Source organism: Myotis daubentonii, chromosome X (genome assembly GCF_963259705.1).
Source record: "Myotis daubentonii chromosome X, mMyoDau2.1, whole genome shotgun sequence".
Classification (NCBI taxonomy): domain Eukaryota; kingdom Metazoa; phylum Chordata; class Mammalia; order Chiroptera; family Vespertilionidae; genus Myotis; species Myotis daubentonii.
The window spans coordinates 10092420-10164508 of NC_081861.1; the positions used below are offsets into that span (position 1 = coordinate 10092420).

The 72089-nt window shown below is 49.7% G+C and overlaps 2 pseudogenes; both read right to left on the reverse strand.

Moving 5' to 3' along the window:
* Window positions 1–21135: 21135 nt before the first annotated feature.
* Window positions 21136–22489, reverse strand: LOC132224761 (olfactory receptor 10Q1-like; annotated as a pseudogene).
* Window positions 22490–42690: 20201 nt separating this feature from the next.
* On the reverse strand, window positions 42691–44025 carry LOC132224765 (ribose-5-phosphate isomerase-like; annotated as a pseudogene).
* Window positions 44026–72089: the final 28064 nt, after the last annotated feature.

Genomic DNA, 72089 nt, shown 5'->3' on the forward strand with positions numbered 1-72089 from the left:
CCGGCGGCCGGGAGAAAGAAGGCCTACTCTTATACGAATTTCATGCATCAGGCCTCCGGTCATATATAATAATGTAGGTATGGTACATAGCATAGTACCTGCACACAGATGATTGAAAGTACACTGCCTTCCCCTCCCCCAAAGTCTTAACCAGTTGCCCCAGCACTTTTCTTCTCTGACCTGAAACAAGGACAGTAAAGCACACAATTCTTATTCTAGTTGTTTCTAGATTCTTTGCTCTGCCCATGCAAACTGAGTTCTTTGTGTGGGTTGGTTTGTTTGTTTGGTTTTGGTGGCAGAAAACAAATCCAGCAAGGACAAGGATGTGGGGAAACCAGCATTCTGGTTGGTGTGGGCACATTTTCTGCAGAGCAATTTTTTCATTTTAAATATATTTTTATTGATTTCAGAGAGGAAGGGAGAGGGAGATGGAGAGAGAGAGAGAGATAGAAACATCAATGATGAGAGAGTATCATTGATCAGCTGCCTCTACACACCCCCCACAGGGATCAAGCCCACAACCTAGGCATGTGCCCTTGACCAGAATCAAACCCAGGACCCTTCAGTCCGCAGGCCAACACTCTATCCACTGAGCCAAACCAGCTAGGACTGGAGAGCAATTTTGTATTGTAGATCTATCTCTTGGAATCTATCTTGAGGAAACAATCATTCAGGCAGAGATCACACCATAATATCATTAATACATTATTTATAATGGGGAAAATGGAAATGATTTAAAAGAACCATACCATTAAAATGCATCTTCTATGCAACCATTCAACAGGATATTTTTGAAGAATTTTTTGACAGAGGTAAGGCCCAGATATTGGATGAGAAAATATCAGGGGGGGAAAAAATCAATGCTGACCTTGAAAAATCTTACTTGTGCATACGATTGTTTTACATTCAATGTAGACCAACAATTCTAAAACTATAAAAGTTTTCCAAACTGCTGATAGCAGTTCCTGCTGAATGACAAGATCCAAGTACTTTTCATTCATTAAACCATCTTCCATTGCCTGTACTACTTGAATACCTGAACCCCAGAACCTCCCCTCCAACCAAAGGACAAAGGCAAGAAAAGCTGGATGCTGAAAAGAAACTCAAACACAAAATAGTAGCTCACTTTTATTACCGATTTAGGCAATATTTAAGCATCACTCAAACAAGAGGGCAGAGAGTACCCAAGGGCTAGTGTAGGCAAACAACAAAGCCCGCACCCCCAAATAAAAAGTCAGCTACTGCAAAAACCATGGCCCCAGGGAAGGATGTACTTCTAGGACCGGACACTCCTGGGGCCTCAATGCTCGTTTTGGGAATGACGGCTGGCACAATAGGGTGGAACAAAGTGCCGCATGGTTTGCACTGCTATGGAAAGTCGGTGGAGCAAGGAAGCCGTAGAAATTTGCAGGACGTCAGAGTCTTCAGCGGTTAAGCGGCTAAGAGTGAAGGGAGAAGAAAAGCATTTTAGAGGCGAGAACTTGGCGCCTTCCTCACTCCAACCCCTCCCCCAGGCGGCAATTAGACCTACTCCTCCATCAGAGAGGTCCTCAGGCTGCGGCAGACCCTCCAATGGCCCGGTGCCCCGCGGCCATCCTCAGACCCCCATCCTTGGGGTCCCCACATCGTCAAGAGAGCGCCCCTGGGCCAGAGATCCGCCCCCCGCCTCCTGCCGCTACTCCCACCCCGTCCCTTCTGGAACTTACATAAATAGGTCACATCCACTAACTCTTAAGTCCCACTGAACCATCCCTTCGTGTGTTTCTGCACCTGCCATCAGGTATCCGTGGACCACCTCTGCTTCCAAGTATGACAAGAAAGGCACCGTGAGGGTGCTGGTGGAGTTAAGGTAAAGGCTCCATCCACACCGACTTTGTGGGTCAGGCCCCGTTGCCCACCAGAAGCTGGTCCTGCCCCAGACCCCCCCTCGGCCCCCCCAAGACCCTCCAGGATGACCCTTCAAGGACTCTGGACCACAGCCCCTCGTGAGCCACTTGCCGGGTCTCCGGGCCACACCCCACGTCTCCAGGCCACCACAGCTGCTTCCCCAGCCACCTCGGTCCCATAAGCCCCTCAGGCCTCCCAACCCGCAGCCCCCGAAGCCTATCCTGCCCGTCCGCCTGTGTCCCCCACCTCCCGCCCAGCCCCTCACCCTCACCCTTCCCTCCCACGGGAGGGGGAGGGGGCTCCTTGGAAAGGATACAACTCCGACACTGGAGTTCCCAGACCTCTGTGGGAGGTAGAGGCCACTGCAGCCGGCCCCGACTCCTGCGAGGCCGCCTCGACCTGCGCGGCCTCCTCGACCTGTGAGGCCTCCTCAACCAGGGGGGACCCCTCCACCTGCGAGGCCGCCTCAACCAGGGGGGGCCCCTCGACCTGCAAGGCCGCCTCGACCAGGGGGCGGCCCTCAACCTGGGGGGTCCCCTCGACCTGGGGGGCTCCCTCGGTGGCAAGGCTTTCCTCTATGGTGCTGTCCTGGTCTCCAGGGCCGACGGCGCCCCCTGGGACATTGGGTGACCCAGTACCACCGTCCACGCTGCCCCTGCCGTCGTCCTCCTCCGGAGCCTGCATGGCTGCGCTGCCCCGCCACACACCGGAAGTCCCTCGTCACTAAGACAATGGGCCTTCCCAAGAAGCCCCGCCCCTCATGTTGCGCCTGCGCACACAGACCTGGGGGGGCAGGGCGCGGGCGGGTGTGGGGGGGGGGCGGTGGCTCCTGGCACTGGATTGGCTCTTGTCCACAGTCGGCCATGCAGGGAGACCTTGTGTGAGGAGTGACTGGGCGTCCTCACGAAGCCCCGCCCCTCTGTGCGTGCGCATCCGTCCGCGGGCCCCGCCCATCCTGGAAGAGCCAGGTTGGAATGAAAGGCCCGGATGCCTGGAGGCGGAGTGAGTCCACAGGAAGGAGAGCAGAAAGGTGGGTAGAATGTGGCAGGGGAAGCAGGGTCAAGACATGGCTGCCTGAGCCGTGCAGGGACACCATGCCTCGGGCGTGGAGAGCCATGCCCCGAGGGAAGGACATGGTCCACGTCCCTGTGGGCACACTGTGTGTCCCTCGGGAAATGGCGAGGGGCAGGTGGCCCGCTGGGGGAAACTGGCCATATTAAAAGTCTTTGCCAGCCTCAAACTTTCAGGAATCTGAGAATAAATAGTATTTCTCAGAATGTACGGATGGGCTCCTGTCCCACAAGCAGCCAGTTCCCTCGGGGCAACCCAGAAACTCACTGCCCCTGAGGACGGGTGGCAAAAGGGCCCACGTGTCCATGGAGACCCCAAAAGATTAATTTAGGCTTTCCCTTCCTCGGCCGCCACAGCAGCTCTCCAAACCGCGCTGCTCCAGGCAGGCAAGAAGGGGTACCGCCTCACCCCAACAACCCCCGACCCTCCCCCACATAAATCCAAAGACTGAACAGAAACATCAGGGCAAGCCCGAGATCTCCAAGAGAAGGGGTCTCCCCCAAATTGGGAGGTTTGTCCTGAGGGGTGTCTTCAGGGCTGGGCACTCATCCCCTCGTGCAGGCCCCGCCTTCATGACCTCATCTGCGCCCCATTACCTCTCAAAGGGCCCGTTTCCAAATACCATCTCGTTGGGGGTCAGGGCTTCAATATCCATGGGTTTTACGGGAGCGGGAAGGACCCAAGCATTCAGTCCATAGCAGAGTGCGCCTCCTTGACCCCATCTATGTGGGTGTGACTCTTTTTAACCGGGCGCCAAGGACTGATGTGACCAAGCATGGAAACAGCATCTTTACTGATGGGGAATCCAGCTAGCTGTTGAGAGAGGTGTGGCAGGAGGAGGTACTCCCAGCCGAGGGACAGGACAGAGACAGTGAACTAAGATTCTGTGATACAGTTTTAAAGCAATCCAAACCCAATGCCCTCATGAAGCTCCTGGAATCACAGGAGCTATCGAGGTCCAGACCTGTGATGATGGTTACACTGCTTCCTCTCAAGTTCACCTTGGAATGCCCTTTCCTCCCCTGTGCTCCGGGCCTGGGGGACCCTGCGTCCCCAGCTGTCCGCACCAGGGGTGCTGACGCGCTCGTGCTCCTGTGCCAGGCCCCACCCCTCACATCTCAGGCACAGGAGGTGTCCCAGGCCATGTCTCGGTTCCTCTCTGCTGCTTCTGGGCCCCCCTTCTACCTGCTGTTCTGGTGACTGTCCTTACCCAGCCCTGCTCTGTGCCCCAGAGCTGGCCCAGGTGGATGGCACCACTCAGGAAGCTCCTTTGTCCAGGATGCCGGTTGGGCTCAGCCAGTGGAGACCAGAGGGTGGGGGGAGTGAGCAGCAAGGGCATTTGTCTCTTCACACCTCCTCCGGGACTCCCTGCAGTCCTGGGAGTGGCTGCATCCCTCAGCTCCCAGGGGATGCAGGAGCACTGACCCTCTCCCTGCTCCTTTAGCTTGCTATAGAGAAGATGGCTTTTCCTTGGGTGAGGATGAACAAAAACGGAATAAATTGGAAGGATGTTTTTTCCTGGTGCCTGACCACCCCTTGGTGGCTGTGGCATGCTGGTAAATGCTTGACAGCTTGTTCTTGGTGTGTGGACAGGTGGGGAAATTGGAAAGTATGCATATACGTATGTATAGAAGTTGATTAGAATTCTGACTCTTATAATTCTGACTCACATAAGGAATGTGTAGCATGTATTGTAAATTTCATAGACTTCATGGACTCACAGATTGTTTTAGTTGACTTTTGCCAAACCCTTGTATCTTTTACCAATCTGTAATTGCCAGTGTGGTCCTGACACGATTGTCACTTGGTATTTTCATTCACGTTCACGAGTAAGGCAAAAACAAGCAACACAGACATCCATTCATCAGTGATGTGAGCAACTTCTTTGCTGAGTCAAATGATAATGTTGGAATATGGCAAATGCATTTCCTCACATTTTTATGCTATTTATCACATTGCGACAGCTACAAACAACACACAGTTTCAGGTACATTTAATCTCATTAATCACATTTCCTCCATCACTTCCTTAAGTCTAGGCAATCAACAAAACAATAAGCCAAGGTCTGATTTGTACCATTTGCCAATTTCCGTGGTGTCAATATTCTAACTCTGGCTAATTTCAAACCACCAGCGGATGTCATGGAACACAGTGTCAGGGAGAGATGTGTCCTCTCTCACGATTAGACACTCTTTCCACCTCACAGCCCCAACACACAAAATTAACTACAAGAGCATAGATGACAGTAACGTAGTGAAAACAATTAGAAAGTGGGGTTTTGTATCTTTCTTTCAGAAGTATAATTCATTTAAATTATAATTACATTGTAATTTCATGTAATGAAAATTCTAATAATTATGCAAGATAAATGACCTCTGGCGATCACGATGCAGCACAGTGCCTGTAGTGAGCAATACTGTATTATGTTCTTAAAATTTGCTCTGTTGAGTATGATGATAAATATTCTCATCACACATACCCAACAAAATAATAAAGTGGGTGGGAGGAAACTTTGGCTGATGCCCTTGATGGTGGTGATGGCTAACAGGTGTATGCTTACCCCCAGACTCGTAGAGCTGTATACATTACATATGCACAGCCCTCTACATGTTAAACATACCTCAATATGTGCTTTAGAGAATAGAATAAAATAAGCTTTTATTATTGGCCGCATTGAGCATCCAGCTCCCAAATTTCCGATGATTTAACACACCTCTCGGGAGCCCACACGAGCCAGCTCCCACTCAGCACTGCTTATTGGTCCCTCACCCCTGCTCACACCTCTCTACATGGCCCTTTCATTAAGCACAACTTAGTAGAAAACTTTACAGGTTCCACTCGTGTCCTGCTGGTCCCCTGACAGGCACTCCAACGGTAGAGGCAGGCATCTTAGGATGACTCGGAGTGTCCTCTTGTAGAGGTCATTGTTCATTTGCAGATCCGGCAAGCCTCTGCTAGTTTTACACAGAGAACCAGGTGCTTACAAAACACATAAAGGGCTGGTATAAACATATAAAGAATGGATGTAGGCTGAGGCTGTGGGAATGGCCCAGAACACCACAGAAAAGACCTGCCAAGGGAGTCGGTACCCAGGTCACAAGGCGGGTGGAGAATCAGGAACTGCTGACTCCACTGTTGGCTCCTGGAACACACTCCCCTTGCTGTGGTCCAAGTATCAGGAAGTGTTTGGCTTCCAGAGCCACACTGCAGTTGCTACATCTGCACGGGCCACAAAAAAGGAGCCTTGGACCCAGGGGTGTGCTGCCGAACCTCCAAACAAATAAGAACGCACCCACTATCTCACCAACACCAGCAACTCAGAGTCCAATCCATCTCAGGGTGTTCTTTCCATCTCTTGTTATTTGATGGGAAATTCCACAAATATCATTAAATTCACCCAGCCAAATGTGTCATTTAAGACCAATATTTCCTTGTTACTTTCTGTCTGGGTGATCTATCCATAGGTGTTAGTAGAGTATTAAAGTCCTCCACTATTATTGTACTAGAGGCCCGTTGCATGAAATTCATGCAAGAGTAGGCCTTCCCTCAGCTGCCGGCACCGGCTTCCCTCTGGCACCCGGGACCTGAGCTTCCCTCTCAGCCTAGGCTTCATCCAGAAGGTTGTCCGGAAGGACATCTGGTCTAATTATCATATTATGCTTTTATTATTATAGATAATTATCAATTTCTCCCTTTCAGTCTATTGATAATTGCTTTGTATATTTTGATGCTTCCAGATTGGGTGTACAGCCTATATAATAAAGAGCTAACATACAAATGATTGTCATGCCATCATGCTGTCACACCACGCCCCCCACCCCGGTGCCGGGCTGGGGGACCTTAGGCTGCACTCCCCGCTTGGCGGGACTTGATGGGGAACCTGAGGCTGTGCTCCCCATCCTGTGGGGCTTGATGGGGTTGGGACCAGCTGGGTCTGGGTCTTGTGGATTTTGAGGCATGCACAGGTGGGCGGGCATTTGACTCTGGGTCCCATGGCACTCTCCAGACTCTAACAGGAGGGAGATTTTCATATACATTTTACTAATTTTTTTCATCTCTGACACTTCTATTATAGAGAAAGAGCAAATAACAATATTAAAATATTTCCTCTAATTTCCTTTTAATGTGCACAAATATCATGCACCAGGCCACTAGTCCTGTATAATAAAGAGGGAATATGCAAATTTGACCATCACTCTGCCACAAAGATGGCGGCACCCGCAGCGGAGGTGGGGGTTTCCCTAATACGAGATGGCTGCACCCACAGCGGAGGTGGGGTTTCTGTAACACAAGATGGCTGCACCCACAGTGGAGGCTGAGTTTCTGTAACGAGCCTGAATGAGCAATCAGTAGGGACCTGAAGCTGCGCGCCCACACACCCCCCCTCCATGGGGCTTGACAGGAGATCTCAGGCCGCACACCCCACCCTGGAGCCAGGCCAGGGACCTCAGACTGCGCCCTCTACCTGGCAGGGCTTGATGGGGGGCCTCAGGCCATGCCCCTGGCCCTGGCACAAGGCCAAGGGACCTCAGGCCACACCCCCTGTCCCAGCACCGGGCCAGGGGATCTGAGGCCATGTCCCCCCACCCGGCAGGGCTTGACAGGGGACCTCAAGGTGTGCCCCCCACCCTGGTGCTGGACCAGGGAACCTCAGGCTGTGCCCCCTGCCCCGGCACTAGGCCGGGGGACCTCAGGACATGCCCCCCACCCTAGCAGGGCTTGATGGGGGACCTCATCAAGCCCCTTACCCCAGCCCCTTACCCCAGCACCAAGCCAGGGGACCTGAGGCCGCATCCCCGCCTGGAGGGGCTTGACAGGGGACCTGAGGCTGCACCCTCCTCCCAGAGCCAGGCAGGGGAACCTCAGGCCATGCCCCCCACCCAGTGGGTCTTGACAGGGGATCTCAGGCCACGTCCCCCACCCAGTGGGGCTTGACGAGGGACCTCAAGGCATGCCTTACACCCTGGCCCAGGCTGGGGGACCTCAGGCCATGCCCCCTGCCCCAGCGCCAGGCCAGGGGACCTGAGGCTGTGCCCCCTGCCTGGTGGGGCTTGACAAGGGTGGGACCGGCCAGGTCTGGATCTAGCCCAATGGGGGAAGGGCCGGCCGGGTCTGGGTCTCGTGCAATTTTGAGGCGCACGTGGGTGGGTAGGGACTTGACTCTGGGTCCCGTGGCGCACCCCAGACTCTGACAGGAGGAAGATTTTCATATAAATTTTATTAATTTTCTTTCATCTCTGACACTTCTATTGTAGAGAAAGGGCAAATAGCAATATTAAAATATTTCCTCTAATTAACCCCCTTTTAATGTGCATGAATTTTGTGCACCAGGCCACTAGTATATTAATAAGTATTATGTCTTCTTGATGAATTGTCCCCTTTTTCATTATAAATGTCCATCTTTGTCTCTTGTTACCTTTTTGCCTTGAAATCTATTTTGTCTGATATAAATAGGACTAAACTCACTTTTCTCACGGTGCCATTTGTTTGGAGTATCCTCTTCCACCTATTCACCCTGAGCTTATGTGTGTCTTTGGAGCTGAGATGGGTCTCCTGAAGGTTACGTATAGTAGAGTCTTATTGTTTAATGGATCCTGCTACTCTGTACCTTTTGATTGGAGAGTCCAGTCCATTTACATTTAGGGTGATTATTGCTACATGAGGACTTATTACAGGCATTTAATCTTTTGTTTTCTGATTGCACTGTATCTCTATTATTTCTTTTCCCTCATGTTTCTGTCTGCTATTTTTAGTTTTGTGGTTTTTCTATGTGTTTTTTCTGCATTTCCTCTGTTTTAAAATTTCTCAATTCAAAATAATCTCAAACTGCCTTATCTGCAGACAACCTGATCACCTATGATGAAAATCTGATGTAATCCTCATAAAAGCTATAAAAACTATAAGCAAGATTGGCAAGGTTGCCAGAAACTAGGTATTTTAGGAGTTAACTTGCTCCCCTTTAATGCTTAACTCATCATCTCAACAGTTCATCACTGATCTGAAATGTTAGTAAGCCACAAAATTCCTATTCTATGCCCAGCTGGTGTGGCTCAGTGGTTGAGCATCGACCTATGAACCAAGAGATCATGGTTTGGCTCCTGGTCAGGGCACGTGCCTGGATAGCAGGATCAGTCCCTAGTGTGGGGCATGCAGGAGGCAGCTGATCAATTAATTTCTCTCTTTGATGTTTCTATCTCTCTCTCCCTCTCCTTTCCTCTCTAAAATAAAAATATATATTTAAAAAATTCCTATTTTAGTGTTCCTGGGTTGTTTGATCTCCTCATGGAAACTAAGTTGTATTTTGTGTGTGTGTGTCATTGTTGGTATTTTTTTTAATATATTTTATTGATTTTTTACAGAGAGGAAGGGAGAGGGATAGAGAGTCAGAAACATCGATGAGAGAGAAGCATCGATCAGCTGCCTCCTGCACACCTCCCACTGGGGATGTGCCCACAACCAAGGTACATGCCCTTGACCGTAATCGAACCTGGGACCCTTCAGTCCCCAGGCCGACGCTCTATCCAGTGAGCCAAACCGGTCAGGGCATTGTTGGTATTTTTGACAAGAATCAGAACTACTGTCATAAATAGCTGGGGAAATTAGAAATCTGGTGGGAGGGCATACTTTCTGGATAGCAATTGTGTACTGTAAGCTAACAGCCTTAAAAATAAATAGAAACATACATTTTTAACTCTGATCTACCTCTTGGAATCTATCTTGAGGAAATAACCATTCAAATAAAATTATACAGAACTCCATCAAATCATTATTTATAAGAGGGAAAATGAAAACATTAGATGTTCAACAATTACACTATTATACTTCTTTTATGCATCCATTGATATGTATTTAAAAATTTTTTGAAAAATAAAGAGCTCATATGTTAAATGAAAATAGTTCGGAAAAACTTTAATCCTGAACTTGCAAAAATTATACATTATATACTACTGCTGTGCCATTCATACATAAATGCAACTATAAAAGAAAATATTCCAAAATACCGACAGCAGTTAATGCTGAATCTCTTACCTCCCCATGAAACCAGAGACAAAGGCAAAAAAAGATTTGGAGGTGCAGTAACTGAAAATAATCTCAGACAAGAATAGCAGTTCACCTTTATTTCCTGCTGTAACAAACAATTAAGAACCCCATCCTCCAACAACAGGGAAACAATAGAGGTGAGAGTGCGGAAGGGCCAATACAAGCACACAATTGGGCTCCCATAATAAAGTGGCAACCCCTGTAGGAACCAATGGCCCAGGGAAGCATGCAGTGCCTAGGGAGGCACCCTAGGTCAGCCTTAGTCCTCTTCTTCCGACCTAGGGTTAACTAAAAGAAACGGAGGCATAATGTGCTGCATGGTCTGAATCAGCTGGCAAAACTCATGGAGGCAGGAGGAGAAAGACATTAGGAGCTGGCCAGGGTCTTCTGAAGTCAGTTGGCTAAAAGAAGGGGGGAGGAAATCAAATTAAATATGATAACTCTGCACCGAGCTCTCTCTGTTCCCTCAGGTGGCGACAGGCCCAGTTCACCACAAGTAACTCCTTGGACCTGACTTTTCTGAGGGTCTCCAATTCACTATTATAATGACCCTCCAGAGAATCACCCTGGCCACCTGACCCACCCCAAGTCCCCCACACTGTGGCCCTTTTTAGAACTAACATAGTTAGAAGATTGTCAACCACTATGAGTTCCTGCTTAACGACCATTCGTTGGGGTTGGGGACACCGGGCCAGGTACTGGAAGGCCAACACTGCCTCCATGTGTGACTGGAAAGACACTGTGATGGAGCTAGAGGAGATTCAGTTAAGGAACCATCCCATACAGACGTTGCTACTTCACCTCAGGCCACTCTCGTTCATCTTAGTCCCCTTCCTGGTCCCTGAGGCTACCTCCCCCCACCATCTCAACTGCCAACCACTGGCCCATCCCATCAGCCACCCACTCACCTCTCTCCCTTCTTTGCTCCCTAGCCCAGGCTGACCCCTCCTCCCTGCCTACTGTGTCCCCCTGGCCATCCAGCCACTTGCCAAATAGGATACAATTGGAGCCCTCTTCGTCGTGGTTGTTGTGGATTTCTGGCTATGGTCCCTGGCTCGGCATCTGCACCAGGCCTAGGAGCATCAAATGGCCGCGAGACCTGTGGCGCTGGCCCGGCAACGGCACCGGCCTCCCCGCTGCTGCCTCTCCCGGGGCCCTCGTGGCCTCCAGGGCCATCTGGGTTGCCAGTGTCGCCATGACTGGCCTGGCCTTCCCCATCTTCGGCCACACCGCCTGCGCCTCCATCTTCAGCCTGCATGGCTCCTCGGCCTTTGCTTGTGACTTCTGAGAGCGCCTATCTAGGAGGCGCCCAAGTTCTAACAGGAAGCTACGTCCGCCCCCTAGCCGGTAATAGCACTCGGCTCCCCAGAGCGCATGCACAAACATGTCCTGCCTCCATTGGCCAGAAACGGCCCTGGGCACGTGACTGTTTACCCGCCCCCCTCCCCCCCTCCCTAAGCCTGCCCAACGCCATGTTTCTGGGCGAGCCCCAAAGCCTGTACAGGTCCGCTAAGAGTCACTCCTGGGCCCTCGTGTACCGCCCTCGTGTACCGCCAGCTGAGACCCTGGAGGAGCTGGGATGGATGGGCCTTGCTCCTTCAACACCATCCATTTCTCACCCGGGCACTGTCACTTCGTGGTGCCAGCCTGGGGGAGGGGTAGCTGCCAGCCCCACTGCCTCTGCCAGGCACGCACACTGCCATGTCTCCTGGTGACAGGCTTGGGGCGGCTGGATCCACATTGCTCCGGTGGGACCAGCTGGACACAAGGGTAGCAGGAGCGGGAGCACCACCCTGGGACAACTAACTCCCAGTTGCTCTACCTTCTGCTGGCACAACCCTCATGGGCTGTCCTTACCCCTAGGAGAAAGTCTTGCTCCTCAGGGGTGGGGGTGGCAAATGGCAGGGGAGGGCTAGGGGTGCCAGGGTCCCTCAACTGAGAAATAACCCTGTGTCTGCTGACCTACTGGTATAAGAAGGTGAGCAAACTAGAACTCTGGGGGGAGGGCACACTTTTTGGATAGCAATTGCGTACTGTAGACTAACAGCCTTAAGAAAAGAAATAGAAACATATTTTTAACTCAGTCCTTATACCTATTGGAATCTATCTTGAGGAAATAACCACGCAAAATCATAGAAGAATTCCATTGAATCATTGTATTAGAAGGAAAACGGAAACACTAAATGATAAGCAATTATATTATTGTACTTCTTTTATGCATCCAGAGACATGTATTTAAAGCTTTTCTTAGATAAAAAAATAAACTGATGAATGGAGTGGATGCAGACACATGGAAGCATGGAACAGAGTGCGGAATATGGGAGGGAAGATGGAGGAGGGTGGGTGGTGGGAAGTAATCAACCACGAAACTTATATGCATATATGCATGGCCCAGGGCCACAATGGGTGGTAAGGGCTTGGGGTGGGGGGCGGGAGTGGGCTGGAGGGGTTCAATGGGGGGAAAAGGGTGACATGCAACACAACAAAGAATTATAAAAATAAACAAGCAAATAAATAAATAGAGTATATTTTTAAAGTTCTCATCACAAGAAAAGAAAATATAAATAGTTCAGGAAACATTTAATTCTGAATTTGCAAAACTTATACATTGTATATTATTTTGTGCATCCAATATATAAATGCAATTATAAAGCTAAGAAAATATTCCGAAATACCAGCAGCTGTTAATGCTGAATGGCAGGACACAATTCATTTTCATTTTCCTTTTTTTCTTAAATTGTCTTCTACTGACTAGAGTAACTGAATTGCCCATCTCCGCTCCAACCCAGAGACAAAGGCAAGTAAATGTGGAGGGTGTCAGGTAATAGAAAACCGCACTCAGAGAAGAGTAGCGGTTCACTTGTATTTTCTGCTGTAACACACAATCTAGAACCCCTCCTCCAGCAACAGCGAAACAATGGAATTGAAAGTAACAAATGGCCAGTACAAGCAAACAATCAGGCCCCCATACTGAAGTGGCAACTCCTGTAGGGTTCCATGCCTCAGGGAAGCAAGCACTACCTAGGGAGGGCCTCTAGGTTAGTCCTAGCCCCCACTTATGGACCTGGGGTTAACCTAAGAAAATGGGGGCACAGTGCGCCGCATGGTCCGGATCAGCAGGCAAAGCTCATGGATACAGGAGAAGACAGAAATTCGCAGTTGGTTAATATCTTGAGCAGTGAATTGGCTAAATGAGGGAAAAAGAAAATCAAATCAAAGGTGATAAATCGGCATGCACATAGCTCTCTCTGGCCCTTCAGGTGGCGACAGGCCCAGTTCACCCTGAATACCTCCCTAGAACTGACTTTTATTTATTCTATTCTATTCTATTATTTTATTTTATTTTATATTATTTTATTTATTTTATTTTATTTTAAGAGAGTGGAAGGTGGGAGGGAAGGGGGAGAGAGAGGGAGAGAGAGAGAGAGAGAGAAACATAAATGTGAGAGGAGAAACACATGCATCAGTTGCTTCCCTCACACACTGACCCATAAACTGATGGGGGCGGGGGCAGGTATTAAACCTGCAACTCAGGTAGGTGCCCTTAACAGGGGATAGAACCTTCCACCCTCCAGTGTGCTCGCCAGGCGCTAACCACTGAGTTTCACTGGCCAGGGCTGGATCTTCTTTGGGGGAAATCTCCAATTCAATATTATAAAGACCCTCGGGAGACCCACCCTAGCCACCTGCCTGCCCCACCTCCAGTCCCCCACCATGACCCTCTTTAGAACTAACATAGTTAGAAGACTGTCAGACACTATAAGCTCCTGCTCCACTGTTGCTACATGAGATTGGGTACGCGGGCCCAGGAAATGGCACGCTCTCACTGCCTCCACGGATGACCTGAATGGCACCAGGATGGAGCTAGAGGAGTCAGTTAAGGCACCATCCCATCCAGACTTTGCTGCTTCCGCTCAGGCCACTCAGCCCCGTCTTAGTCCCTCACGTATGGTCCCTCCTTCCTGGTCCCTCAGGCCGCCTCCCCCACCATCTCCACTGCCCGCCATTACCCCATCCCCTCAGCCCCCCGCCCCCCAACCCCGGCCGGCCCCGCCCCTCTTCCCTCCCTACCCAGGCTGACCCCTCCTCCCGACCCAGTGTCTGGCCTAGGTCCGTCCCCCTGACCACCCGGCCCCTCCTCAAATAGGATACAACTGGAAAACCTCTGGTCTTGGCCTTCCGGCCATGGACTCTGGCTCGGCATCTGCGTTTGGCCCTGGAGCATCGAGGGCTTGGGCGACCTCTGGTGCTTCCCTGGCGACAGCACCGGCCTCCCCGCTGCCACCTGTCCCGGGGCCCTCGTGGCCTCCAGGGCCATCTGGGATGCCAGGGTCGCCCGGAATGGCCTGTCCTTCCCCATCTTCGGCCACGCGGCCTGGGACACCGTCGTCATTCTCCATGGCCCCTCTGCCTCTCTTTGGGACTTCTGAGAGCCCTCCCCCTGAGGCGCCAACGGTCTGACAGGAAGCTCCGCCCCCTAGCCGGTGCCACCCCTTGAAGGCCCAGAGCACATGCGCACAAACAGGCCCTGCGCCATTGGCCAGAAACCCAGCCAATGAGTGCCCTGGGCACGTGACTGTATCCCGTGAAGCCTGCCCAGCAACAGGCTGGCGCAAACAGGCCCTGCGCCATTGGCCAGAAAACCCAGCCAATGAGTGCCCTGGGCATATGAATGTTTCCCGCGAAGCCTGCCCAGCAACAGGCTGGTGGGTGAACCTCAGAGCCTGTGCGGGTGCCCGCCCAGCTACCCTCACGGTGAACAGCTTGCCGCTGGCGGTCCCTGTCATTGGGCCTGAGAGTGGGTCAGGGGCCTCTGGGCCGGTCCCCCGGGAGTCCCGCCTGGGCCCTGCCTGCCCTGCCCCCGCGAACCCCAACTCAGACCCTGGAGGAGGCGGTGGATGGGCCTTGCTCCTTCAGCACCACTTAGTGCTGCCCACCGGCCTGGGGAGGGTGGCTGCTGGCTCCTCTGCCTCTGCCCGCACGCACACTGCCCTGTCTCACACGTCAGGCTGGGGCGGGCGGGGTCCAGGCGCTCAGGAGGGACCAGCAAGTTGGACAAAAGCAGAAAAGGAGCCGGAGCACCACCTCTGGGACAACCCAGCTGCTTTACCCTCTGCTGGCTCAGCCCTCCTGGGGGCTCTCCTTCCCCCTAGGTGTGGGAGGGTGGGTGTGCTGGAGATGGGGAGAAGGCTGGTGGTGTCAGAGGTGCCAGGAGCCCTCAGTTGGTAGGACACCCTGTGTCAGCTGATCTGTCTGGGAAGGGGATCAAGTCACCAGGAAAGGTATAGAGAGGTGGGCAGGGCTAGGGCAATGCCTGGAGGGGTGTTTCTGTGCCAACACTCTCCCTCTGCCCACAAGTTAAGAGTGGGTAGATGTGGTGTTCTGTCCCTCCCAAGGATCAGGGACTGCTCCCCTGGCTTGGCACAATTGTGGGCACCAGCCAGGGAAGGGATCAGGGAATGGGCCCCTATCTGAGCTTAAGGCTGATGCACTTCCCACATCTCAAGTATTCCATGTAGCAGCTTTACTTAAGCCATGTCTGTGTCACAGCTAATCCCAAACCTGGTGGGAAAGCTTTGTAACACAGGCCGTGCTATCTTACAGCTGAGTAGATTCTCAAAAGACTTTCCCCACACCCTGAGATCAGGTTGAGGGGTGAGAGGGGATGGGAGTTATCAAAGGGGACATCCCTTTCTCCTAAAAAATAAACACCAAAAAAACCCACCAATAAATCAACCTGGAAATGTGACAATTGAAATGCCATTTTCCAAAGCCGCTCCTGCTCCACCTCTGCTTGTGTTTGGGGGATGGGAGAGGGGAAGGGACGGAGGGTACAGGGGAGGCCTCCCCACATCCAGCTGCTCCCATGGGCAAGTATTTGTTCTGGGGTCTCCGCGCCCCACACTGTTCCGGGAACTGGGAATAGTACAGCAGGGAGGGAAGCCTGCAGAAAGCCTTTCCCAGGGCGCTGACTCCTTGGGGAGAAAGGATGACAGAATCCCAGACAGGAACACAGCAAGCAGGGCAGGTGGGTGAAGGGATTCAAGAGAAAACACAGGAAGTAGCTGTTAGCAGGGAAGAGCCACAGATCCAGCAAGGACTGGGTGGGGAGGGCGAACAGTGTGGTGACAAGGAGGACCCCCAGGGATTGGCATAACTGGGTCACGCTGACATGGGGCCGAGGAGGGAGAAGCAGGCTGGACAGGTGACACGTGCAGGGCTCTGCTCTGACCCGCTAAGGAGCTCCTGCCTGTGCTGTCTACTTATCTCTGGAATCTTCCTGCTCTCCCTCGCCTGCAGGCTGCCTATTCCTGCTGAGAATCTGGGCCCCTGCGTCCCTCGTGCCCCCTGAGGCCACAGTGCTGGGGAGGACACCTCTGTTCCCAGTGCCCGCGCTCCCCTCCAGCTCCCTGCACGCCCCCCTTCTCCTGCCTCCGCACAGCCTGTGCACAGGGGCCCTGGGAGTGCAGGGGAGTTTGCACCTGGACACAGCTCTCTGCTGACGCAGCCAAGACTCACGGGACAGATCCTTTAAGGACACTTCTGAGGTGCAAGTGACTGTTTAATGAATGAAATAGGACGGGACAAATGAGCACTGAGGTCAGAAGCTGCTTTTAATGTATCACACTGAGACACAGGGGGTAAGTGTGTGAAGGAATGCTTTTCCATTTATGCTACTGATTTTTAAGAGATATGAATTGTTTATAATGGGTAGGTTTTTTTGTATTATCACACAATAAAATCAAAGTGTAAATACTAGAAAAAAATTAGATGAACTTTGATTTTTGGACAGGGTAAGACTTTCCTAAGCCTACTAACAAGGGAATAATAATAACCAATAACATGACCCTGGCCGTGTGGCTCAGGTGTTTGCAGCATCATCTGTATATTAAAAGGTTACAGGTTCAATTCCCTGTGTGGAAACATTCAGTGGTCGGCAAACCGCGGCTCGCGAGCCACATGCGGCTCTTTGGCCCCTTGAGTGTGGCTCTTCCACAAAATACCACATGCAGGCGCACACGTACAGTGCGATTGAAATTTCGTGGCCCATGCACAGAAGTCGGTATTTTGTGGGAGAGCCACACTCAAGGGGCCAAAGAGCCGCATGTGGCTCGCGAGCCTCAGTTTGCCAACCACTGTCCTAGGTAGTTGGTTTGATTCCCTGTCAGGCCAGTCAGAAGGCAACCGACTTATGTTTCTCTCTCACATCAAAGTTTCTCTCTCACTTTTTCTCCTCTAAAACTAATAAGAACAACTTTTAGATGAGATTTTTTTTAAAAAAGCAATAACATGCATTGAGTGATTACCATGTTCCAGTCACTGTTCTAAATACTAAACATGAATGACCTCATTCCATCCCGAAGTACACCAACATTTTCATTGTGGTTATCTTTAGTAGGGAGATGATGGGTAATTATTTTTTTCCAAACTTGCCCAATTTTTTTCTAATATTGACAGTGGCTATCAATTACATTTGTAAACAGAGAAAAATTAATAGAACTTTTTAGCAATTGTTGTTCAGAGAACATTTGAATTAGTTCCCAAGTGAACTACTTTGCTGAAGTTTGAATTATCCTCTTCTATTCACCGAAGGCCAATCTTTCCTTTGAAGGTGCTTGCCCTTGGCCCCTTTTCCTGATGCAGGTAGGAGGACTGTGGTGAAGTCCCTGAAGTCACGGAGCCTGGGGACCCAGCCTAATGACCGTGGGGCCCGTGTGGCACAGCCCTGCTGTCCTCATCACTTTGAGCTGCTTCCCAAGAGCAATCCTTCCTAAACTCCACACATAATGCCCATCCAACATGGACACTTAGTCCTCTAAAGCAGTGGTTCTCAACCTTCTGGCCCTTTAAATACAGTTCCTCATGTTGTGACCCAACCATAGAATTATTTTCGTTGCTACTTCATAACTGTAATGTTGCTACTGTTATGAATCATCATGTAAATATCTGATATGCAGGATGGTCTTAGGCGACCCCTGCGAAAGGGTCATTCGACTGCCAAAGGGGTCGCGACCCACAGGTTGAGAACCGCTGCTCCAGAGGCAACTGCAAGTTTGCTGTCATCAGCATTTTATCAAGATGACACAAAAGAATATTTTTCTGTCTAATCCTTCTAAGTACACGTGCACATGTGTGCATGAGCAAGAAGCACATGCACACGCAGCTACGTAGGAGGTGCTCAGCACATCCAGCCTGTATCTCGATAGCACCAGATCTAGCCTAAACCCTCTGGCTGCACAGCGGTTAAGACCTTCACATTTCTGAAGCAAAGAGGACTTGTATGGAAAGCAATAAATATATCTAAAAACATATTTGGCATGAACCACGATGCCTTGTCCAAATAGATGGGCATCCGTGCACCCTTTGTAAGGGCATTATAGGGCCCAGCAGCACAGGGCCCACATGGGGCTGCAGTGGGGTATTGTGGGCAACAAACTGCTACCATTTTGGTCGATGTCTGTCTCCCCCTCACTCCTGACTGCTCTCTCCGTAGCCATATGGAATCAATTTAATGATCACCACCTTCCCTGGGATCCAGCTGGAGTCGCCATCTATGTTTCCTGCAGGACCTCCTCAGGGAGTCAGCCCCCCAAACCTTCCAGGCTGCAGCCTCTCCCAGCTCTGAGGGCACTGAAGGAAGGGCATCTGGAGGGTGAGGGGGCCACATGGAAGGACGCAGTACCCATCAGCTCGCTAACCCCTGTTTCCATTGATCGGCACCCTGTATGCCAGGGGCTGCCCAGGCATCGCTTTCCGGGCTTATCCACGAATCCTCAGCACAATCCCAGAAGATGGGGAACAGCATTGCCCCGTTGGATAGCAACCTGAGCCTAACTTTGGCACAGCACCCGTAGCCCTGACTGTGACCAGGAGTCTGCTGGTGTGTAAGCTCCTGGGCAGAGCCTCTAGGGCACTGGGTGCCAACCTTTCCGACCTCACAGACCACCAGTGGTCTGAGGATCACCGGGGGCCACCGCTGCTCTAGGGCAGTGGTCAGTAAACTGCGGTACATGAACCACATGTGGCTCTTTGGCCTCTTGAGTGTGGCTCTTCCATAAAATACCGACTTCTGTGCATGGGCCATGAAATTTCAATCGCACTGTACGTGCGCGCCTGCATGTGGTATTTTGTGGAAGAGCCACACTCAAGGGGCCAAAGAGCCGCATGTGGCTCACGAGCCGCAGTTTGCCAACCACTGCTTTAGGCGATCCTTCTGACCAAAAAGCAAGCAGGGCTGGGCACTGAGAAAAATGATCTATCTACATGGTTCCTGCCCTCCCAGATCTGCCACTGCCATTGAGGAGTGCCCCTCTGGTGGCTCTGGGGCCTCTTAGCTATAGAGGATGTGGTCATCGCCTAGGTATCATGAGGTGGGTAGGAGGAACTGCAAATTGAGGAGACAGGCAAGGTTGGAAATAGCTGATGCTCATTGGGTTTTTCTGTGTCAGTAAGGAATGCTTTTGGGGCTTAAACTATAAAGAAATGTATTGACTGATTGTGCAGTCCAGAGGGAGAGGGTCATCATGCTGGTTTACTTGTCCAATGAAGGGTCAATCATCAAGAACCCAGTCCCCCCATTCCTGACCCTTTTAGCAGAATGTGGGTGTTCCTCGGTTTGGGGTTGGGACAAGTCACTCCTTCCTCTGAAGAGCTGGTAACAATTGTGTTAAATAAAGTTGTTTCGGTGCCTAATCCCCCAGGCTAATTTGTGAGCTCCTTGAGGGCAGGGTCTGTGTTGCTTTTCTGTAGCCCCAGTGCTATGCCCAGCGCCTGTTACACACAAGGTGCCCAATCAATCATTCATTTATTCCATGAACAATTCTTTCTTGCTAAGTGCCATGATGGAGGAAAATTCAGGGTCCATGGCACATAGCCCAGCCTGTGGGGTGGGAGTGGGGTCAGCAAACACTCTCTTGAGATCCTTACATCTGACATGAGTCCCTGAACACAGAGGCCTGGGCTCAGCAGGTGTTGAAGGCTTTCATTCATTAGCAGCCAGGGTGGGAAGGTAAGCCGAAGCGCATGGGGCTCTCAGTTTGGTTACTGCGTACCGAGTACCTGTTACCTGCCAGGTCTCTGGTAACAGAGTAATCACACCCCTTGCCTGCAGGTGCCCCCAGGCCAGGCAGGGACAGTTCATTTCAGTGCTGGGCGATGAGTAAGCACTTGTGGCCACGGTGGAGGGGCACCTCCCCAAGCAGGGCAGGGCAGGTGGGAGGAAGGGCAGTGTGCACTGCCTACCAGGAGCAAGTGGCCCTTTAAGCAACGCAAGGAGGAGGGTCACCTGGCCCAGAGGCTGGACTGGGGTGGACAGTGAGTGAAATGCCTTCGTGAGGACGGTGAGCTGATGGGGGCAGAGCAGGTCACAGGCCCCCAGGGCTGCTGCTGTTTGCTTTGCACTGTTGTATCTCAAGTGATCGCTAGGTTGTTTTGTGGTGATGCAAGATTAAATTTCTGGGAGGCTGTGCCTTTCCACGTCTTCACTTTGCCTAGTTTGGGCGTGGGAGCTCCTTGTATTTTATCCTCGCTAACTCTTTGTCCAGTAAGTGGTGCCTTAATGTTTTCGTTGGGTCAGCTCATGACTTTCTTCCTGTTGGTGGCCATGCCTCTGACCATGTCCCAGATAATGAATGTAATTGTCCAAGAAGGGACAACAAAACACCCCTTGAATGGCTGCGTTTTGGAGAGGCTCAGGATTAGGATTTGTTCCATCTCTCTGAGCATAGGAAAGAGTGTGGTAAAGTTTAGGTGCATGCAGAACCAGGGATCAGCCCTCAAAGGGAGAAGTGGAGCCACAAGGTGTGCAGTGAGATGACCCAGTGGGTTCTTGTCAGGGGTCAGATTAGTCCTGGTGGAGTCAGTCTACTTTGCCCTTCACCTGGCTTTAGGCTGCCGCCTCATCTAGTTATAGCTCTCCAGGAGTCTCATGAGGGCACCTTTTTAAAAAATTATATTTTATTGATTTTTTTACAGAGATGAAGAGAGAAGGATAGAGAGTTAGAAACATCGATCAGCTGCTTCCTACACGCCTCCTACTGGGGATATGCCCACAACCAAGGTACATGCCCTTGACTGGAATCGAATCTGAGACCTTTCAGTCCGCAGGCCGATGCTCTATCCACTGAGCCAAACCGGTTAGAGCCTGAGGGCACCTTTGACTTCCTTGTTCCATGGGGTAGGACTTGGGAGTTACATTGGTGTAGGTAAAGGAGACTATCTTGTCCTGTTCCAGGGTGTAGTATGACTTGGAGTTGATGAAGATGAATGTAGCAAAGCCATTTTCATCTTCATTGAAGAGAGACCAGCAGGTGCCCGGCACAGGTGGAGAAGGCCTTGCTCCTGCCCTGGGCTGAGTGGATGCTGAGGATGGCGGTGATAATGAATCCGTAGGAGAGCAGTATCAGTAAGAAGGGAATCAACAGGATGAGCGTGCAGACCACGAAGACGGCAATCTCATTGGCTCGTGTGTCTGAGCAGGCCAGGAACAGCACAGCAGGGATGTCACAGAAGAAATGATTGATCTCATGGGACTGACAGAAGGGCAAGAGGAATATCAGGGTGGTAAGAGTGAGCGAGAGTGCAAAGCCGCTGACGCATGCCAGAGCCAGCATCTGCAGACAGAGGACCCTGGTGACGATGAGTGTGTAGCGCAGGGGCTGGCAGATGGCCACGAAGCGGTCGTAGGCCATCACGGCCAGGAGGAAGCACTCTGCTCTCCCAGAGCGATGAAGAGGTGCATTTATTTCAGAGAGGAAGTGAGAGGGAGAGAGAGACAGAAACATCAATGATGAGAGAGAATCACTGATCTGCTGTTTGGAGCTTAAAGTGTGGTTTTTCTGCAGCGGGGCATCTTATATTCCCCTGGAGAACTCCTGGGCTGGAAAGGGCAGTTTTCTAGCAATTGTCCAAGTTGTGAGAGACTCTGCAGCCCTTTCCACAGATGAGAGTATAGCCACCTCTCCAGGGCCTCCAACCCACTTTGCCAGGCTTGGCCCTGGTCTGCATTCTATGAGCTTCTAACATTCTGCCCTCTAGTCACTGAGAATAAAGAACTGCTGGCTGATCGAACTCAGGGATCCATAAACTATGGCCTCTGGCCTGAATGGAGCTGGCCAGTAAATTCTGTTGGAGCAGATTGCTCCACATCCTGGTTAGGGCAGCTTTCCCGCCAAAACACCAGAGGCCAGTGGTCTCAAAGGATCACGTGGCCTGCAAAGCTGAAACTATTTCCTGTGTCAACCTACACATAAAAGGCCTTTCAAAGTGAGAAGCAAATTAGCATTTACTTGAGGTCAAAAGAATAGCTATCCAGGAAAGCTCTGATTCAGGCAAACAGTGTTCCAATTAGGAGGCAAGGGGAGAGGGTATTTCTGAGAAAGGCCGGGGAACACTTACATCCACAGAAAGGCAGCGTTTCTATTGGTGCGGATAACAAAACATAGTGATGTTTATGCTTAATGATGCTTTTACTTTTCAGCCCAGTAGTCATGATACCTGCTTTCTTATGTCTTTTTTGTTTAATCCTCAGCTGAGAATATTTTTTCCTTTGATTTTCTGAGAAATTGGAAGGGAGGGAGGGCAGGGGAGATAGAGGTAGAGCTAGGGTGAGAGAGAAAGAGACATCAATTTGAGAGAACACATTTACTGGTTACCTCCCACACGCACTCCAACCGGGCAGGGAGTGAACCCGAAATCCAGGTACCTGCCCTTTACCTGGAATCACACCCTGGAGACTTTGGTGCACAGGCCAACACGCTTTCACCACAGAGCATCACCAGCCAGGGCTCTAGTTATGTTTGTAAACAGTTCTTTGGCACATAAGGTTACCCTAGGCCCCGTCCAAAGGTTAATTTGCCCAGTTTTAACATTCCAATGGTTTCAAGCAAAAGATAGGCAAATGGGCTCCATTCAAAAAAAAAAAACTTTTATTGATCAAAGTATCACAGATGTCCCCTTTTTCCCCCTTTGACTCCCTCTACCCCACAGCCCCCCACTATTGAATGGGTCCATGTGTTATGCATATCTCTCTATATAAAACCCTGATAGACTGAATGACAGAATAACTGAACAGAACCAAACAGTCGCTATCACATGCACTGAACACCAGGGAGCGTGCCAGAACATGGCGGGCATCGGCCATGGTGGGATGGTGGAGCAGGTGAACAGGGCCACCAGACCAAGGCGGGCGCCAGTCGCTGCCATCGGGGTGAGCCTCTGGTGGTTACTGAAAATTCTGTGCTCCTGTGTGCCGCAGTCCCACCGGGTGTTCGCACCTGCTGCCGGCTCCTGGTGCTGGCTCCAATCGCTAGGCACCATCAGTGGGTGTGAGCGGGGCTGGAGCCATCAATGCATGGGAGTGGTGGTGGTGGGAGCAGGGCTGCTGGCCTACAGGGGACTTGGGGGAGGAGATGCAGCGGGAGGGGCGGGGGCAGGGAAGATGGGCTGAGACCCGCCTCTGTGCCCACTGCAGCCTCCCAGCCCACAGTTTCTTTCAAGATGCACAAATTCATGCACTGGGCCTCTAGTATTCATATAAGTTCTTTTGTTAATCTCTTCCCACCTCCTCCTGCCCCACTACCCTCTGAGATTCATCAGTGTGTTCCATGCTTCCATTCCTCTGCATCTGTTTTCTTCATCAGTTTAATTTGTCCATAATCTTCCACATTAAGTGAGATCATGTGATACTTCTCTTTCTCTGACTTAATACCTTCCCAGTCCCTCCATACTGTCTTAAAGGTTAAGAGATCTTTCTCTTTTACTGCTGCATAGTATTCCACTGTGTAAATGTACCACAGCTTTTTGGTGTGTGTGTGTGTGTGTGTGTGTGTGTGTGTGTGTGTGTGTGTGTGTGTGTTTCTCAATTCATTTACTGATGGGCACTTGGGCTGCTTCCAGATCTTAGTTATTGTAAACAATGCTACTGTGAACATTGGGATGTATATATTCTTTCTGATTGGTGTTTAATGTGGCTCCATTTGCATTTTTTGGGACACCTGTAAGACATGTCACAGAAAAGCTTTCCAAACTTGCCCACTGCCTGTTTGCATCCTATGCCCATTTGCCTAGTGGGTTAAGTCTCCTTTGAAAATAGAGGCTTGTAATTATTTTCTGGCTTGAATGCTTCCCATTCATCACTATATCTAGTCATCAGAAGACCAGGAGGGAGCGGCTGCTACTTCAAGCTTTGGAGGTAAGAAACTGAGGCTCAGAGGCAGAGGAACCCAAGGAGGTGGGGTGAGCGCTTCTGAATCTGGAATTCAGCTCCCCTCCACCCCCAGTCACCTCTTCAGTGGCTTAATTCAGAGAGGACAAGACATGTTTGCATGTGTAAAAAATCCTACCTACAAAAAAAGACAAATGACATTTAAAAAATCACTATTATTTATAATGATATCCTAAAATATGAAATATTTGGTGATGCACTTAATATGTGCAAAACATTCACAGTGAAAACTTAAAACTGTTAAGAGAAAGTGAAGAAAACCTACATAAGTGTAAAAAATATGTCATGTTCATGAGTTGGAAGATCCACTATTCTATGAATTTGGTATAAAGCTAACAAAAATCCTGACTTTGCAGAAATTGACAAACTAATTCCAACATGTATATGGAAATGCAAAGAACCTGGAATGGAGAATCAAACTTGAAAAAGAGGAATAAAGTTGGAAGATAGAAGTACAACTAAAAGAGAATAGAGACAAAATGAAAAGCTCATAGATTGCTGGTGGGAATGTAAATTGCCATAATCAGATTGAACAACAGTTCTCCAGTTGATTATAAAGTTAAAGGTACACTTAACCATATGACCCAGCAAGGCCACGTCTGCTATTTACCTGATTCTTAAAACCATATGTCCTCACAAATTGTCATATCAACTCTATTGAGAATAACGGAACTCTGACTGGTTTGGCTCAGTGGATAGAGCATCAGCCTGTGGACTGAAGGGTCCCAGGTTCAATTCCAGTCAAGGGCATGTACCTTGGTGGCGGGCACATACCCAGTAGGGGGTGTGCAGGAGGCAACTGATCAATGTTTCTAATTCTCTATCGCTCTCCCTTCCTCTCTGTAAAAAATCAATAAAATATATAAATTTTTTATAAAAAAAGAATAACCGAAATGTCCATCCGCAGGTGAATGGTTACACCGATCCTGATACGCCTGTGCGTGGAATAGCACTCAGCAATACGGAGGGATGGAGGAGCGACTGCTGCTGGGAATTCCCCCAGGGCGGGGCCCCACCCGTCTCTGCAGATTCAGATGCAGCAGAAGGTGGAGGCCAGAGAGGAAGGCAGGCCAGGACTAGCCCAGAGGCGCCGAGTCCCTCCCAGAACTCGATCAAGGGGACCAGGGGTCAGCGAGCTTGAGTTGCATGAGGGCAGTCAGGCCAGCGCTGCCCCAGGCTCAGCTGGAAGCTGGGGGCGGGGCCAGGTGGCGGGAAAACCTCAGTTCCCAGCAGCCTCAGCACAGACGCCCAGGGCAGGCCTCCCCTGCCAGGAAACCAGCGAGTGGGTCTGTCCGCGCAGGCGCAGGCGCACTGGGTGCACAGCGTTCCAGGCAGCAGAGCTTCCGGCAGGAGTGCTCATTGGCTAAGCTGGCTGTGGGTCTGGGCCCAGGTGGCCTGAGCCAGTCGCACTGCCTCTGAATCCAAGGGGGTCGTCTGCGCAGACAGGAAGGCGCCCTGGAGACGCCTGGTTGCCTTGCGCGAAAGGGTGGGACTTCCTGGGAGAGCCTCAGTCCCTCATTCGTGGGCAGGGGGGCCGTCATCTTTAAGTTGGAGCCAGAGGGGCGCAGGGGATTTGCAGCAGCCATGCAGGCTGCAGGCAAAGATGCGGGTGGTCGGGCTGGGGCAGGGGGTAGACTCGGAGGCCCTGGAGACCAGGGTGGACCTGGAAACCCTACCGGCCACGGTCTCCCCGGCGATCTGGAAGGCCAGCGTGGTCCTGGCGGCTCGACTAACCCTGGCGGTCCCGACACCCAGAGTGGCCCTGGCAGCTCTCCTGGCCAGCGTGGTCCTGGTGCCCCCATTGCCAGGGTGCCCCTAGTAACCCAACAATCAGGGTGGCCCCTGGCTCCCCGGTTGGCCAGGAGACGAGGAAACCATGGCAGCATAGGTGCTCCCACTGTGGCACGGACACTCCATGTTTCCGGGCCAGGTAGACATGCAACATCTGTGGCTGCAGGACCAGGAAACCGAAAGATGGTCTTGCATCCTTTCCGAACCAGGAAACCGAAAGATGGTCTTGCATCCTTTCCGACGATGCCCTGAGGACTGGTAGCCAAGGGATGGTTCAGGGACATCCTGCGAGGCTAGGGCTGGCTTTGGGGACAGGGCACAGGGCAGCCTGGGGAAGATAAAAATGGGAGCAGGGAGGGGACCTGGGGTAGCCGGGTGGGAGGGGAGTCGATGAGTCGACAGCTGAAGCGGCTGGAGGGTCGTGAAGCAGCCTGAGGGAGTGGCGGAAGTTGAACAGGATGAACTGTGTGAGGAGGGACACGGGCCAACGTGGCCTGAGCTGGGGAGTTGTGGGTAGACAACTTGAGCGGGAGCCTGGGGTGAAGGCCCGCCTCTGCGGTATAAGGAAGCCCGAGGCACTGGAAAATTCAGCTGCGGATGGTGTCTTAACCACGTCTTCCCCAGCAAGCTCGCTGTGCTTTCAGCTGCCTCCTGGAGGCAGAGATGGCCGGCAGGCCCATGGCCACAGATGACCAACACCACCTGCAGGCGGTTCAAAAGATGTTCACCGTGAAGGGCAGCACGCGGGCTGTGTCAGCTGTAGAAGGAGCCGAGATGGAGTGGGGGCAAGTGCTCAGGGCCTAAGAGCCAGTCTCAGGCAGAGAGGGGCCGCGTCGTGCATACAAGGAGACACTCGAGTGTCAGCTCTCAGGAGAGGGGGTGTGCGCTGGGTGTAAGGGAGTCATCACCTTTAACGTGATTTTCATCCCCCACCTTTAGCAAATGGACTACAGACGACCCTGGTCAGCTCTGAGCCTCCCTGGAAAAGCTGTCGGAGATGGGGAACGTTAAGTGCATGTGGCCTGACACACCCAATCGTCTGAACCAAGGGCAGAAGAGAAAGTCAGTTGGACACCTAGGTGGCCCCGTCTTCCACCTCCACAAAGAATGCTGTGATGAACATCCTCATATAAACTCCTTAAGGGGGTAGGTGACAGCTTCCCGAGGGCACAGTTGCCGGGTTTTAGGGGATGGGCAGACTATTTGACACAGTTGTGTCAGGGTGCCCTCTGCTAGGACTGTGGCCATCTCCACTGCACCATATCCTTGGGATCTTTGGGGGTTTCTTCTGTAACTAGACCATTCATATCCTTTGCCCCGTTACAAAATTGGGATTGCTGTTATCTTCTTGATGACCAGGAGGTTGTTTTAAAAATATATTCTTGATATTAATACCTTATTAGTTTTAAATGACATTTTAAAAGTTCTTCCCTATTCCTAGTCCACAAGGATGCTTTCTTACATTTTCTGTATTTAATTATTCAATAATTCAAGCAACATTTATTGCTCGACACTGTTCCAGGCCTCCATGGACATTCTAAATTAATGGGGAGGGACAGTGAAGAAACAAAAGCAATAACTATGTAGTGTATGGCCAGGTGGAGAGTCTTAGCAGGGGAAAGGATGAGGAGTACTGGGAAGAGTGGTTTTCAATTTTAAATGGGGTGGTTGCGGGTTGTGACAGTGAGATTGGAGCAAAGACTGGAAGGCGGTGGGGGGAGGGAGGAGACCAGTAAGCAGGAGCAGAGTGAGTGAAGAAGAGAGTGGCAGGAGAGGGGTCAGAGAGTTGACAGGTCATACTAAGGACTTGTGCTCCGAGTTAAATGGGAAATAATGGAGGAATTCAAAAAAAGATGTTGAGTATATGGCAACTGGTAAAAAGATCCTTGTTGATTTAACCATCACCTTCCGTGAATGTATAATCCCTGGCCCCGACCCCTATTAGACTTAAACATTACATATTATGCCTAATGTGCTTTTAGATATATTTGCTACATTCCGAACAAGTCTCCTTTGATTCAGAAATGTGAAGGCCTTAACCGCTGTGTAGCCAGAGGGTTTAGTCTAGACCTGGCACTATGGAGATGAGAGGCTGTGCTGTGCTGAGCACCTCCTTAGTATGTCGCTGCGTGTGCATGTGCTTCTTGCTCATGCAGACATGTGCACATGTACTGGAGTACTTGGAAGGATTAGAGAGCAAAATATTACCTTGTGTCATCCTGATGAAATGCTGATGACAGCAAACTTGCAGTTGCCTCTAGAGGACTAAGTGTCCATGTCGGATGGGCATTATGTGTGGAGTTTAGGAAGGATTGCTCTTGGGAAGCAGCTCAAAGTGATGAGGACAGCAGGGCGGTGCCACACGGGCCCCACAGTCATTAGGCTGGGTCCCCAGGCTCCGTGACTTCATCACAGTCCTCCTACCTGCATCAAGGAAAGGGGCCAAGTATAACACTTTTTTAATTATTGTTTAAAGTATTACATATGTCTCCTTTATCCTCCCGTGACTCCCCCCACCACTCCCACCCCTGAGGGCAAGCCCCCACCGCCCCACTGAAGTATAAGCATTTAAAGGAAAGATTGGCCCCCAATGAATAGAAGAGGATAATTCAAACTTCAGCAAAGTAGTTCACTTGGGAACTAATTAGAAGTTTCTGTGAACAACAATTGCTGAATAACTTTCTGAATTTTATTTTTCTGTTTACAAATGTAATCTATACCCATGGCCAAACCCGAAAAAATATGGGAAAATTCAGAAGAGGATTACCAATCATCTCACTCCTAACGATAACCATAATGAAAATGGTGTATTTCAGGATGAAATGAGCTAATTCATGTTTAGTATTTAGAACAGTGACTGGAATGTAGTAATCACTCAATTCTTGTTATTGGTTGTTTTTTAAACACATCTCATCCCACAGGATGTTTTAATTAATTTTTGAGAATGAGGAAGTGTGTGTGTGTGTGTGTGTGTGTGTGTGTGTGTGTGTGTCAGAGAGAGATAGAGAGAGAGAGAGAGAGAGAGAGAGAGAGAGAGAGAGAGGGAAACATGATTGTTTGCTTCTAGAAGTGCCCTGACCAGGGATAGAAGCCACCACCTAGGCCAGTGATGGCGAACCTTTTGAGCTCGGCATGTCAGCATTTTGAAAAACCCTAACTTAACTCTGGTGCGGTGTCACATATAGAAATTTTTTGATATTTGCAACCATTGTAAAACAAAGACATATTTTTGATATTTATTTTATATATTTAAATGCCATTTAATAAAGAAAAATCAACCCCAAAAATGAGTTCATGTGTCACCTCTGACACACATGTCATAGATTCGCCATCACTGACCTAGGCATATGCCCTGACCGGGAATCAAACCACAATCTTTTGGTGTAAAAGATGATGCTCCAAACACTGGAGCCACCGGCCAGGGTCATGCCATTGATTATTATTATTCCACTAGTGGCCCGGTGCACAAAATTCATGCACGGGGGAGGGTGTTTTCCTCAGCCTGGCCTGCAATTTGGGACCCTTCGAAAAATGCCCTGCCAGTTTACAGGGATTGGGCCTAAACCAGCAGTCGGACATCTCTCTTGTAATCCAGGACTGCTGGCTCCTAACTGCTCACCTGCCTGCCTGCCTGCCTGATTGCCTCTAACCACTCTGCCTGCTGGCCTGCTCGCCCCCAACTGCCCCCACCCCGCTGCTGGCCTGCTTGCCCCCAAATGCCCCCCCGCCAACCTGATCACCCCAAACTGCCCCCCCTGCTGGCCTGCTCGCCCCTACCTTCCATCCCCACTGGCCTGCTCATCCCCAACTGTCCCCCTGCTGGCCTGCTCACTCCAAACTGCCCCCCCCCGCTGTCCTGATCACCTCCAACTGATCCCCATTGATGGCGTGCTTGCCCCCAACTGGCCCCCCTGCTGGCCTGCTTACCCCCAATGACCCCACCCCCCACCAGCCTGATCACCCACAACTGCCCTCCCCTCTTGGCCTCTAACTGCCTCTACCTCGGCCCGCCACCATGGCTTTGTCCAGAAGAACATCTGGAAGGTCTCCTGAAAGGTCTCCCAGTCTAATTAGCATATTACTCTTTTATTAGTATAGATATATTTGTCTGTAAATATGGTTATGATTGCAGATATGAGTAGGACCAGGTAAAATTTTATAGAATGGGCCTTTTATTACAGATGGTTTGCCATGTATGCATTTTTCTAAAGAAGTAAAAATTACTTTAAAAAGTGTTTCAGGAAGACTTTGAGAAATTTACAGTATCTGCTTTTCTTCCAAGGAAGTTGTCACTTTTATGCCAGAGTGAGAATTACTTGTATGCTTTGTATGTCAGCATTGGGCCACTGTGACTGGGGGACACTTAGCTTGACTTGAGGGTAATTATCTTGCTCACTGGCTGGGAGGGAGGGTGTGTGCCAGAGGAGATAAATACTGGGTTCTGGATTATTCATAGATTGCTGACTTTCTGGATTGATTGTGCAAGCCCCTCCTTTTATTGATGTCCACCTTCTGTTGACAGACATCTACCCTGGGAGAGAAATGAGATGAAACTCTCTTTCTTGTCATTGTAAAAAGCATTTGAATTCCTAAGGTGTGATAAGGCCACCCAGCCATCCACAGTCAAGGCACACATTTTCATGGAGGATGTTCCCACTCTTGAATAAATTAAAACAATTTTTTTCTTTTAATTTAAAGTTTCTTCTATAACTGTTTTCTTGTTACTTAAAAGCTAGATTTTTTTTAAAGCTGCTTCCAAAGCTTTTCAAGCTGTATATGTCCTTGGAATGAATTTATAAATAAGAATTGAGCCCGGCGGGTGTGACTCAGTGGTTTAGCATCTCGACCTATGAACCAGGAAGCTACAGTTTGATTCCAGGTCAGGCCACATGCCCAGGTTTTGGCCTGATCCCCAGTACCGGGTGTGTAGGAAGCAGCTGATCAATGATTCTCTCTCATCATTGATGTTTCTATCTCTCTCCCTCTCCCTTCCTCTCTGAATCAGTAAGAATATATTTTAAAGAGAGAGAAGAGTGTATATGTTTGTAAATAAGAAAACATGTATTTGATGCTCTTAGAAAGCCTTAGTTTCTTTCATTAAAACTTGTGCAGTATAGGGAACTCCATAGATTCTCTCAATTTGAAGAAAGTTAGAGGGAAAGGTACTAATTCAGAGTTCCTTGGTAAAATGTATTATATATATATATATATATATATATATATATATATATATATATATATATATATATATATATATATTTAAAAATATTCAGAAAATATATTTGGATCTAAATATCTTCTATAATTTTAACCCTAAAATATCAATTTAAATATTTTAAAAATGGTTGGGATGTTTGTTTTTTTAAATAAGTTAGGTTACTGGAGTTCTACATGTTACTGGATCACCTGGGGTCATTTTCTGATTGGAAAATTAAGAATTATAGTCAGAGGAAAGGACATTAGAATTTTAAAAGAACATATTCAATTTACTTTAGAAGCCGAACCTATCTTATCATGTGACTTGTTTTGTATGTCTGTGAAACTATATTATCACATAAGCATTGCTGCTATTGGGACAAACAGTGACAGTTGATTCAGGTCATTTGAACGTCCACTGTCTGTTTTAATTTGTATGTTCGTTTTGACTCTGTCATATGCTCAATCTTCAGTGGAAGTCATGAGAACCTATTATTTTTGCCTGCTCCCTCCTTTACGTTGGAAATATTCTTTGTTACCCAGAGGGACCTTAACTTTGAGGTAAGGGATTGTTTCCGTTGCCAACTGTTTTCTTCCTTGCCAAGTAAGAGAGTTGTGGTGATCGCTTCAGTGATGCCTTCCGCAGGGTATTGCAGATGTGGTTGGGAAAAGTCATTTCATCCCCGACCTTTGCATGTCAGGTGCTGGGGTACCCGGGTGCCGCCTGGCCTGCGCCCAGGCTCTCCTGCCCTCCAATCGCCATGGCGATCACGGGCTGCAGAGTTTTGTTTCAGAGGAGTATAAATTATTTAAGAATTAAATCTATGTGCACACGGCCCAAAAAAAATCGGCTCCACCAGTCCCACCTGTCCCGGTAGGGACTGACAGCAAAGCCCCTCTCCATCCCGAGCCCTCCAGCCCCGTGCAGACGGAGCCCCCAGGCGAGAGCCGAGCAGCCTGGACCTGAGGGCTGTGCACCTGGAGCGACTGCAGAGGGAGAGGGGCAGGCAGGAGCAGCGAGCCAAGGAGGGCCCACGGGCCGCAGGCCGGGGGCTGCAGAAGTTACCAGAAAAGAAAAAGAAGAAAGATGCAAAAGGACCCCGGCCCTGGATCTGCCCTCCACAGAGGACTTCGACGCCCTGGTCTCGGCCGCCATGAAGGCTGATGACACCTGTGGCCTCGCCAAGTGCCCGGCCAGCGTCGTGACTCGGGGCCAGCTCTGCCCACACTGCAGCCACCGCTACTGCCTCAGCCACTGCCTGCCCGAGATCCATGGCTGTGGGGAGAGGGCCTGCACCCATGCCCTGCAGAGAATCAGCCGGGAGGCAGTGCTGTACGCCGGCAGTGGGGCCAAGGACCGATCCCTGGACCCCGCCAAGAGGGCCCCGCTGCAGAGGAGCCTGGATAAGAAGCTGGGCGAGCTGAGCAGCCAGAGGAGCAGCAAAAGGAGGGAGAAGGAGATGTGAGCGGCCCTCACACCCTCCGGCCTTGTCTTTGCAAATGCGGGTGGGGGCAAGCGGCCGTCCCTGGTGCTTTCTGTGCCTTGTAGCTGCTCCGGTGATGTGACCAGGGCTGCATGAGCGAGCGAGGGGCCTCTGGTAGGGGGTGGGTCCTCGGGCCCAGCGTGCCCTGCCTTGCGCTGGGGTGGGGGTGGGCTGCAGTGGCTGTTCCCTGGACCTTCCTGGGGAGAGCCGCCCCAGGTCTCAGTTTTGCTGGCACCAGGGTCCCCTGGGGCTCTCCGAGGTCCCTCACCAACTGCTTTAAGAAAACCTTTAAGAGAGGTTCCGGGAGTCCGGGGTTGCAGCCTGGCCTGCACCCCGCCCTCCCGCCCTCCAATCGCCATGGCGGGGGTCCGGGGTTGCTGCCTGGCCTGCACCCGGGCCTCCCGCCCTCTGATGGTGATTGCGGGGGTCCAGGGTTGCCGCCTGGCCTGCACCCGGGCCTTCCGCCCTCCGAAAGCCATGGCGGGGGTCCGGGGTTGCCGCCTGGCCTGCGCCCCAGCCCTCCCGCCCTCCGATCGCCATGGTGGGGGTCTGGGGTTGCCTCCTGGCCTGCGCCCCGGCCCTCCCGCCCTCCGATGGCCATGGTGGGGGTCCGGGGTTGCCACCTAGCCTTCGCACCGGCCCTCCCGCACTTCGATCCCCATGGTGATCGCGGGCCGCTGGCCAGCTGGCAACCCGGCCCCAGAGGTCCGGGGTTGCTGCCCAGCTTTCCAATGGCGATCACCGGCTGGGGGGTGGGAAAGGCGGCCTTTGCCCACCCCCCAGCTCTTGCCTGCCACCTGGGTTTATGATCACCATTCTTCAGTCCTTCCCCTTTCGCCTCCCATCATTGTGCGTATGCAAATTAACCACCATCTTTCTTGGCAGTTAATTTGCATATCGCCCTGATTAGCCAATGGGAAGCGTGTCGGAGCTACAGTTAATTACCATGTTTGTCTATTATTAGATAGGATTATTATCAGGCTTAGGAAAGTTCCTATACAAAAATCAAAGTTCATCTAAATTTTCTTCAGGTATTTTCACTTTGATTTTATTATGTGTATGATACATAAATACCTTATCATTAAAAACAGTTCATATACTATATAAATAAGTAGCCTCCCATGTGATATTTACTAGTAACAACAGCTTCTGACCTCAGTGCTCATTTGTCCCGTCCTATTTCATTCATTAAACAGTCACTTGCACCTCAGAAGTGTCCCTTAAAGGATCTGTCCCGTGAGTCTTGGCTGCGTCAGCAGAGAGCTGTGTCCAGGTGCAAACTCCCTTGCACTCCCAGGGCCCCCTGTGCACAGGCTGTGCGGAGGCAGGAGAAGGGGGGCGTGCAGGGAGCTGGAGGGGAGCGCGGGCACTGGAACAGAGGTGTCCTCCCCAGCACTGTGGCCTCAGGGGGCACGAGGGACGCAGGGGCCCAGATTCTCAGCAGGAATAGGCAGCCTGCAGGCGAGGGAGAGCAGGAAGATTCCAGAGATAAGTAGACAGCACAGGCAGGAGCTCCTTAGCGGGTCAGAGCAGAGCCCTGCACGTGTCACCTGTCCAGCCTGCTTCTCCCTCCTCGGCCCCATGTCAGCGTGACCCAGTTATGCCAATCCCTGGGGGTCCTCCTTGTCACCACACTGTTCGCCCTCCCCACCCAGTCCTTGCTGGATCTGTGGCTCTTCCCTGCTAACAGCTACTTCCTGTGTTTTCTCTTGAATCCCTTCACCCACCTGCCCTGCTTGCTGTGTTCCTGTCTGGGATTCTGTCATCCTTTCTCCCCAAGGAGTCAGCGCCCTGGGAAAGGCTTTCTGCAGGCTTCCCTCCCTGCTGTACTATTCCCAGTTCCCGGAACAGTGTGGGGCGCGGAGACCTCAGAACAAATACTTGCCCATGAGAGCAGCTGGATGTGGGGAGGCCTCCCCTGTACCCTCCGTCCCTTCCCCTCTCCCATCCCCCAAACACAAGCAGAGGTGGAGCAGGAGTGGCTTAGGAAAATGGCATTTCTATGTTACCTTTGCAGAAGCTTTTTAGCAGAATACGAATGTCCTCACTGCTCCTGCCCTCCTCACCCTGCATTACCCCTCCACCTGGTCTCGGGGTGTGGGGAAAGTCACTTCCGAATCCACGCAGCCGTCCTGGGATTAGATGTGACACAGACGTGGGTTCAGTAAAGCTGCTACATGGAGGCCTTGAGGTGTGGGAAGTGCATCAGCCTTAAGCTCAAGGTGGGCGCCCACCTCACATCCCTGCAGTTGTGCCAGCCAGGTGAGCAGCCCCATCCCTGGGACAGAACACCACATCCACCCACTCCGACCACTGTGGGCTGAGCGGCACTGTGGGCACAGAAACATGTCTCTAGGCATGGCCCTAGCCCTGCTCACCTCTCGCTGTACTTTTCCTGGAGACTTGACCCCCTTCCAGACACAGAAGTAAAATAGCATCCAGCAGACCAGTGGACCAGGGTCACCTCCCACTAGAGGTTCCCTGGCACATCTGACACTTCCAGCCTCCCCTGTCGCCCCCAGCACACCCACCCACCCTGGTTGACCAGCAGAGGGTAAAGCAACTGGGCATCGTCCCAGGGTTGGTGGTCCTGCTGCTGCCACACTTTTGCCCAACTGGTACCTCCTGAGCACTTTGGCCCAGCCTGCCCTCTCCTGAGGCCTGGAGATATTGGCAGCATATGGGTCTGGATCCTGGGAGTCTCAGGGAAGATCCTGTGGTCTGGCAGCTACCTCCCTCCCCCAGGCTGGGAGGCACCATGCAGTGCTGACAGAGCTCAGAGTAAGGAATGCTGTTGAAGGAGCAAGGCCCATCCGTCCTGGGCTGGAGGATGCCCGAGGGCAAGTAAAGCCCAGGAGTGACTCCTGCTGTAACTGAAAAACCGGAGGTTCTGATGCCTGCGGCCCAGAAAACTCATGAGGCAGGTGCTAGTGCAAAAGGAAAGAGGCTTGATTCACATACCAGCCCTGGGAGAATGGTGGACTCGGGTCTCAAAGACAACACCACCACCACCACCCCCCCTTCTTGCTCATGCTCAGCGGTTCTTAATAGCGACAGCGAGGGGAGGACTTTATTCTATCCAATTATCTTGCTAGCTTTCGTGGCGTTTGGGACAAATTCATTTATCTTTCTAGCTTTGGGGCGCTTGGGCCCTATCCATTTATATTTCTGGCTTCTGGCGCTTGGGCACTGTCCATTCATCTTTCCGCATGCTCTGTGTAAGAACCACCCCCTGTGTCATCTTGGCCAATGGAAGAAACTCCCCAGCGCTCCTTCACTGCCTATGGTAGAAGGGGTGGGGGGCGGGGCCAAGAGGTCCCGCCCTCAGGAAGCCTGGAGATGCTGTTGCACAGCGCCCAGACCAAGGTGAGCCATTTGGAGTCCCCGGAGTAACCCTGAATCCTGCGCGCCCATATCCTCCGAGTAGTCCCGTGCGCCCACCTTTCCAAAGTGGTCAGGCCTGCGCTCCGACTGAGAGCTGCCTAAGGTAACTCTGCTGGTAATACCCTCAGGGCTGGGTCCTACACAGGCTTTGCAGACTCTGGCCACTTGTGGAGCCCTGGGAGGACAGGCTGGGACTGGCCCAGAGGCACCTGACTCACTCCCAGAACTCTATGACAGGGACTGGCAGTTAGCAAGCTGGTCACCCATGAGGGTAGCTGGGCTGCACCGGCTCAGGCTTTGAGGCTCACCACAAGCTGGGGGCAGGGCAGGCTGGGTGGGAATCAGTCTCGTGGCCAGAGGCCTCAAGAGGGGTTTCTGGGAAGTGGCGCAGGACCTGTTTGCACAGGCGCTCCTGGGGGTTAGAATTGGGGGAGGGGGCGTTGTGTGATGTCTCCCGCTAGAGGACTGAATTTCTGAGGGAGCCTCATTGCCTCCAAGGTTTAGCCAGCTCTCAGAACTCACAAAGAAAGGCTGAGGAACCATGCAGGCTGAAGACCAAGGTGCAGGTGGTATGGCTGAAGATGCGGAAAGCCAGAGCATTGCAGCTGGCTCTGGCAGCCACGAGGTTCGCGGTGGAGGTGGCAGAGGTGCTGAAGGCGGAGGAGCTCCAGTTGTGAGGGCACTAAACGCCCCCGGGCCAGGCGGAAATGCCTTGCCAGGGCCGAGTCTACATGCTGGGCCCCCAGCTGGAAGGCCGGGAAGACTAGTGCTCAAGTAGTATCCTTTCTGAGGAGTGGCCGGGAGAGGCAATGGGATGGGGAAGAGGGGTCAGCCTGGGGGTACTGAGGGGAGAGGGGAGCCCCCGGTGGCTGAGGGGATGGGCCACTGGTGAGCAGTTGAGGCGGTGGGGGGAGGTGGTCTGAGGGACCAGGAGGAGGGTACGGGGTTTGGTGGGGGGCTAAAATGGGTGACGGTGGCCTGAAGAGAAATAGCAGTCTTCTTTGCATGGTACCTTATCTGGACCTCCACTAGTACCCTCCGGGTGCCTTTCACATCACCCGAGGAGGCACAGAGGACCTTAGAGGCCCTGGCCCGCTATGCCCGACCCCTCCCCAGGGCAGTTCGGAAGGAGCTCATCCTATTTGGCAATCTTCTGATTATGTAAGTTCTAAAAAGGGCCAAGTGGGGAGTGGTGGCAGGTGGTTAGCGTGGTTCTGCGGAGGGTCAATCTAATAGTGAATTGGAGAACCCCCCCCAAAAAAAAACAAGTCAGGAGGTCCTCCCAGTGTACTGGGCCTGTCACCACCAGAGGGGCCAGAGAGCTAGGTGCAGAGTTATCACATAACTTGATTTTCTTTCCCCCTCATTTAGCCGACTGAGTGCTCAAGACCCTGAACAAATGGGAATTTCTCTCTGCTCCTGTCTCCGTGACCTTGACCAATTGATTCCAACCATGAAGCGCATTTCGCGCTCATGTCTGAAAAGGGGTTAGGACTAACCCTTGTCCCTCCCTAGGTAGTGCATGCTTCCCTGAGGCATGGAACCCTACAGAAGCTGCCTAATTGTTTGCTTGTATTGCCCTTTGTTACTTTCAATTCCATTGTTTCCTTGTTGTTGGAAGAGGGTTTCTAGATTGTGTGTTACAGCAGAAAATAAAAGTGAATTGCTATTCTTCTCTAAGTGCATTTTTAGTTACCCAGTCCTCCATATTTACTTGCCTTTGTCCCTGAGTTAGAGCGGAGATGTGGAATTCAGTTACTCTAGTCAGTTGAAGACAATTTAGGAAAAGGAAGAAAATGAAAATGGATTGTGTCCTGCCATTCAGCATTAACAGCTGCTGGTATTTGGGGATATTTTCTTAATTTTATAGTTGCATTTATATATTAAATGCACAAAAATGACATACAATGTATAATTTTTGCAATATCAGCAGTCAATTCTTTCTGAGCTGTGTTCATTTATCATATGAGCTTTTTCTCTTTCTAAGAAAAACTTTAAACATATGTCATTGGATGCATAAAACAAGTACAATAATGTCATTGTACAGCTGAATTTTCCAGTGCTTTAGGCTTCCTTATACCTGACGCTGGCCTCCACATCAGACTTCCACTCAAGTTGTCCACCCACAACTCCTCCCAACGCCCCCAGCTCAGGCCACCTTCCGCCACTTCCCTACCCTTCAGCCTCCTCAACTGTCCACTCGCCTCCCACCCAGCTACCCTCCCTGCTCCCATTTTTATCTTCCCCAGGCTGCCTTGTGCCCTGTCCCCAAAAGCCAGCCCTAGCCTCGCAGGATGTCCCTGAGCCATCCCTTGGCTACCAGTCCTCAGGGCATCGTCGGAAAGGATGCAAGACCATCTTTCGGTTTCCTGGTCCTGCAGCCACGGATGTTGCATGTCTACCTGGCGCAGAAACATCTGCTGCCCGTGCCACAGTGGGAGCACCTATGGCTGCTGCTGCCATGGTTTCCTCGTCTCCTGGCCACCCGGGGAACCAGGGGCCACCCTGATTGTTGGGATACCAGGGCCACCCTGGCAATGGGGGCACCAGGACCACGCTGGCCAGGAGGGCTGCCAGGGCCACTCTGGGTGTCGGGACCGCCAGGGTTAGTCGAGCCGCCAGGACCACGCTGGCCTTCCAGATCGCCGGGGAGACCGTGGCCGGTAGGGTTTCCAGGTCCACCCTGGTCTCCAGGGCCTCCGAGTCTACCCCCTGCCCCAGCCCGACCACCCGCATCTTTGCCTGCAGCCTGCATGGCTGCTGCAAATCCCCTGCGCCCCTCTGGCTCCAACTTAAAGATGACGGCCCCCCTGCCCACGAATGAGGGACTGAGGCTCTCCCAGGAAGTCCCACCCTTTCGCGCAAGGCAACCAGGCGTCTCCAGGGCGCCTTCCTGTCTGCGCAGACGACCCCCTTGGATTCAGAGGCAGTGCGACTGGCTCAGGCCACCTGGGCCCAGACCCACAGCCAGCTTAGCCAATGAGCACTCCCGCCGGAAGCTCTGCCGCCTGGAGCGCTGTGCACCCAGTGCGCCTGCGCCTGCGCGGACAGACCCACTCGCTGGTTTCCTGGCAGGAGAGGCCTGCCCTGGGCGTCTGTGCTGAGGCTGCTGGGAACTGAGGTTTTCCCGCCACCTGGCCCCGCCCCCAGCTTCCAGCTGAGCCTGGGGCAGCGCTGGCCTGACTGCCCTCATGCAACTCAAGCTCGCTGACCCCTGGTCCCCTTGATCGAGTTCTGGGAGGGACTCGGCGCCTCTGGGCTAGTCCTGGCCTGCCTTCCTCTCTGGCCTCCACCTTCTGCTGCATCTGAATCTGCAGAGACGGGTGGGGCCCCGCCCTGGGGGAATATTCCCAGCAGCAGTCGCTCCTCCATCCCTCCGTATTGCTGAGTGCTATTCCACGCACAGGCGTATCAGGATCGGTGTAACCATTCACCTGCGGATGGACATTTAGGTTATTCTTAATAGAGTTGATAGGACAATTTGTGAGGACATATGGTTTTAATAATCAGGTAAATAGCAGACATGACCTTGCTCAGTCATATGGTTAAGTATACCTTTAACTTTATAAGCAACTGGAGAACTGTTGTTCAATATGATTATGGCAACTTACATTCCCACCGGCAATCTATGAGCTTTTCATTTTATCTGTATTCTTTATATGTAGTTGTATCTTACAACTTTATTCTTCTTTTTCAAGGTTGCCGTTTCTATTCTGGATTCTTTGCATTTCCACATACATTTTTCCCCACATACATTTTGTAATCAGTTTGTCATTTTCTGCAAAGTCTGGGTTTTTATTAGGTTTACATCAAATTTATAGAATTATGTGCTGAGAACGTACAACTTAGGAACACTGGGTCTTCCAATCCATGAACACGGCATATTTCTCCACTTATGTAGGTTTTCTTTAATTTCTCTTATCAACAGTTTTCAGTTTCCACTGTAAATATTTTGTACATATTTTCCTAAGTGCATCACTAAGTATTTCATGTTTTGGAATGCCATTAGAAATGATAGTGGTTTTTTAAATGCCACTTTTCTTTTTTGTAGGTATGATTTTCTATACACAAAAACACGTCCTGTCCTCTCTAAATAAAGCCAATGAAGAGTTGACTGTGGGTGGAGGGGAGCTGAATGCCAGGTTCCAAAGTTCTGACCCCACCTCTTCGGGTGCCTCTCAGCCTAAGTTTCTTACCTCCAAAGCTTGAAGTAGCAGCCCTTCCCTCCTGGTCTTCTGATGACTAGATATAGTGATGAATGGGAAGCATTCAAGCCAGAAAATAATTGCAAGCCTCTATTCCCAAAGCTGACTAACAACCTGCTAGGCAAATGGGCAGAGGATGCAAATAGGCAATAGATGAGGTTAGAAAGTTTGTCCGTGACATGTCATACAGGTGTCCAAAATAATGTAAATGGAGCCACATTAAACACCAATAATAAAGAATGTATACACCCCTATGTTCATAGCAGCATTATTTACAATAGCTAAGATCTGGAAGCAACCCAAGTGCTCATCATTAGATGAATTGATTTTTTTAAAAAATACACCAAAAAGCTGTGGTACATTTCCGAAATGGAATACTATGCAGCAGTAAAAAAGAAGGATCTTTGAAACAGCATGAGAGACCTGGAGGGCATTATGATAAGCGAAATACGCCACTCAGAGAGAGACAAGTATCACATGATCTCAATTTTATGTGAAATATTATGAACAAAATAAAATGACCAGCAATACAGATCCAGAGGAATGGAAGCAGGGAATGGACTGAGGAATCTCAGAGGGAAGAGGGATGGGAGGAGGTGGACAAAGATTAACCAAAGAACTTATAAGCATATATGCATAACCCATGGACACAGTCAACAGTGACATATGGGTGGTGTGGGGTGGAGAGAGTCAAAGGGGGGAAAAGGGGAACCTCTGTAAGAATAAAGATAAATTTTTAAAAAATGGAACAGCCTTGCCTGTCTTTTGCCTCAAACCGTTGGAATGTTACAACAGGGCAAAATAACCTTTGGAGGGGGCCTAGGGTAACCTTGTGTGCCAAAGAACTGGTTACAACTGTAACAAGAGCGCTGGCCAGTGATGCTCTGTGGTGAGAGTGTTGGCCTGTACACTGAAGTCTCCAGGGTGTGATTCCAGGTAAAGGGCAGGTACCTGGATTTCGGGTTCACTCCCTGCCCAGTTGGAGTGCGTGTGGGAGGTAACCAGTAAATGTGTTCTCTCTTTCTCACTCTAGTTCTAGCTCTCTCTCCCTTGCCCTCCCTCCCTTCCAATTTCTCAGAAAAGCAAAGGAAAAAATATCCTCAGCTGAGGATTAAACAAAAAACACATAAGAAAGCAGCTATTGCCCTAACCGGTTTGGATTAGTGGATAGAGAGTTGGCCTGCGGACTCAAGGGTCCCAGGTTCGATTCCAGTCCAGTGCATGTACCTTGGTTGCGGGCACATCCCCAGTAGGGGGTGTGCAGGAGGCAGCTGGTCGATGTTTCTCTCTCATCGATGTTTCTAACTCTCTAAGCCAGGGGTGGGCAAACTTTTTGACTCGAGGGCCACAATGGGTTCTTAAACTGGACCGGAGGGCCGGAACAAAAGCATGGATGGAGTGTTTGTGTGAACTAATATAAATTCAAAGTAAACATCATTACATAAAAGGGTACAGTCTTGTGTGTTTTTTTAGTTTTATTCATTTCAAACAGGCCGGATCCGGCCCGTGGGCCATAGTTTGCCCACGGCTGCTCTAAGCCTTTCCCTTCCTCTCTGTAAAAAAATCAATAAAATATATTTAAAAAAAAAAAAGAAAGAAAGCAGGTATCATGACTACTGGGCTGAAAAGTAAAAGCATCATTAAGCATAAACATCACTATGTTTTGTTATCCGCACCAATAGAAACGCCGCCTTTCTGTGGATGTAAGTGTTCCCCGGCCTTTCTCAGAAATACCCTCTCCCCTTGCCTCCTAATTGGAACACTGTTTGCCTGAATCAGAGCTTTCCTGGATAGCTATTCTTTTGACCTCAAGTAAATGCTAATTTGCTTCTCACTTTGAAAGGCCTTTTATGTGTAGGTTGACACAGGAAATAGTTTCAGCTTTGCAGGCCACGTGATCCTTTGAGACCACTGGCCTCTGGTGTTTTGGCGGGAAAGCTGCCCTAACCAGGATGTGGAGCAATCTGCTCCAACAGAATTTACTGGCCAGCTCCATTCAGGCCAGAGGCCATAGTTTATGGATCCCTGAGTTCAATCAGTCAGCAGTTCTTTTTTAAAAATAAGAAAAACATATATGTTTATATTTCTCTTTTTTAAAAAGACATTTACTAACAATACTTCAGCCCTGTCTGGTGTCGTTCAGTTGCTTGGGCATCGTCCCATGCACTGAAAGGTCTCCAATTTGATTCCCAGTAAGGGCACATCCCTAATCGGGATACATGAGAGGGGCAGCCAATCAATGTTTCTCTCTCCCCCTCTCCCTTCCTCTCTCTAAAATTAATGAAAACATATTTTTTAAAAACCGCAATACTTTAGAAGGCTGAATTTAACTCCTCAACCACCCTGGCACATTCATTAAGGCAAAGGCTCCTGGAGAGGCATGTCCACCTGGCTGTGGGCTGGGGACTCAAGGTGAATACACGCCACACCTCTCGGGCCAATAGAAGGGCTTCTCCCTCGTATTCACTGAGCTGTCCTGCATCCCAAAGGAGACTCTCAGACATGTTGATGAATAAGCCTGTGCCCAACACACCTGGCATCATTTTTTTTCTTATCTTCACCCTAGGGTATGCTTATTGATTTGAGAGAGAGAGAGAGAGAGAGAGAGAGAAGAGAAGAGAAGAGAAGAGAAGAGAAGAGAAGAGAAGAGAAGAGAAGAGAAGAGAAGAGAAGAGAAGAGAAGAGAAGAGAAGAGAAAAAAACATTAATTGGTTTCCTTCCTTATCTGCCCCAACTGGGGAGCAAATCCGCAATCTAGGCATATGCCCTGACTGGAAATCAAACCCGAAACATTTTAGTATACAGGACAATGCTCCAACCAATTGAGCCACAACAGCCAGGGCCACACCTGGGATAATTTTGATAGCTGTGTTCACTTCGCTCTATTTGTACACATGGTCAAACTTCCAGGCCAGGATAAAATTCCCATATTCCCATTATTCATCACCATGGGACTTGCCTTGTTGATGGCCATTTGAAGTTCAACCATGCCCCCAAACTCAGCTCACTGGGACGTGAGTCATTGGGATGACTTTGATGGGGAATCACTTGCACCCCTGATCCTCAAGGTTCTTTGAATCCTTCCTGAAACTGGCATCACGATAAAGCACTGATATAGCCCGCCACAATCTTCTCCTGGGTCAGGCAGCCTCCACCGCCTTTGATGAGATTGAGATCAGCATCTGCTTCATCAGCACCATCGAGGGCAAGGGCAAGGGCAATCTCTGGGTGTCGGTCCAGGTCACTGAGAGTTAAGCCAGACTGCAGGATGAGCTGATGGACCTGGAAGGAGGTGGGAACACAGACAAGGTTCACATTCCCTTGTGTCATTCTCTCAGCTATTTGCTGCACAGCATGGGCAACTGTAGAACCACTTCCAATCCCCAGCACTTGCTTATTCCTCATGAGATTCTCCTTCTCTGAGAGGCCTACAAGTTTCTTGGCCTCCTTACCGTTGGTGCTTGTTCTGCCTGAGCCGCCTCGAATCGCAGACAGACAACTCACACCAGGGTGGGCCGAGGACCAGCCCTGGGTGCTAGAGTGGCAGGGCTAGGACCAGCCTGTAGATGGTGCTCAGGATGGCGCCCCTTTACATAATCCTCTTAGAAGTCCCGATGTTTGATCTCACATGTAGTTCACTCGCACTCTGCAGCTCAGTTGGCCAGGGTGAAGGTATGCCTAAGTCCAAGGTCAAAACTGTCTCTCTGAACCTTAACAACAGCTCTGCTTGGTCCATTAACATGGTTGTCTGGGTCAGTACAAATTCCCTGCTCAGCTTAGCAGTGATGGCGAACCTATGACATGCGTGTCAGAGGTGACACATGAACTCATTTTTTGGGTCGATTTTTCTTTCTTAAATGGCATTTAAACATATAAAATAAATATCAAAAATATACATCTTTGTTTTACTATGGTTGAAAATATCAAAAAATTTCTATATGTGACACAGCACCAGAGTTAAGTTAGGGTTTTTCAAAATGCTGACACGCCGAGCTCAAAAGGTTCGCCATCACTGGCCTAGGGAATCAGGTGAACAGAGAATCTATGTGGGCAATCAAGCATTAAAGCAGCTTATGCCTCAGACAGAGAAAAGTGGTTAAAGAGGAGGCAGGGAGGGAGTGTCCAGAATTAATGACCCCTTTTATGGTGCACTTGATACCAAATGTGGCACTATCCCAATGAAATGCTTGTTACCTTGTCTACGGGAATATTCTTTCGGTCTCTTTACAGCATTCAATCATTCCACAAACTCTCTGACTACTTATGATTTATCAAGCACTCTTCTAAGCACTGGAAAAAAAGAGATAAGAAAGTCCATGGCCTCGGGAACCAGCAGTTGGAAAACTGGATACCCGACACATAAATAAATGCATGCAAAAGAGGGTTATGCGCTATTAAAGAAGCAAACCTGAAATTAGAGGGCTTTCGGGCAAAGAAACCATATTGGAGGCCAGGACAGATGACATAATTTGCAGAGCCCAGTACAAAATGAAAATGCTGAGCCCCTAAGTTAAAAATCATTATGAATCTCAAGACAGCAGCAATAAAGCGTTCATTCAGAATCACTCCCGGGCTTTTCCTGCACCAAGGATAACTGTTATGAGACTGAGTATCATGGCAACCCGGATGCAGACACTTGGGTGATTCTTTGTGTCTCAATCCTATTTCTACATCCCCTGAAACCAGCAGATTACTTGTCCATATTTCCCGGAACAGCTCCTCAGGATTCACAGACAAGTGATTCCAAGGCAGCTTATTCTGTATCTAGACTGTTAGCTAGCCGAGATCAGTCTTCAGTGATGTGGTAAGAGGTGAGTTCAGTTGAGTTCAGCCAGATATCCTGGGTTCCTGAAAATGCACGCCTTGGTCCACTGGTGACCAAGAGCAGCAAATGTTCTTGAACATGACAAGAGCTCTAATAAGAGCGAGAAGTGCTTAATTAAAGAAGTAATTAGCTTTGTACATAGGACGCTTAGAGTTTGAAAGAGAATACTTATTTGATGGTTTGTGGGGAGAATGCAATGCTCCCTCTCCTCTTATTCCACCCTAGAAAAGGGTGTGTTTGAACTGAGAGAAAGTAAAGGACATAAGGGGGCTGTGGCATGAATGATAAAACTATTTCAATGAGCAGTTCTTTATTCTCAGTGACCAGCGGGCAGAATGTTAGAAGCTCATAGAATGCAGACCAGGGCCAAGCCTGGCAAAGTGGGTTGGAGGCCCTGGAGGGGTGGCTACACTCTCATCTGTGGAAAGGGCTGCAGAGTCTCCCACAACTTGGACAATTGCTAGAAAACTGCCCTTTCCAGCCCAGGAGTTCTCCAGGGGAATATAAGATGCCCCGCTGCAGAAAAACCACACTTTAAGCTCCAAACAGCAGATCAGTGATTCTCTCTCATCATTGATGTTTCTGTCTCTCTCTCCCTCTCACTTCCTCTCTGAAATAAATGCACCTCTTCATCGCTCTGGGAGGAGCAGAGTGTTTCCTCCTGGCCGTGATGGCCTACGACCGCTTCGTGGCCATCTGCCAGCCCCTGCGCTACACACTCATCGTCACCAGGGTCCTCTGTGTGCAGATGCTGGCTCTGGCATGCGTCAGCGGCTTTGCACTCTCGCTCACTCTTACCACCCTGATATTCCTCTTGCCCTTCTGTCAGTCCCATGAGATCAATCATTTCTTCTGTGACATCCCTGCTGTGCTGTTCCTGGCCTGCTCAGACACACGAGCCAATGAGATTGCCGTCTTCGTGGTCTGCACGCTCATCCTGTTGATTCCCTTCTTACTGATACTGCTCTCCTACGGATTCATTATCACCGCCATCCTCAGCATCCACTCAGCCCAGGGCAGGAGCAAGGCCTTCTCCACCTGTGCCGGGCACCTGCTGGTCTCTCTTCTGCACTACGGCTGTGCAATATTCATCTACATTCGCCCCAAGTCATGCTACACCCCAGAACAGGACAAGATCGTGTCCTTAATCTACACCAATGTAACCCCCATGCTCTACCCCATGATCTATAGCCTCAGGAACAAGGAAGTCAAGGGTGCCCTCAGGAGACTCCTAGGGAGCTATAACCCGATGAGGCGGCAGCCTAAAGCCAGGTGAAGGGCAAAGTGGAGCCCACCAGGACTCACCTGGCCCCTGACAAGAACCCAGTGGGTCATCGCACTGCACCCTTTGCGGCTCCACTCCCCCCGCTGAGGGCTGCTCCCTGGTTCTGCATGCACCTGAACCTTACCACCCTCTTCTATGGTCACAGAGACGGGGCGGATCCTGAGGCTTTCCAAAACGCAGCCGTCCAGGGGTATTTTGCTGTCCCTTCTTGGGCAATGACATTCATCATCTGGGACACTGTCAGTGGTATGGACACCGACAGGAAGAAGGTTATGAGCCTTAGCTGGTATGGCTCAGTGGATAGAGCGTCAGCCTGCAGACAGAAGGTTCTCAGGTTGGATTACAGTCAAGGGCACATACTTCACTTGCAGGCTCCTCCCTGGCCCCGGCCCTAGTCAGGGCTCATGCAGGAGACAACCAATCGCTGTGTTTCTCTCACTTTGGTATTTCTCTCTGTTTTTCCCTCTATCACTCTCTCTAAAAATTAAAAAATTAAAAGAGGTCATGAGATGACTCAACCAAAACATTAAGGCACCACTTCTCTGGACAAAGAGTTAGCGAGGATAAAATACAAGGAGCTCCCACGCCCAAACTAGGCAAAGTGAAGACGTGGAAAGGCAGAGCCTCCCAGAAATTTAGTCTTGCATCACCACAAAACAACCTAGCGATCACTTGAGATACAACAGTGCAAAGCAAACAGCAGCAGCCCTGGGGGCCTGTGACCTGCTCTGCCTCCATCAGCTCACCATCCTCACGAAGGCATTTCACTCACTGTCCACCCCAGTCCAGCCTCTGGGCCAGGTGACCCTCCTCCTTGCGTTGCTTAAAGGGCCACTTGCTCCTGGTAGGCAGTGCACACTGCCCTTCCTCCCACCTGCCCTGCCCTGCTTGGGGAGGTGCCCCTCCACCGTGGCCACAAGTGCTTACTCATCGCCCAGCACTGAAATGAACTGTCCCTGACTGGCCTGGGGGCACCTGCAGGCAAGAGGTGTGATTACTCTGTTACCAGAGACCTGGCAGGTAACAGGTACTCGGTACGCAGTAACCAAACTGTGAGCCCCATGCGCTTCGGCTTACCTTCCCACCCTGGCTGCTAATGAATGAAAGCCTTCAACGCCTGCTGAGCCCAGGCCTCTGTGTTCAGGGACTCATGTCAGATGTAAGGATCTCAAGAGAGTGTTTGCTGACCCCATTCCCACCCCACAGGCTGGGCTATGTGCCATGGACCCTGAATTTTCCTCCATCATGGCACTTAGCAAGAAAGAATTGTTCATGGAATAAATGAATGATTGATTGGGCACCTTGTGTGTAACAGGCGCTGGGCATAGCACTGGAGCTACAGAAAAGCAACACAGACCCTGCCCTCAAGGAGCTCACAAATTAGTCTGGGGGATTAGGCACCGAAACAACTTTATTTAACACAATTGTTACCAGCTCTTCAGAGGAAGGAGTGACTTGTCCCAACCCCAAACCGAGGAACACCCACATTCTGCTAAAAGGGTCAGGAATGGGGGGACTGGGTCCTTGATGACCCTTCATTGGACAAGTAAACCAGCATGATGACCCTCTCCCTCTGGACTGCACAATCAGTCAATACATTTCTTTATAGTTTAAGCCCCAAAAGCATTCCTTACTGACACACAGAAAAACAGTGTCTTTAATTTTTACTCCAGTAGTCATAATATCTGCTTTCTGTTATGTTTGTAAACAGCTCCTTGGGACACAAAGGTGCCCTAAGCCCAGTCCAAAGGTTATTTTGCCCTGCTTTAACTTCCCAAAAGTTTAAGGCAAAAGACATGCAAGTCAGCTCTCTGGGATGGCAGCTCCGGCTGCATTTTAAATTAGTTCCATTTAGCCCGGTTCATAGGTCAGATGTTGAGCATGGACCTATGAACCACGAGGTCACAATTCAATACCTGGTCAGGGCACATACCCGGGCTGCAGACTGGAGGGGAGAGGCCCCTGACCCACTCTCAGGCCCAACGACAGGGACCCCCAGCGGCAAGCTGTTCACCGTGAGGGTAGCTGGGCGGGCACCCGCACAGGCTCTGAGGCTCACCCGCCAGCCTGTTGCTGGGCAGACTTCGTGGGATACAGTCACGTGCCCAGGGCACTCATTGGCTGGGTTTCTGGCCAATGGCGCAGGGCCTCTTTGCGCATGCGCTTTGGGGAGTTCAAGTGGGGTCACCGGCTAGGGGGCGGAGCTTCCTGTCAGACCGTTGGCGCCTCAGGGGGAGGGCTCTCAGAAGTCCCAAAGAGAGGCTGAAGGGCCATGGAGGATGATGACGGTGTCCCAGGCCACATGGCCGAAGATGGGGAAGAACAGGACATTCCGAGCGACCCTCGCATCCCAGATGGCCCTGGAGGCCACGAGGGCCCCGGGACAGGTGGCAGCGGGGAGGCCGGTGCTGTCGCCATGGAAGCGCCACAGGTCGCCCGAGTCCTCTACGCTCCAGGGCCAAACGCAGATGCCGAGCTAGAGTCCATGGCTGGAAGGCCAAGAGCAGGCCTTTTGCACTTGTATCCTATTTGAGGAGGGGCCGGGTGGTCAGGGGGACGGACCTAGGCCAGACACTGGGTCGGGAGGAGGGGTCAGCCTGGGTAGGGAGGGAAGAGGGGCGGGGCCGGCCGGGGTTGGGGGGCGGGGGGCTGAGGGGATGGGGTAATGGCGGGCAGTGGAGATGGTGGGGGAGGCGGCCTGAGGGACCAGGAAGGAGGGACCATACGAGAGGGACTAAGACGGGGAGTGTGGCCTGAGCGGAAGCAGCAAAATCTGGATGGGATGGTGCCTTAACTGACTCCTCTAGCATCCTCCTGGTGCCCTTCAGGTCATCCTTGGAGGCACAGATAGCCTATTATTTCCTGACCCTTGGTTCCCAATCTGAAGCTGCAGCAAGTCACCGGGAGGTCACCGTGTCTGGCAGACTTATTGTTATGTTAGTTCTAAAGAGGGTCATGGTGGGGGACTGGAGGTGGGGCGGGCAGGTGGCTAGGGTGGGTCTCCCGAGGGTCTTTATGGTATTGAATTGGAGATTTCCCCCAAAAGTCAGATCTAGCCCTGGCCAGTGAGGCTTAGTGGTTAGAGCCTGGGCAGGCACACTGGAGGGTGGAAGGTCCTATTCCCTGTTAAGGGCACCTACCTGGGTTGCAGGTTCAATACCTTCCTCCCAGTCAGTTCATGGCCAGTGTGTGAGAGAAGCAACTGATCCACGTGTTTCTCCTCTCACATTTATGTTTCTCTCTCTCCCTCTCTCTCTCTCTGCCCCTCTCTTCCTCTGTCTCTCTCTGGTCTCTCTTCCTCCCACATCCTTTCCACTCTCTCAAAAAAATAATAGCCCTAACGGGTTTGGCTCAGTGAATAGAGCGTCGGCCTGCAGACTGTAAGGTCCCAGGTTGGATTCAGGTCAAGGGCATGAACCTTGGTGCAGGCACATCCCCAGTAGGAGGTGTGGAGGAGGCAGCTGATCAATATTTGTCTCATTGATGTTTCTAACACTGTATCCCTCTCCCTTCCGTTCTGTAAAAAAAAAAAAAAATGAAAATCAAAAAAATTATTTTAAAAAATAGTAATAAATAAATAAAAAGTTCTAGGGGTGTACTCATAGTGAACTGGGCCTGTCGCCCCCTGAGGGGACAGAGAGAGCTATGTGAAAATTTATCATATTTTATTTGATTTTCTTTTTCCCTCATTTAGCCGGCTGACTGCTGAAGACATTGATCAACTGGATATTTACATCTCTGCCTGTCTCCATGAGCTTTTTTTGCTGATTCAAACCGTTCAGAACATTGTACCCCCATTTTTTCCTTGTTAATGCCAGGACAGTACATGGGGACTAAGACTTAGAGTCCCTATTGGTGCATGCTTCCCTGAGGCATGGAACCCTACAGAGTTGCCACATCATCATGGGGGCCTAATTGTTTACTTGTTACAAGCCCTTCGGTACTCTCAATTCTATTGTTTCCCCATTTCTAGATTAGGGGGTTCTAAATTGTTTGTTACAGCAGAAATTAAAAATGAACTGCTACTCTTCTCTGAGTGTGTTTTGTTATAAGCGCCTCCACATTCACTTGACTTTGCCCTTCGTGTGGAACTGAGGTGTGCAATTCAGTTACTCTAGTCAATGGAGGATAATTTAGGAAATGGAAGAAAATGAAAATGAATTGTGTCATGCCATTCAGCATTAACAGCTGTCAGTATTTTGGAACATTTTCTTGGATTTATGGATGCATTTATATATTGGATGCACAAAAATAACATGCAATGTGTACTGGTAAGTTTTTCAAGTTCAGGGTTTAATTTTTCCGAACTACTTGTATTTAACATACTAGTAGCCTGGTGCATGAAATTCGTGCACATTAAAAGGGAATTAATTGCCCTAACTGGTTTGGCGCAGTGGATAGAGCATCGGCCTGCAGACTCAAGGGTTCCAGGTTCGATTCCAGCCAAGGACATGTACCTTGGTTGCGGGCACATCCCCAGTGGGAAGTGTGCAGGAGGCAGCTGGTCAATGTTTCTCTCTCATGGATGTTTCTAACTCTCTATCTCTCTTCCTTCCTCTCTGTAAAAACTCAATAAAATATATTTTTTTAAAAGGGAGATAATTAGCGGAGATATTTTAATATTGCTATTTGCCCTTTTTCTATAATAGAAGTGTGAGAGATGAAAGGAAATTAGTAAAATGTATATGAAAATAATATATGAATTTATTAATAAAGTAACAAAAGGATATAACAACAGAAGCATGATATAAAAACAACAAAAACATGATATAAAAACAATAGTGATGCAAACAATGACTCATAAAGTGATTAAACTTATTCTAATATCTCCCTGTACACCACATTAAGAGTGAAAACACTTTCAGAGTGCTTGACTAATTTCCCTTGTGATGAAGTATTTAGAACTTTAACTGTAATGTCACATGCTCTTCAAGCTCGAGACAAAGCAACATATAACTGACCATGTACAAAAACGGGTTCAGGTAAGAATATGCCTACTGTGTCTAGAGTTTTTCCTTGTGATTTATTAATAGTCATCACAAATGCTGGCATCACGGGAAACCATCGTCGATTCAATTTAAATGGGAGGCCAGTGTCAGATGGGGACAAATTAATTCTTGAAATCAGAACAACCTCTCCCTCTGCAAATCCTGTTAAGACTTCAGCTTCAATAATGTTAGGTCATAATCTTTTGATAATAAATCTTGTACCATTACAAAGACCCCATTTACTATTGCGATTTCTCAATAGCATGATGATTGCACACACTTTCAATTTTAATTTATGACACGGCATTCCCGAAGGAGTAATACTATTAACACATTGTTTGCGGGTAGTTTTTATCGCACGCTAACAGGTGGCGCGGGCCATTTTTGCTAATTTTTTGCACAAATGGCAACGTTCAGTAAAATTACTATAACTTTAGTTTACATATTTATACGTTACCCGCATTCTACCGCTAGTCTATAAAAAACGTATTAATACGTGTCCCGTGCTCTACTACACTGGTAGAACGTATAAATACGTAAAACATGTAAACACGTTTCCCGCATACAATGTGTTAAGAAATTCGATGGGAAAATTTTCCTTTTCAGCATCATCTGTGGAATCAATGGAATCATCACTCATATGTGTGAAAATCTCCGAGTATATCCAAAATTTTTTCATTTAATTTTTGAACATGCTCATTTTTTGGACAAAGAATTGCACATTTAGATATATTTTTAATATTATCTATAGATATAGTATTTCCGATGGTAGCTTCAATAATAGATCCATTACAAATCATTTCACAGGGGATTTCAATAATATCCATTCCTAAATGAAAACTGCTATCAAGTTTGCCATCTCCAAGTTTTACTAACCATCCACTATAAGCAGAATCCTCTGATCTCATATGTGTTGTAAGAGACAACTTTCTGAAACATCCCCAAACATTGCAGTACTTCAAACTCGTTTGTACTATGGCTAATCCCATAGCATGCGGTACAATACTGAGACATTGTCGAAAATCCCCTCCAAGAAGGAGAACTTTCCTACCAAATACAACATTCAAATTCATAATTTCCGTTAGTAATCTGTCTATGGCATTTATAGCATGACTGGATGCCATGGTGCATTCATCAATAATGAGAAGTTGGGCTTTTTTAATAGTTTTAGCAACTTCACTGATTATATTGAGTCTAGAAATTAAAGTTTCATTTAATGGAATCGGTAATTTATATTAGGAATGAAAGGTGCTTCCACCGAGAAGTAAATTTGCAGCAATTCCTGTAGACGCTGTGGGTAAAACAGTACCACCACGACCTCTAATATTATGTACTAAAACTTTAGACACATATGCAGGTGAATAGGATTCCTAGCTGGCAGGCCCCTGACAGCAAGCTGGCCAGCTGTCAATTCCGTGAGGAATGGGGCTCCCTCCTCCCTCCTGTGAGGGTCCAGGGTGCAGGTGAATGGGGTTCCTGCCTGGCAGGCCACTGACAGCAAGCTATCCAACAGCAGATTCTGTGAGGAATGGGGCTGCCTCCTCCCTACTGTCAGGGTCTGGTTTGAAGGCCAGCCACGGCCCCTGTTGGGCCAGACCCAGAGTTCTACCACGCTGTGGTCTCCGCCTCAGCAACCCAGGACTGACTGCTGCTGGGCGCTCCTGATGCTCTGAGGATGGATTCTTCCATAAGGCCTTATGGGAAGCAGCTCGGGGAGGGCGAAGCCCTTGGCATGGCAATCCAGGACTCAGTACTTCCATACTCTGCTCCGAGGGCAGGTTCCTGCCTGAAATCTCGCCCTCCGAGGAAACAGCTGGGGGAGGGCGCAGCCGTTTCCAAGACAACCCCTGCAGGACTGACTTCCTTCCTGTTGGACGCGCCTCGGGTTGTGATGTAACACCCAGGGTTTTTATATAAGTAGATGATCTCTCCCTCTTTCTAAGAAAAAGTTTAAATACATGTCACTGGATGCATAAAAGAAGTAGAATCATATAGTTGCTTAACACTTAGTGTTTCTGTTTTCCTTCTGGTATAAATAATAATTCAATGCAATTCTTCAATATGATAGTGCATGGATGGTTATTTCCTCAAGATACATTCCAAAAGGCATAATTCCCGAGTTAAAATGTTATGTTTATTTTTTAAGGCTGCTAATCTACAGTACACAATTGCTATCCAAAAAGTGTGCCCTTCTCCCTAGCTGGTTTGGCTCAGTGTATAGAACATCTGCCTGCAGACTGAAAGGTCCCAGGCTCAATTCTGGTCAAGGGCACATGCCCAGGTTTCAGACTCAGTCCCCTGTGTGGGGTATGCAGAAGGCAGTCAGTCAATGATTCTCCCTTATCATTGATGTTTCTATCTCTCCCTCTCTTTTCTTCTCTGAAATCAATAAAAATATATGTTAAAAAAATATAGCGGTTCCATTTATATTAGTGTTTACAAATCTGTTGGGTAAGAGATGAGGACATCCTGGACTTAGGTGGACTAGGGAGGGTGGCTATGACACATTTAGGGGATTAAGTAGATGGGAAGTGAGATGAGAGACTGGGAGGTTCTGAAAATAATCATCACTAAGACAGTGAATGAAACAGAGGGAAGCATTTGGAGGTAGGGAAAATAGGAGGTCATTTGGGGACTAGTTGGGATCCAGGTGCCAGAAGGACATGAAAGTTCCAGTGGCTATGCTGATTTGAAGCTCAGGAATTCAAGAAAGTTGTTGAGAATCTTGCAACTAGTAAAAAGGTCCTTGCCGCTGAACCGGTTTGGCTCAGTGGATAGAGCGTTGGCCTGCGGACTCAAGGGTCCCAGGTTCAATTCCAGTCAAGGGCATGTACCTTGGTTGCGGGCACATCCCCACTGGGGGGCGTGTGGGAGGCAGCTGATCGATGTTTCTCTCTCATCGATGTTTCTGGCTCTCTATCTCTCTCCCTTCCTCTCTGTAAAAAATCAATAAAATATATTTAAAAAAAAAAAAGGTCCTTGCCGATTTAACCATCACTTTCCTTGAATTTATATTCCCTGGCCCTGACACTTCTTAGGCTTAGTCATTACATATTATGCCTAGTGTGTTTTTAAATATATTTACTACATTCTCAACAAGTCTTCTTTGATTCAGAAATGCAAAGGCCTTAACCGCTGTGTAGACAGACGTGTTCAGGCTAGACCTGGCGCTACAGACACGAGGCTGTGCTGTGTGAGCACCTCCTGAGTATGTCACTGCGTGTGCATGTGTTTCTTGCTCATGCACACATGTGCACGTGTACTGTGGTACGTGGAAGGGTTAGAAAAGCAAAATGTTACATTGTGTCATCCTGAAAATGCTGATGACAGCAAACTTGCAGTTGCCTCTAAGTGACCATGTCAGATAGGCATTATGTGTGGAGTTTAGGAAGGATTGCTCTTGGGAAAGAGCTCAAAGTGATGAGGACAGCAGGGCTGTGCCACACGGGCCCCACGGTCATTAGGCTGGGTCCCCAGGCTCCGTGACTTCAGGGACTTCACCACAGTCCTCCTACCTGCATCAGGAAAAGGGGCCAAGGGCAAGCACCTTCAAAGGAAAGATTGGCCCCCAATGAATAGAAGAGGATAATTCAAACTTCAGCAAAGTAGTTCACTTGGGAACTAATTCAAATGTTCTCTGAACAACAATTGCTAAAAAGTTCTATTAATTTTTCTCTGTTTACAAATGTAATTGATAGCCACTGTCAAAATTAGAAAAAAATGGGCAAGTTTGGAAAAAAATAATTACCCATCACTATCCCTACTAAAGATAACCACAATGAAAATGTTGGTGCGTTTTAGGATAAAATGAGATCATTCGTGTTTAGTATTTAGGACAGTGACTGGAACATGGTAATCACTCAAAGCATGTAATTCCTTATTTTTGAAATACTCACCTGAGGAGTTGTTCTTACTAATTTTTAGAAGGAGAGGAAGAGAGAGAGAGAGAGAGAGAGAGAGAGAGAGAGAGAGAGAGAGAGAGAGAGAGAGATTTCTGAGGTGCCCGTGACTGTTTAATGAATGAAATAGGATGGGACAAATGAGCACTGAGGTCATAAGCTGTTCTTACACATCTCACTGAGACACAGGAGGGAATCATGTGAAGGAATGCATTTCCATTTCTGCTACTTATTTGTATGAGGTAGAAATGTTTATAATGAGTAGGTGTTTATGTATCATATACACAATAAAATCAAAGTGTAAATACCAGAAGGAAATTTAGATCAACTTTGGTTTTTCGGTAGAGAAAGACTTTCCTAAGCCTACTAACTAAAGACTTTCCTAAGCCTAATAAAATAATAATATTCAATAACATGACCGTGGCCGGGTGGCTCAGGTGTTTGGAGCGTCATCCTGTACATGAAAAGGTTGTGGGATTAATTCCCTGTGTGAGCACATCCTAGGTGATGAGTTTGACTCCCAGCCATGCCCTTTGGGAGGCAACTGATCCATGTTTCCCTCTCACATCTATGTTTCTCTCTCTCTCCCTCTCCTAAAAATTAATAAGAATAACTCAGGTGAGTATTTAAAAAATAAGAAATGTCATGCTTTGAATGATTACCATGTTCCAGTCACTGTTCTAAATGCTAAACACGAATGACCTCATTTCATCCTAAAATGCGCCAACATTTTCATTGTGGTTATCTTTAGTAGGGAGATGATGGGTAATTATTTATTTTCCAAACGTGCCCATTTTTTTCTAATTTTGACAGTGGGCATCAATTACATTTGTAAACAGAGAAAAATTAAGTTATTCAACAACTGTTGTTTAGAGAAACTTCTAATTAGTTCCCAAGTGAACTACTTTGCGCAAGTTTGAATTATCCTCTTCTATTCATTGGGGGCCAATCTTTCCTTTGAAGGTGCTTGCCCTTGGCCCCTTTTCCTGATGCAGGTAGGAGGACTGTGGTGAAGTCCCTGAAGTCACGGAGCCTGGGGACCCAGCCTAATGACCGTGGGGCCCGTGTGGCACAGCCCTGCTGTCCTCATCACTTTGAGCTGCTTCCCAAGAGCAATCCTTCCTAAACTCCACACATAATGCCCATCCGACATGGACACTTATTCCTCTAGAGCAGCCATGGGCAAACTACGGCCCGCGGGCCGGATCCAGCCTGTTTGAAATGAATAAAACTAAAAAAAAAAAAAAGACCGTACCCTTTTATGTAATGATGTTTACTTTGAATTTATATTAGTTCACACAAACACTCCATCCATGCTTTTGTTCCGGCCCTCCGGTCCAGTTTAAGAACCCATTGTGGCCCTCGAATCAAAAAGTTTGCCCACCCCTGCTCTAGAGGCAACTGCAAGTTTGCTGTCATCAGCATTTTCAGGATGACACAAGGTAATATTTTGCTCTCTAATCCTTCCAAGTACTCCAGTACATGTGCACATGTGTGCATGAGCCAGAAACACATGCACATGCAGCGACATACTCAGGAGTCGCTCAGCACATCACAGCTTTTTGTGTCCATAGCGCCAGGACTAGCCTGAACACTTCTGTCTACACAGCGGTTAAGGCCTTTGCATTTCTGAATCAAAGAAGACTTGTTGAGAATGTAGTAAATATATTTAAAAACACACTAGGCATAATATGTAATGACTAAGCCTAAGAAGTGTCAGGGCCAGGGAGTATAAAATCAAAGAAAGTGATGGTTAAATCAGCAATGATCTTTTTACTAGTTGCAAGATACTAAACAACTTTCTTGAATTCCTGAGCTTCAAATCAGTATAGCCACCCAAAGGTGCATGTCCTGAAGGCACCTGGATCCCAACTAGCCCTCAAATGACTTCCTATTTTCCCTACCTCCAAATGCTTCCCTCTCTTCATTTACTGTCTTAGTGACAGTTATTTTCACATCCTCCCAGTCTCTCATCTCACCTCCCATCAAATCAATCCCCTAAATGTGTCCGAGCCACCCTCCCTAGTCCCCTAAGGCCAAGATGGCATCATCTCTTACCCTACAGATTTGTAAACACTAACATAAATGGAACCACTATATTTAAAAAAAAATTTTATTTCATAGAGGAAGGGAGAGGAGAGAGAGAGAGAAACATCACTGATGAGAGAGAATCATTGATCAGCTGCCTTCTGCACACCTCACACAGGGGATTGAGTCTGCAACCCGGGCAGGTACCCTGGATCAGAATCGAACCCAGGACCTTCAGTCTGCAGGCAGATGTTCTATCCACTGAGCCAAACCAGCTAGGGTAGAGGGCACACTTTTTGGATAGCAATTGTGTACTGTAAATTAACAGCCTTAAAAAATAAACATAGATTTTTAACTCAGTCATTATGCCTTTTGGAATGTATCTTGAGGAAATAACCATCCATGCACTATCATATTGAAGAATTGCATTGAATTATTATTTATACCAGAAGGAAAACAGAAACACTAAATGTTAAGCAATTATATGATTGTACTTCTTTTATGCATCCAGTGACATGTATTTCAAGTTTTTCTTAGAAAGTGGGAGAGAACATATCCTATATAACCCTATATAATACAGAGCAAATATGCAAGGGTGTCATCACACCCTCACACCTTTGCACCCTCGTGCTGGGGCCAGGGGACCTGAGGCCCCACCGAGGGACCTGAGGCCACACCACCTGCCCTGGTGCCAGGGCCAGGGGACCTGAGGCTGAGCCTGTGGATCTCAGGCCATGCCACCCGGCCCCAGCGCTGGGCCAGGGGTCTTGAGGTTGTGCCCCCCACACAGAGCAGCTTGATGGGGGACCTGAGGCCGCATCCCCCACCCCGACTCCAGAGCATGAGGATCTGAGGCAGTGGCTCCCACCCTGGTGCCAGGGCCAGGGGTCCTGAGGCTCTGCCCCCTGCCCAGCACAGCTTGATGGGGGACCTGAGGCTGCACCCCTGCCCAGCAGGGCTTGACAGGGGAACTGAGGCTGCGCCCCCCACTCTGCTTGGCTTGACGGAGGTGGGGCCGGCTGGGTTGCGTCTCACGCGATTTCAAGGCACACGCAGGTGGGCGGGGACTTGACTCTGGGTCCGGAGGCATGTCCTAGACCAGGAGTCCTCAAACTACGGCCCGCGGGCCACATGCAAAAACAAATATTGTATTTGTTCCCGTTTTGTTTTTTTACTTCAAAATAAGATATGTGCAGTGTGCATAGGAATTTTTTCATAGTTTTTTTTAAACTATAGTCCGGCCCTTCAACAGTCTGAGAGACAGTGAGCTGGCCCCCTGTTTAAAAAGTTTGAGGACCCCTGCCCTAGACTGACAGGAGGGAGATTTTCATAAACATTTTACTAATTTTCTTTCATCTCTGACACTTCTATTATAGAGTAAGGGCAAATAGCTATATTAAAATATTTCCTCTAATTAACTCCCTTTTCATGTGCATGAATTTCATGCACTAGGCCACTAGTGTTAAATATAAGTAGTTAAGAAAAATTTAATCCTGAACTTGCACAACTTATACATTGCAAGTTATTTTTGTGCATCCAATATATAAATGCATCCATAAACCCAAGAATATGTTCCAAAATACTGACACCTGTCAATGCTGAATAGCATGACACAATTCATTTTCATTTTTTTCCATTTCCTAAACTGTCCTCCATTGACTAGAGTAACTGAATTACACACCTCAGTTCCAAACCAGGGACAAAGTCGAATGAATGTGGGGGCTGTGGTAACAAAGCACACTCAGAAAAGAGCAGCAGTTCACTTTTATTTTCTGCTGTAACAAACAGCTTAGAACCCACTCCTCTAGAAATGGGGAAACAATAGAATTGAGAGTACTGAAGGGCTTGTACAAGTAAACAATTAGGCCCCCATGATGATGTAGCAACTCTGTAGGGTTCCATGCCTCAGGGAAGTATGCACAAAGAGGGAATCTAAGTCTTAGTCCCCATTTACAGTACTGGTGTTAACAAAAAAAAATGGGGGCAAAACGTGATTCATGGTGTGAATCATCAGGGAAAGCTCACGGAGACAGGAAGAGGCAGAAATTTTCAGTTGGTCAATGTCTTCAGCAGTCAGCCGGCTAAATGAGGGAAAAAGAAAATCAAATAAAATATGATAAATCGCCTTAACCAGTTTGGCTCAGTGAAGAGAGCATCGGCCTGTGGACTGAAGAGTCCCAGGTTCGATTCCGGTCAAGGGCATGTACCTTGGTTGCAGGCACATCCCCAGTAGGGGGTGTGCAGGAGGCAGCTGATCGATGTTTCTCTCTCATCAATGTTTCTAACTCTATATCCCTCTTCCTTCCTCTCTGTAAAAAATCAATAAAATATATTTAAAAAATATATATATATATATGATAAATCTGCACCTAGCTCTCTCTGTCCCCTCAAGGTGGTGACAGGCCCAGGTCACCATGAGTATCTCCCTAAAACTGAGTTTTTATTATTTTTCAGAGAGAATGGAAGGGATGTGGGAGGAAGAGAGACAAGAAAGACACAGACAGAGAGAGAATCAAGAGAGAGAGAGGGGGGGAGAGAGAAACATAAATGTGAGAAGAGAAACACACGGATCAGTTGCTTCTCTCACACACTGGCCATGAACTGACTGGGAGGAAGGTATTGAACCTGCAACTCAGGTAGGTGCCCTTAACAGGGAATAGAACCTTCCACCCTCCAGTGTGCCTGCCCAGGCTCTAACCACTAAGCCTCACTGGCCAGGGATAGATCTGACTTTTGGGGGAATCTCCAATTCAATGTTATAAAGACCCTCAGGAGACCCACCCTAGCCACCTGCCCGCCCCACCTCCAGTCCCCACCATGACCCTCTTTAGAACTAACATAGCAAGAAGCCTGCCAGACACCATGACCTCCTGGCGAACTGCCCCAGGATGAGGTTCGCAATCGATGGCCAGGAGATGGAACGCTATCTGTGCCTCCATAGATGAGCTGAAGGGCACCACAAGGATGCTAGAGGAGAGTCAGTTAAGGCACCATCCCATCCAGACTTTGCTGCTTCCGCTCAGGCCACACTCCCCGTCTTAGTCCCTCTCGTATGGTCCCTCCTTCCTGGTCCCTCAGGCCGCCTCCCCCACCATCTCCACTGCCCGCCATTACCCCATCCCCTCAGCCCCCCGCCCCCCAACCCCGGCCGGCCCCGCCCCTCTTCCCTCCCTACCCAGGCTGACCCCTCCTCCCGACCCAGTGTCTGGCCTAGGTCCGTCCCCCTGACCACCCGGCCCCTCCTCAAATAGGATACAAGCGAAAAATGTCTCGTCTTTGCCTTCCAGCCATGGACTCTGGCTCGGCATCTGCTTCTGGCCGTGGAGCGTTGAGGGCCTCAGTGACCTCTGGCGCTTCCCTGGGGACTGCACCGCCTTCACCTCTGCCGCCTCTCCCGGGGCCCCCGGGGCCTCCAGGGCCATCTCGGATGCCAGGGTCGCCCGGAATGGCCTGTTCTTCCCCATCTTCGGCCCCGCGGCCTGGGACACCGTCGTCATCCTCCATGGCCCCTCAGCCTCTCCTTGCGACTTCTGAGAGCCGCTGCACCTCTAAGGGAAGATGGGTTGGTCTGGAGCCTCGCCCCCTACGGGGTACCACCCCTTGAACGCCCAGGGCGCATGCGCAAAAAGGCCCTGCGCCATTGGCCAGAAAACCCAGCCAATGAGTGCCCTGGGCATATGAATGTTTCCCGCGAAGCCTGCCGAGCAACAGGCTGGCGGGTGAACCTCAGAGCCTGTGCGGGTGCCCGCCCAGCTACCCTCACGGTGAACAGCTTGCCGCTGGCGGTCCCTGTCATTGGGCCTGAGAGTGGGTCAGGGGCCTCTGGGCCGGTCCCCCGGGAGTCCCGCCTGGGCCCTGCCTGCCCTGCCCCCGCAAACCCCAACTCAGACCCTGGAGGAGGCGGTGGATGGGCCTTGCTCCTTCAGCACCACTTAGTGCTGCCCACCGGCCTGGGGAGGGTGGCTGCTGGCTCCTCTGCCTCTGCCCGCACGCACACTGCCCTGTCTCACACGTCAGGCTGGGGCGGGCGGGGTCCAGGCGCTCAGGAGGGACCAGCAAGTTGGACAAAAGCAGAAAAAGAGCCGGAGCACCACCTCTGGTTAATACCTAGTACTTCTGCCCTCTGTTGGCTCAGTTCCTCCTGAGCGCTGGGCAGGCTTGTCAGGAAACAGACACCTGCAAAGGGCACTCATTGGCTGGGTTTCTGGCCAATGGCGCAGGGCCTGTTTGCGCCAGCCTGTTGCTGGGCAGGCTTCACGGGATACAGTCACGTGCCCAGGGCACTCATTGGCTGGGTTTCTGGCCAATGGCGCAGGGCCTGTTTGCGCATGCGCTCTGGGCCTTCAAGTGGTGGTACCCCGTAGGGGGCAAGGCTCCAGACCAACCCATCTTCCCTTAGAGGTGCAGCGGCTGTCAGAAGTCGCAAGGAGAGGCAGAGGGGCCATGGAGGATGACGACGGTGTCCCAGGCCGCGGGGCCGAAGATGGGGAAGAACAGGCCATTCCGGGCGACCCTCGCATCCCAGATCGCCCTGGAGGCCCCGGGGGCCCCGGGAGAGGCGGCGGCGGGGAGGCCGGTGCTGTCGCCAGGGAACCGCCTTGGGTCGCCTGGGCCGTCAACGTTCCAGGGCCAAACGCAGTTGGCGAGCCACAGCCCATGGTCAGAAGGCCAAGACCAGACGTTTTCCAGTTGTATCCTATTTGAGGAGGGGCCGGGTGGTCAGGGGGATGGACCTAGGCCAGACACTGGGTCGGGAGGAGGGGTCAGCCTGGGTAGGGAGGGAAGAGGGGCGGGGCCGGCCGGGGTTGGGGGGCGGGGGGCTGAGGGGATGGGGTAATGGCGGGCAGTGGAGATGGTGGGGGAGGCGGCCTGAGGGACCATTCGTGAGGAACTAAGACGGGGGAGAGTGGCCTGAGCGGAAGCAGCAAAGTCTGGATGGGATGGTGCCTTAACTGACTCTCCTCTAGCGTCCTCCTGGTGCCCTTCGGCTCATCCCTGGAGGCAGAGATAGCCTATCATTTTCTGGGCCTTCCTTCCCAACCTCACCCTAGGACAGCTCACCAGGAGGTCACGGTGTCTGGCAGGCTTCTTGCTATGTTAGTTCTAAAGAGGGTCATGGTGGGGACTGGAGGTGGGGCGGGCAGGTGGCTAGGGTGGGTCTCCCGAGGGTCTTTATGATATTGAATTGGAGATTTCCCCCAAAAGTCAGATCTAGCCCTGGCCAGTGAGGCTTAGTGGTTAGAGCCTGGGCAGGCACACTGGAGGGTGGAAGGTTCTATTCCCTGTTAAGGGCACCTACCTGAGTTGCAGGTTCAATACCTGCCCCCCAGTCAGTTCATGGCCAGTGTGTGAGAGAAGCAACTGATCCACGTGTTTCTCCTCTCACATTTGTATTTCTCTCACTGCCACTCTCTCTCCTCCCCCCTCTCTCTTGTCTCTCTTCCTTCCACCTCCCTTCCACTCTCTCTCTCTAAAAGAATAATAAATAGAAAGTCAGTTCTAGGGAGATACTCATGGTGAACTGGGCCTTCGCCACCTGAGGGGACATAGAGAGCTCGGTGCCGATTTATCATATTGTATTTGATTTTCTTTTTCCCTCATTTAGCCGGCTGACTGCTGAAAACACTGACCAACTGGCAACTTCCATCTCTGCCTGTCTCCAGGATCTTTCCCTGATGATTCACACCATGCAGAACATTTTGCCCTCATTTTTTTTTTTTAACGCCAGTACTGTAAATGGGGACTAAGATTTAAGTCCCTATTGGTGCATGCTTCCTTGAGACATGTACCCTAGAGTTGCCACATCATCATGGGGGCCTAATTGTTTACTTGTACTTGCCCTTCAGTACTCTCAATTCTATTGTTTCCCCATTTCTAGAGGAGTGGGTTCTAAGCTGTTTGTTACAGCAGAAAATAAAAGTGAACTGCTGCTCTTTTCTGAGTGTGTTTTGTTACCACAGCCCCCACATTCATTCGACTTTGTCCCTGGTTTGGAACTGAGGTGTGCAATTCAGCTACTCTAGTCAATGGAGAACAGTTTAGGAAATGGAAAAAAATGAAAATGAATTGTGTCATGCCATTCAGCATTAACAGCTGTCAGTATTTTGGAACATTTTCTTGAATTTATGGATGCATTTACAGATTGGATGCACAAAAATAACATGCAATGTGTACTGGTAAGTTTTTCAAGTTCAGGGTTACATTTTTCTGAACTACTTGTATTTAATATATGATCTCTCCCTCTTCCTAAGAAATCTTGAAATACATGTCACTGGATGCATAATAGAAGTACAATCATGTAATTGCTTAACATTTAGTGTTTCTGTTTTCCTTCTGGTATAAATAATAATTCAATGCAATTCTTCACTGTGATTGTGCATGGATGGTTATTTCCTCAAGATACATTCCAAAAGGCATAATGACTGAGTTAAATTTTTACGTTTATTTTTTAAGGCTGTTAATCTATAGTACACAATTGCTATCCAAAAAGTGTGCCCTCTATCCTAGCTGGTTTGGCTCAGTGGATAGAACATCTGCCTGCAGACTGAAGGGTCCTGGGTTCGATTCTGGTCAAGGGCACATGCCTGGGTTGCAGGCTCGATCCCCAGTATGGGGTGTGCAGGAGGCAGCTGATCAATGATTCTCTCTCATTGATGTTTCTATCTCTCCCTCTCCTTTCCTCTCTGAAATCAATAAAAATATTTTTTAAAAAATAATAAATTAATAAATAAAATAAAAACCAAAAGTGTGCCTTCCCACCAGAATTCTAGTTTGCCCACCTTCTGATACCAATAGGCCAGCAGACACAGGGTGACTTCTCAGCTGAGGGGCCCTGGCACCTCCATCCCCACCCCTACCCCCACTTTCCATCCCCCACCCTTGAGCAGCAAGACTTTGCTTCTAGGGGGAAGGACAGCCCATGAGGGCTGTGCCAGCAGAGGGCAGAGCAACTGGGAGTTGTCCCAAGGTGGTGCTCACACTCCTGTGGCCCTTGTGTCAAACTGGTCCCTCGTGAGCACCTGGGCTGGACTGGCCCAAGCCTGGGGCCTGGAGACATGGCAGCATGTGTACCTGGCTCCTGGCAATCACAGAGCAGATGCAGTGGGTCTGGCAGCTACCTCCCTCCCCCAGGTTGGGAGGCACCATGGAGTGTAGACAGAGAAGGGCAGAATGGTGTTGAAGGAGCAAGGCCCATCCATCCTGGGCTGGAGGATGCTGAGGGGGAGGCAAGGCCCAGGAATGACTCCTGTTATAACTGAAAAACACACGTTCTGCTCCATGGGCTCACCAGAACTTGCCAGGCTTGAGCTGGTGCAAAAGGAAAGAGGTTTTATTCAGGTGCCAGCCCTGGAAGAATGGTGGACTCGGGTCTCAAAGACAACCCCCCTTCTTTCTCAAGCCCAGTTCTTAATAGAGATAGCGAGGGGAGAACTTTTTTCTATCCAATTATCTTGCTAGCTTTTGGGGTGTTTGGGACAAATGCATTGCTCCTTCTAGCCTTTGGGTGCTTGGGCCCTATCCATTTATAAATTCTGGCTTCTGGCGCTTGTCCATGCATCTTTTGGCATGCTGGGTGTAAGAACCACCCCCTTGCCATCTTGGCCAATTTGGGAGACTCCCCAGTGCTCCTTCAAGGCCTATGGTAGGGGGCAGGGTGGGGCACGCATGTCCCACCCTCAGGAAGCCTGAGGTTGCTGCTGTAGGCAACGTCCACACATCCAGGACAAGCCCGTTAGAGTCCCTGGGGAACCCCTGCATCTTGGGCGCCCACATGCTCTGAGCAGCCCCTGTGCAGCTGCCCCTCCATAGTGGCCAGCCAGGCCTGCGCTCCGACTGAGAGCTGCCTAAGGTAACTCTGCTGGTAATACCCTCAGGGCTGGGTCCTGCACAGGCTTTGCAGACTCTGGCCACATGTGGAGCCCTGGGAGGACAGGCTGGGACTGGCCCAGAGGCACCTGACTCACTCCCAGAACTCGATGACAGGGACTGGCAGTTAGCAAGCTGGTCACCCATGAGGGTAGCTGGGCTGCACCGGCTCAGGCTTTGAGGCTCACCACAAGCTGGGGGCAGGGCAGGCTGGGCGGGAAACAGTCTCGTGCCCAGAGGCCTCAAGAGGAGTTTCTGGGAAGTGGCGCAGGACCTGAAGGGTTGAACAATTTCTCCCGCTAGAGGGCAGAGCTTAGGAGGGAGCCTCATTCCCTCTGCCATTAAGCTGCCTCTCAGAAGTCAAAAGGCTGAGGAACCATGCAGGCTGGAGACCAAGGCGCAGGCGGTGTGGCGGAAGATGCTGAAGGCCAGGGCAATCCAGGTGATCCTGGCAGCTCAGATGGCCCTGGAGACCAAGAGGGACCCGGTACAGGCAGCATGGGAGAGGCTGGTGCTGAAGGCGGAGGAGCTCCAGTCATGAGGGCACTCGACCCTCCCGGGCTGGGCGGAGGTGCCTTGCCAGGGCCCAGTCCACATGCTGGGTCCACAACCAGAAGGCCAGGAAGACAACAGCTCAATTAGTATCCTTTTTTGAGGAGTGGCTGGGAGAGGCAATGGGATGGGGAAGAGGGGGTCAGCCTGGGGGTATTGAGGGGAGAGGGGAGCCCCCGGTGGCTGAGGCGATGGGCCAGTGATGGGCAGTTGAGATGGTGGGGGGAGGTGGTCTGAGGGACCAGGAAGGAGGGAAGGGCGGGGGAGGGAGGGCTTAAGAGGGGTGACAGTGACCTGAAGGGAAATAGGACAAGTGTGGATTGCATGGTGCCTTAACTAAACCTCCACTAGCTTCCTCCTGGTGCCTTTGCCATCACCCATGGAGGCAGTGAGGGCTGTCCAGGCCCTGGCCCGCCATTCCCAACCCCTCCCCAGGGCGGTTCAGAAGGAGCTTATCGTATCTGACAATCTTCTAATTATGTAAGTTCTAAAAAGGGCCAAGTGGGGAGTGGTGGCAGGTGGTTAGCGTGGTTCTGCAGAAGGTCAATCTAATAGTGAATTGGAGACCCCCCCCCCCCAAAAAAATAAAGTCAGGAGGTCCTCCCGGTGTACTGGGCCTGTCACCACCAGAGGAGCCAGAGAGCTAGGTGCAGAGTTATCACATAACTTGATTTTCTTTCCCCCTCATTTAGCCGACTGAGTGCTGAAGACCCTGAACAAATGGGACTTTCTCTCTGCTCCTGTCTCCGTGACCTTGGCCTATTGGTTCTGAACACCCAGCGCATTTCGCGCTCATGTCTAAAAAGGGGCTGGGACTAAGCTAGAGGCCCTCCCTAGGTAGTGCATGCTTCCCTGAGGCATGGAACCCTACAGAAGCTGCCACTTCATTATGTGGGCCTAATTGTTTGCTTGTATTGCCCTTTGTTACTTTCAATTCCATTGTTTTGCTGTTGCTGGAAGAGGGGTTCTAGATTGTATGTTACAGCAGAAAATAAAAGTGAATTGCTACTCTTCTCTAAGTACGTTTTCAGTTACCCAATCCTCCATATTTACTTGCCTTTGTCCCTGGGTTGGAGCGGAGATGTGGAATTCAGCTTTTCTAATCAGTTGAAGACACTTCAGGAAATGGAAGAAAATGAAAATGAATTGTCATGCCATTGTGCATTAACAGCTGCCAGTATGTGGGAATATTTTCTTAGTTTTATAGTTGCTTTATATATTACATGCACAAAAATAGCATACAATTCAGTCAAATGTCATTTCTCCACCATCTCCCATCTTGAAAAATTAGGTTCTCAACCAAGTTGTTCACAGAAAAATGCCTAGATTGTGGAACCAATCTTCGGTTTTTGAACTGACAATCCTTTCAAGCTGATACGTCAGCGTGACAAAGCATCTCTCAGGCAACAAACAATGGAAAGAATGCTTTTGTTGCTGGCTCAATCAACATCAAGGATTAGCACAATTTTAAAACATAAGGAGGCCATCAAGAGTGCCAATGTTGCTAAGGGTGTGAAAGAAACTGATCACAGCCCTAGCCAGTTTGGCTCAATGGGTAGAGCGTCAGCCTGTGGGACCAAGGGTCCCAGGTTCGATTCTGGTCAAGGGCACGTACCTCGAATACAGGCTTCTCCCTGGTCCAGGCCCTGGTTTGGGTTCCTTCAGGAAGCAACCAATTGATGTGTTTCTTTCACATCGGTATTTCTCTCTGTCTTTCCTCTCTCTTCCACTCTCTCTAAAAATCAATGGGAAAATATCCTCTGGTGAAGATTTAAAAAAAAAAACTGATCACAGGCAATGGGAGAGGTAGAAAAACTGTTGTTGATTTGGATAAAGGAAAAGCAGTTAGCCAGTGACAGCATTTGGGAGGCAGTGATATGTGAACAAGAAAAGATGCTGCATGCTGACCTGAAAGACATCCCTGGACCAAATGCTAAAAGTGATTCCTTTAAGGCTAGTAGGGGTGGTTCGATAAACTTAAGAAGTGTTTATTTACACCTTAAACAGTACATTAGACATGCACTGTATATATGAAAAGTTACAACAGAATCATTTGGGGGTCTGGAATGGATTAATTCAATTTACATTATATTTGATTGGGGGGGAAATGATTCGGTTTTCGAACAAATCACTTCTCCAACAGCCCTCCAGAATGAATTAAGTTTGAGGTTCCACCATATATAATTTTTGCAAGATCAGGATTAAATTCTTTCTGAACTATTTTCATTTAACATATGAGTTTTCCTCTAAGAAAAAACTTTAAACACATATCATTGGATGCATAAAAGAAGTACAATAATTTAATTGTTAAACATTTAATGTTTCTGTTTTCCCTCTTCTTATAAATAACTACAGGCCCGGTGCATGAAATTCGTGCACAGGTGTGATCCCTAGGCCTGGCTGGCGATCAAAGCATGAGCATCTGGTGTGGAAGGGCAAGTCCTAGCCAACCTCTGGGCCCTGGGCAGCACCTGGGTCCCTGGGCTCCCACCTGCCTGAGTCACAGCGCCTGAGTCCCCATGCAGAGATGCGGTGAGCACAGCTAGACAACATGGACCAGGGTGCAGCATGGGCCTCTGGGCCACCCAGTGGCGCCACACAGAAGCCGGACGGGCAGCGTGTTCTCTCCTGGCCAGCCTCACAGACCAGCTCCTGCACGAACCTACAGGGAGCCAGACTGGCCCCTGTGGGCTGCGGCCTGGCTCACCTGAAAGAGGCCGCACGGGTGCAGGATGAGCTCCTTGTGGGCGCCTAGCACCTGAGCATGGGGGCTTCCCCAGCATTCGAGCCCTGGCGTCCTGGAGTAGAGTGACAGGGGGAGTGAGAGCGAGTTCAGCGGATACCCCGCATTCTCATCACACCTCTGTCCCAGTCACCCCCACCCCCAGGTAGCCGGCAAGAGGTCGCAGCCCTCCGCCCGGGCTCCAATGGAGGTTGGTTGCTACCACCCACCCCAGTTCCTCATCTGAGCCCAGGGCCTGCTGGCCACTGGTCGCTGTCTACAGGGCGATCGGTTGGGGCTGGGCCCCTCCACCCAGCTCCCTTAGCACCTGGGAGCCAGGCAGCGGCCCTGCCCCCTGCCACCGCTGCTGGTCGCCGTCTGCAGGGCAATCAGCAGGGCGATCAGATCTCCACTTGCACCTGCCTTGGCCTGGTGCTACCCACTCACCTGCTCCACCATCCCACTGCAGTCCCACTCTTGTCGGGCCAGCAGTGCCTCCACTGCCGCCTGCTGCTAGCACCGCATTGCCAACACCCGCCATGTTCCAGCTGCTCCCTGGTGGTCAGTGCACATCATAGAGAGTGGTTGAACAATTTGCATATTAGGCTTTTATTACATAGGATGATTCATTGGAATTATTCTATATGATTTTGCGTGAATGGTTATTTCCTCAAGATAGATTCCAAAAGGTAGAATTACTGAGTTAAAAATTTGTTCCTATTTATTTTTTAAGGCTGTTAGTCTACAGTACGCAATTGCTATCCAGAAAGTGAACCCTCCCACCAGAATTCTAGTTTGCCCATGATTATTTCTTACCATTAGTCCTGATTCCTGCCAAAATTAAAAACAAAAACAACAAACTTAGTTTGCATGGGAAGATAAAACAACCCAGTACTGGAATTAGAAATTTGTCCTTACTAAGATTTCAAAGAAGTAAAGAAAAGTGTTGAGAGGATTAGTTACACATTTTGGGGGAGGAGTTAGCTCTCTCTGATATACCTTGTTTTCAACAACTTTGCCTCCCTAACCCGGTATGATCTCATCTATAATAATAAAAGCATAATATGCTAATTAGACCAGACGTCCTTCTAGATGACCTTCTGGACGAAGTCAGGGCTGTGAGGGAAGCCTGGGTCCTGGGTGCAAGAGGGAAGCCAGTGCCAGCAGCCAGGGGAAGGAAGGTCTACTCTTGCATGAATTTTCTGTATTGGGCCTCTAGTCTTAAATAATTACATCCGCAAACACCCAATTTCAAACTAAGATCTCATTAACAGGCACCGGGGATTAGGACTTCAACATATCCTTTTTGGAGGACACAATATAACCCATAAGAATCCTCCATTATTTCCCATTTCACTCAGAGCACAAGCCCTTAGTATGACCTCTGAGGTCTTACAGCAACTGGCCCGTCAATTCTCTGACCCCTATCCTGCCACTCTCTTCTTCACCCACTCTGCTCCAGCTCACTGGTCTACTCCCTCTCCCCACCACCTTCCAGCCTTTGTTCCAATCTCACTCACACAATGAAGTCTACCCAACCACCCCATTTAAAATTGAAAACCACTCATCCCAGTACTCCTTATCTTTCCCCACACTTTATTTCATACCATAAGACTCCCCACCGGCTCACACACTACATAATGTAGTTATTGTTTTTTTAATATATTTGTATGGATTTCAGAGAGGAAATGAAGAGGGGAGAGAGAGAAAAAGAAACATAAATGATGAGAGAGAATCATTGATCGGCTACCTCAAGCATGCCCCACATTGGGGATCTAGTCAGCAAACTGGGCATGTGGCCTGACTGGGAATTGAACTGTGCCCTCCTGGTTCATAGGCTGATGCTCAACCACTGAGCCACACCAGCCTGGCTGTAATTATTTGTTTTGTTTCTTGACTGTCTCTCCCCATTAGTATATAACTTCTATGGAAGCCTGGAACAGTGTCTAGCAATAATGTTTCTTAAATTATTGATTAAAGTTAATAAAGAAAATATTATTGTGGCCAAAGAGTAGGGTAGAACTTAAATGTTATTTAAAATTAGTAAGGGAGAAAAAAAACCAAGATGGCGGCATAGGTAAACACTGGAGATTGCTGCTTAGCACAACCACTTCAAGAATACAACTAAAAGATGGAAGGGACATCATCCAGAACCACAGGAAGGCTGGCTGAGTGGAAATTCTACAACTAGAAGGAAAGAGAAAAGCATAGCGAGACTAAGAGGAGCTGCGGTGCGGAAGTAAAGTACAGAGGTACGGAGGCGCACATGGAGAGGCTGGTGGCTGAGGACACGGTTGTCTTTTTCAATCAGTAGGGAGTCTCAAGCTCTGAGTTCCAGTTCCAGGCGAGTCTCTGGGGAACCTAACTCATACGGGAGAAATTGGACTGTCTGGCATCGGTCGGAACTTGAGGGCAGCTTTCTCTCGGAAGTGCTTGCAACGATTGCCGGGACACTGAGAAGCGGAGCCTCTGAGAGCAGCCATAGCTGCTTGCTCCACCCTCCTGTTGATCCCCTGGGACCCCCACCCCGCCCAAGCTGTGCACCGGCTTTTGCATATGAAAGGCCTGGCCCTTTGCAATCTGAAAATTACCTAACAAACTTGTAGTTGGCCCAAGCCCCCAGAGAAACTTGCATTGCTTCACAGCTGAGCTCCTGCTGGGTAGCCTCAGGCAGAGGCTAGATTAGCACCTCCTTAGAGATCCAGGAGCCAGTGTGCCCAGTGGTCAGAGTGGGACCATCCAGATTGCAGCTCCTCAGATCCATAAAGGACACACTAAGGGGGCAGACTGAGTGAGCACCAAAGCCCCACTGAAGCAAGTCTTGCCCCAGAAGGGTGTTTCCAGCACAGAAGTTCTCCCACTGCAGACACAGCTGATTCTCACAGCCAACTGGCCTGGAGGTCAATTCCTCCCATTGATACCTACAACAATCAAGGCTTAACTACAACAAGACTGTTCACAAAGCCCACAAGGGGGTGCACCAAGAGTGTCCACCTCAGGTAATTGGGGAGGCTGAGCCACTGGGCCCTATAGGACACCTAGCACAGAAAGCCACTCTATCAATACAGGGAAGCATAAAAAAAGCGGAGACAAAGAAACAGGACACAAATGACAGAAATGGAGGAAAGAAAACTACTGGATATAGAGTTAAAAACCACACTTTTAAGGTTTTTCAAGAACTTTCTAGAAACTGCCAATAAATTTAGTAAGACCCTCAAAAAGTCTGGTGAGACCGCCGATAAATGTAGTGAGACCCTCAAGAAATCTAGTGAGACCCTCGAGGTTATGAAAAAGGACCAACTAGAAATTAAGCATACACTGACTGAAATAAAGGATATTATGGAGAGTTCCAACAGCAGACTACAGGATCGCAAGAATCAAGTCAAAGATTTTAAATACGAAGAAGCAAAAAACACCCAACCGGAAAAGCAAAATGAAAAAAGAATCCAAAAATAGAAAGATAGTGTAAGGAGCCTCTGGGACAGCTTCAAGCGTACCAACATCTGAATTATAGGGGTGCCAGAAGAAGAGAGAGAGCAAGATATTGAAAACCTATTTGAAGAAATAATGACAGAAAACTTCCCCTACCTGGTGAAAGAAATAGACTCACAAGTCCAGGAAGCGCAGAGAACCCCAAACAA